The sequence below is a fragment of the Anas acuta genome, chromosome 7, assembly GCF_963932015.1.
Source record: "Anas acuta chromosome 7, bAnaAcu1.1, whole genome shotgun sequence".
NCBI lineage: Eukaryota > Metazoa > Chordata > Aves > Anseriformes > Anatidae > Anas > Anas acuta.
Window position 1 is genome coordinate 3,695,349 of NC_088985.1, and position 72,089 is coordinate 3,767,437.

The 72,089-nt window shown below is 42.8% G+C and overlaps 3 long non-coding RNA genes across 8 annotated transcripts; all 3 read right to left on the reverse strand.

Annotated features, from left to right (window-relative positions):
- Nucleotides 1-9,420: 9,420 nt before the first annotated feature.
- Nucleotides 9,421-30,953, reverse strand: LOC137859707 (uncharacterized). 2 transcript variants are annotated; one of them, XR_011098489.1, is made up of 5 exons: nucleotides 30,809-30,953; nucleotides 29,114-29,273; nucleotides 28,818-28,935; nucleotides 20,231-20,415; nucleotides 9,421-9,526 (listed from the first exon to the last, which is right to left on the reverse strand). It is a non-coding gene; the product is annotated as an uncharacterized lncRNA (long non-coding RNA). The 2 variants fall into 2 exon arrangements; XR_011098488.1 differs by lacking the exons at nucleotides 9,421-9,526; nucleotides 20,231-20,415 and adding an exon at nucleotides 24,790-24,885.
- On the reverse strand, nucleotides 22,196-24,056 carry LOC137859950 (uncharacterized). Its single transcript, XR_011098684.1, has 2 exons — nucleotides 23,969-24,056; nucleotides 22,196-22,760 (listed from the first exon to the last, which is right to left on the reverse strand). It is a non-coding gene; the product is annotated as an uncharacterized lncRNA (long non-coding RNA).
- Nucleotides 30,954-32,977: 2,024 nt separating the features above from the next.
- On the reverse strand, nucleotides 32,978-51,046 carry LOC137859706 (uncharacterized). Of its 5 annotated transcripts, none has more exons than XR_011098485.1 (4): nucleotides 49,167-50,065; nucleotides 47,468-47,612; nucleotides 38,044-39,752; nucleotides 32,978-36,145 (listed from the first exon to the last, which is right to left on the reverse strand). It is a non-coding gene; the product is annotated as an uncharacterized lncRNA (long non-coding RNA). The 5 variants fall into 5 exon arrangements; XR_011098487.1 differs by lacking the exons at nucleotides 32,978-36,145; nucleotides 49,167-50,065 and adding exons at nucleotides 50,072-50,364; nucleotides 50,918-51,046 and having other exon boundaries at nucleotides 36,564-39,752; XR_011098486.1 differs by lacking the exon at nucleotides 32,978-36,145 and having other exon boundaries at nucleotides 36,564-38,621; nucleotides 39,379-39,752.
- Nucleotides 51,047-72,089: the final 21,043 nt, after the last annotated feature.

Here is a 72,089-nt window from a genome sequence, read left to right on the forward strand (position 1 = left end):
AAGAAAAATAAAATTAAATTAAATATTAAAAAAAAAAAAGAATTCTGATTCATTTTGCAATTAATCCTCTGTATTTTCCTGGCGAATTAAATGACCACGGGTCCAAAAAGAGTGACAAGTCTTTTGTCCTGATTCCACAGATATTCTCAGAACATAAATTTATCGCAAGCCGGAGGACCATATATTTACTCATAGCTGCACAAAAGGGAAGAAAAGGGTTGCAATCTACTGAAAAGCAACCCAGCTGACAGCACCCATAAACTTCCAGACGTGAGACAACAATCCTCCCTCCGAACTGGCCATCTGTTGTTTCAGTCCCTATCTGCACATGACTTACAGTATTAGGAGCCATTATACAATACAGGAATGTTTCAAATTTCTAAAGTCTGTACAGTTGGTTTCTGACGTTATAAACTGTAAAAGGAATATAAAGATAACAAAAGGAAAATAATGGCATCCTGGTAAAGTATATGTCCACAAATTTCTGTTACTGGGCCGTGTTTCCCCCAAATGAAGCCACGTCCAGATGCCAAGTGTAATCTCACTGACCTCTATAATGAGTAGCTCAGAATCAGGCTTCACGACCTACACACAGCTGAAGCCAGAGTCCCAAACAAAGAGCCAGATCCCGGTAAAGTCAGCAATGGAGATGGGCTTTAGCTTGAAACAATGTAAAATAAATTGTACCTAGGAAATGTTTCATTATCCTATGCCTGGTACCTCTGTGTTATCCATTGTAGCCACAAGAATGTACAGTAGTAAAACTGATTCAAGAGATGACAACAAAATGCTCTGTTTTCAACCTTTTTTTAAAAAATCCAGACAAACTGCCAGCAAACCTACCACCTTCAGCAATTTCTATTTGTTCTCCTGTGGAATTTTTCTAATCGCAATATGTACATGAACTTACTTTTAAGTTTATTAACAGAAATGGCAAACAGTCTCTGTGAAAGCATCGACTGAAGCAACAACATGTATCTTTTAATTAAATGGTATATCATAAAGAAAAAGGCTGTTATCACTTTGCAGAAGTCAAAACATATTCCTGCAGGGCAAAAATCAGCTTCAGACTACACGAGATAACTGCTTTCAAATGGGTTTATGTCTCCAAGACAGCGAGATGAGCCTTCAATTAAAATTTTTGCAGAAAAGGCCCTGTGCTATCCCAGAGCATTTGCTGAAGGACTATCTCATGTCTTCCAGTCTAACAGGCACAGCGGTGACTTCTTAATCATGCCTCTAGCATGTGCTAGCAATAAAACATGAACAAATTCTAGAGCTGATTTTGTTTTGTGCCTTAAGATGGCAGATTTTTCTTACCACAAAAACAACCACTTCAGCCCTACTCGTGATTTTATACTACTGGGCAGCAAAATGCTTTCTCTTTTTCGCAAACAAACAGATTACTGAACATTATGTATACAGTGCTGGGAAGAAAAAGAGAATTCAGAGTGACTCAGATCTTACTGTAAAGCTGATAGAAGAACTCACATTTACTTGGCTGCAATTATTTATGAAAAGACTTGCACACATTCATTTCTCCAAGGAGCACTATGTACCTGTTAACTAAAAAGCATCTGATATGAAACATCACTGCAAGGAAAAGGAGACAGGCATAGCTGCCGTCATCTCATCTTTTTCCTACATTAAACAGATTAAATTAGTTATACCTAATTTGCAGTGCTTTATCTTGAGCAATCAACTCCAATAGATGAGGCCAGCAGGCCCTTTATTTGGACTTCTTTGTTCCACACTGGCAAAGCAAAACATTCATAAACCCAACTTAAGCACCAGTGGCTGCTTTATGCTGCCCAAGTGATAAAAATCACTTAGAGCTTATCAGGCACTATGCACCTCAATTTATTAGAGGGCACTTTATTCTAGTTGCTAACATAAATGACTGGAAAACAGAAATCTTTAGCTTATTTCCTGCTGCATATCTGCTTCCTCGCTTAAATTATTTTGTTCACATGTTGCAAAGTTTATTTCTAGATTTATATCCAGCTGAGAGCTTTAAGAAATCTTTGTGGGAAACCCGCATTAAACTGGATATATTCAAGATGGTGAATTATCTTTTATTACACAAAGATTTTACTCTGTAATAACTCTGAATATGACCTTTGCTTTATGTTATAGTCATCACATTGGAGTAAGACCGCCAGATTGTGAACTCACCTTGAAAATTAGCCGAGTGATGGTTGGCTCAAGCCTCTTGTTAAGAGGTACAGCAGAGTGGAGTAGTTATAGGTCAGCTAGCAAGGCCTGGCGATGCTGAGACTCATCCCTCCCGAAAGCAACAGTTGTCTTTGTGTAGGTTGAACAGCACCTTACCAGAAAGGATCTCACAGCAGCAAAGACTTTAGAGATACACAAGCCTTAGGACAGAGCACGATCTCCACAGAGATGTGGCTTCAGAGACCCACCACCTGAAAACGTGGGTTATGGGATCTGTTCTGGAAGGGTACAAGAACGCCACTAACAAGAAATATCATTCCACCAGTTGTTACTCCAAAATGGCTCAAAAATACACTGGGTTCAGACTTAAATTCATTCAAACTAACTAGCAACGCTCCCAGTAAGAAGACAAAGCCACACTGCAATAGAAGATGGTTCTATATTGATGAAAAAGGAAGCGCTGCTGTCACTTCCATTGTATGCGCCAGGGAACCATCGTGCAAAATTTCTAACTGGAGACAGCCGAGGAATTAATTCATTTAAATTCTATTTAGATCTGTTGGGCCAAGCAACTTTTGCAAAATCTAACAAGTATCCTTAACCAGAAAAAAACCTCCACTTTTCAATTGTAAATTTATGAATTAACTTCATACTGTGAAATAAATCCATTTTGTTATGGAGTTTTGAATCTACGTATTTTTAACAAAACATTTGCAAAGGCATATTTCTGCATATTGTTCCTGTCAAAGCCGGATTCACTTCTGAACTGGAGCTACTGTTACTCAAAAGTTCAGGAACCTTCAAATATTGTCCAAACAAGTATTTTTTTGGTTTGAAATGGCAAACGCAAACATGAAATTTCATCAATGTTTATATTTACTTGGGAATTTTCCACCTCAATTACGTGGACAAATTAAGATATTTTTCTCATATTTAAGAGATCTGCCCTGACACAAATAACATTATAAATATTTATAAAGCCATGAGCTATAAAACATGCAAATATCATTCTAAAACTGGGTTTGCATTTGGAAGCTCAGAATAGTGGCTCTTTTCTTCTAGTTCTTCAGAAAATCATAGTTTAGAAGTCAATCAGGAGCTATATTCATGAAAAATAGTTGAACAACATGCAAATAGCTATGCTGCTTGCTGCAACATTGCTGCCGTAGATGGCTGCAAAAATACCAGCATTTAGGCTGTTGCACATCCACTACAAATAGGGAAAATAAAATATATAGCTTTGAATAACTACAACACCTTTCATATATTTTTCAGATCACAAACATCCAGACCTTTTTTAAAACAAGATCAATAAAGCTGGATTCTCAAACATCTTCTCTCTCTTTCATAGCTAAAAATACATCTCAAATATGAAGCGGGCTGAAAATAAACTGAGACAAATCAATATGGGTGCCCCTAGAGCACAGAGCATTTCTCTGAGAGGCAGCTGCAGCAGAGAAAGGCAGCGGGACCTGTAGGAAAGGCAGAGCAATCCTGGGAGAAGGTTTTAGCATCAGCAAGATGGAAAAGATACGGATTCACTATCTCCATTTCACACTTTTTCCCAGCAGAGTTCTGGTGCAAATTAAATCTGTGGTTTTTGCAGCAATGGGAAATGATCAAAGTAATTTAGTAGAAGAAATCCCCCCCAAATTCTTTTCAGATGTGAACCCCAGAGAGATGAACCTGACTCGTTTCTTGCAGAAGCAAAATGCAAACTTTACTCCATGGTAATGGGGATACAAGGGAGACTCAGGGCTGCTTGATTTCTGTATGCCTCCTGGCACAGCCAGCCCATGCATTTCTGAGGGGACAGTACTTCTGAATAACACGCAGTCACCTTTCCCAAATTGGTCTCTATGTGAATTGAACACGATGGCAAATATTGTTTGTAAATAAACAAGGAACTGAGAAAAATACATGGAAGAATGTCATGACTGTGGTTATTCAGTAAAGGCTTTGTGATATCTCCTGGTTGTGGCCACCTTTTTGCTTTCTTTGTTTGCCCACCCTCCCCCTTCCCACTTACTGCTTTTGTGAGCAGAGACATTTTCAGCAGGGATTTGAAGGAGGCAGGGTGGTTCACTGCATGCTTGCCAAGGGTGTCCACATGCAAAAGGTAGCTCCTGGTGAGACAGGAATAGAAGGATACGGGAAAAAGATGAAACAAAGAGTAGGGAATGCCACTGGCACACGGCACAGGAACTGACATGGGCAAGCAGAACAAGCAATGATGACAATGAATTACAAGCATGGAAATTTTGATGCCAGTCTCTTGACTAAAGAATAGCTTAGCTTGGTTAATAAAAAAGAAAAACAGAGGTGAAATAGCTGAGAAAGGAAATGCTTGGACAGCAGTTAAGAAATGTGACTGGAGAATGCAGATTTAAGTATTTTATTCAGCATATTCAGCATGGAACGATTTGGTTCCACACTGACTTCCACGCTGTACCACTAAATACAAAGGCTCACTTTTGTCACCTATCCCTGCACAGTTGTGTCCGAACAGCCGAATTCTTCACATCCCCAACAACGGGGTCACATCCTGCCCGTTGGCTGGGAGCGCCCTGCCATGCCAACTGCAGAGAGCAAAACTAAGGGAGTGCCTCTGCTGATGTTTTAACCGTACAGGCGGCTGCAAGCCCTGACACTGCTTCATTTCCCAAGCAAACCAGATGTGAGAGAAGAAGGAACACCAAGGATGAAGACAAATTTGATTATCTGCCTCAGTGGTGAACGCAGCAGTGGTGACATAAAACAACACAGACAAGGATATAACAGAGCATGGGAGGTGAGATCATGAACTCAGATTTGCGAAGAGCAAACCTGGAACAATACTAAGCACATACACAGACTGCCCAGGGTAAAAGCTTGCCTAATCATCCTTCAAAGTCTCCTCTCCCTCACAGTATTTCAAGAATCATGGGCTAAGACTTAAAACCCCGGGCACAGGCTGGGAGGTGCAGGGCAGTCCCTGTGGCCGAGGGGCAGCCTTTCTCTCTGGCAAGCCAAATGGCCCCAGGGAGCCAGCCCCAGAAAAGGGGCCCTCAGCCCCCCAACCCTCCTCCTTGTCCACGGGAGGGCATCTTCCAGGCAGCTCCCAGCACAGCCACCTTTGGCCGGCAATAAACAGCTCTTGCCAATTCTCAGGGGTTGTGTGAGTGCTTCTTTTGGCGGAGAGTGGGCTGAAGTGGCCCCGGGGGAGGTTTAGGTTGGATATTAGGAAGAACTTCTTTACCGAAAGGGTTGTTGGGCATTGGGATGGGCTGCCCAGGGAAGTGGTGGAGTCACCATCCCTGGAGGTCTTGAAAAGACGTTCAGATGTAGAGCTCAGTGATCTGGTTTAGTGGGGAACTGGGTAGTGTTAGGTCAGAGGTTGGGCTAGGTGATGTTGGAGGTCTCTTCCAACCTAGGTGGTTCTGAGACTCTGTGAGTAGATAGAGAAACTCCTAATAGGATCAGCAAAAACAGATGACTTGAAAAACTCATCCAAAGTTTGAGAGATCTCAGTTTTCTTGCTAGCAAGGATACACTGCACAGGGTTTTATGAACAGTGGACTAGTGATGTTGCTAGCTTCTGATATTTTTAATATTTCACTGTTTCATTGGCAGCAGAAAGTAAAAATTGGATTCTGCAAATTTTGCAGTTTTTTGCACTTTTTGCAGTTTCCCTCAAGATCCAGGCTTTGATATAAAATAAAAAATCCTTGTGTTTATATGTATTTACATTACAAAGACCCTCCACAGTAAAAAGTACTGCCCTTTTTTTTTTTGTTTTTTTAAACTTAGTCATACAGATACCTGCCTCCAGCCAATTAAAAAAAAAAAAGTAATAGCAAAAGAAGGAATAGCATTCCCCCCATCTGCTCACATCAATGGTGTCTTAATTTCAAAGATTAGTAGACATTCTTTAAAGGATACCATACTAAAACTTGGATTAATCTGTTTGAGGGTCACCTTCATTATGGAAAAAGATTTAATTTCTACCATGGAAGAAAAAAATATGGACCAACCGATAAAGTTGCCTCTGAAAAAGTCTAGTTGAACTACATAATTTGTAATTCAGGCACATAAGCACATTAACAACAGTAATTAATTATACATTCCAACACCTAGCATAAAATGCCGTCAGTTCTTTGTTTCCTAGGGACCATCTGAAAATTAAAAAAAAAAAAAAGTAAACTGAGCTTAAGAAAAGTCCTTTACAAACACTACAGATGGGGTATGTACTTCATTGTGCATGGCTAGATTCATTTGGTCTCTGCATCATTTTGTGTAGTATGAATCACAGTTGATCATGTGTTAAATAAAATGAGCTACCATGATAAAAATCAGGCTGAAAGAAGGACTTACTCTTCCTTCAAAAAGTTTGGCTGTAAATAAGTGATCTAAAAAAATTGCAGCAGGAACTTGCAGTGCTGACGATGACTACACTGACTATGCCTGTACATAGCTAAAACCTCTGCCATATTTTCTGTGCTTTAAGAAGCTTCCCTAATCCAGGGTGTTTAAAGGAATTAAAATGTTTGCTTCCATTTCTCCTCCCAAGTGTCTTCAACTTTGCCAGCACAGTAAAATGCAAATGTACACGTCTGGAAAGGAATGGACAGGTTTTGAAAGAGAACACAGCTGAAATCACAGCCAAAAAAGGCTGCCATTAACTCACAGGTGGGCTAAGCCTGCTCCCTAATGGGAATCCAAGGTCCTTTAATGCTAACAGCTCAGGAAGAGCTCTGACTATTTCCCATCTCTAAATTAAAAGGCAGATTTGCGAGATTCAGATAAGCAGCAGGCAACTCTGAAGTCCTATAGTCAATAGCTCAATTGAATAAACCACTACTGGGCAACACGTATTGTTTCTGCCAAAGAATGGGTTTTTAAAAGCTGTCTGTACCAAATGCTCCTGAAGCTCACCCAGCACGCTGTTTCAATCAACTGAGGAAACTCTTATTGTAAGAAGCACACCTATACAATGTGATTTTGCTCAGCTTGTGCTTCCACAAAGCAACTGGTTCTGCTTCTTAATATAGTTAGGATACATCTTATGCTTCTTACACATTATTACGAAAGCATAATTTCCACCCTTTTCAAGTGAAAATACAGCTGGATTCCTCACCATAGGCTATCTACCTGAACATACCCTTGAGGACAAAAACATCCTCACCAAAAACAAACGTAAAAATAATAAAAAAAAAATTATCAAAATCAACCACACATTAAATCCCCATGTTGTTTGTTTCTAACTATGTTAAAGAGACTGTAGTTTTTACTAAGCTCCAACTAGCAATGATTTATCACAAGTCTCTTTCCTCACTCCAGAAGTAAAGCACCAAGACACCACACTGTGTGCCCCAGCTGAGTTTTCCGGCTTTTTTTTCCAAACTGACCCACCACATTTTGAAAGGTCAGATCCAAGAACTGTGCAAAGTTTTGTAAAATATCCAGCTCTGAGTTATGCACAAACAAGAGAGGAAGAGGACGGTATGAAGTCACTTTGCTCTATAACCACATGTGACATGGAGTCTCACCATTTTAGTACACTTTGCTACAAAAGCAACTTCAGTAACAGGAGGAGGAGTATGAAACGAGAAGAAAAAGGAGTGAGTCTTTCCTGCTTTTAGCACTTAGAAATCTAGAAAAGTAGAAGAGGAGACAATAAATGCACATCCATATTGCTCAAGCACAAGATTTGCCAGAAAACCAACACAACTTTTAAAGGTCCTCTGGGCTTATGGCTGGTCCCTTTCTGGGAAAACAGTTTGCAGCCCCAGTTGTTAAAGTTTCTTTACTCCAGCAAGTTTTCTCCCTGGAGACTTTATCCCAGTAACTCTTATACAAACACAGTCACAAACGCAGTAGTGTTAAGCTTTGAAGGTGAAAATGTGAAAGTATTAAAATAATAGTTTTTAAATGCTCTTACTTCTTTCCTTAGTACCTGCATTTTCAATTGACAACTAAAAACATAGAGTTTTCGGTGCATGAGTAACCTTTGCCTTTTTCAAAGTGTACTGCAAAATACTTACTTCATGATTTAAATAAAAAGAACAAAACCAACCAAACAAACAAAAACCAACAATAAAAACCCAGCTATTATGTTACACCTCTACACCCTGGTGGTAGGTTACTTTAAATAGCTTCCAATCCGTCCAATCAATTAGTGAATTGAATAACCCCAAAAAGTTGAAGCCATGAGCACAAGCTAAGTGTTGCAGCTCATCTCTACTTCAAAGGAAAATACAGATGAAGATTAATGGAGAATTCACCACAAGCAGTTCTAAAGGAAGTGCTGTAATACAAGTCTCTTATTTTCTGGATTTTAAAGGCATCTTCTGGAAGACTTCTTATTGCTGCCCAAAAGCCCGTACTTTTTATTTTTACAAAATGATATAATTGGAATCATGTATTTGTACCACAGACACCATTTCACTTTTACAATACAACAAAGCAAAACTGATGTGTATTGATCTTTCCATCCAACTTGCTAAAGCAGAACTCCTTATACTGTGTAATTTCACTTGTGATTGTGTTACTGTATCACAGAGATAATATTTTACTTATTCAGTGGCATTAACAATAAGTGATAGGGAGCACTGTGCTCACATTGTTAATATGGGACTGAGATCCAGCAGTTCTATACCGAAAAAAAAAATCTACTTGTTTCATTGTAACTGCTAAATACCTGCTAAATTACCTGTCTGTTACCTAACTAGGCTTCAAAGTATCAGCTCAAGAATCAGATTTTTCCAAGAGCCTTAATTCTTTTGCCCAGTAAAATACTTTCTATTCTTCTGGATAATGGAAAAGAAATCCCCACAATATACCTGTGCAACCACTCAGTCATACACTGAACAGCTCATATAAGCACAAGCTGTAACATGGATGGCAAAGCACCAGGAGACAAAATACTACAAAGTGGCCCATGTTGGTATTATAGCTAGAACCAAAGCTATCCTTTAAGAGCACAACGTAAATAGCAGCAACTAAATTTGCAGTGGCATAGAAAAACCTTCCAAACAGAGATACTGGAAAAAGCCATTTGCCCTCAGCTTTCACCAAGCTGTTTGCAGGGAAACCCCATGGAAACTATCTGGGGAGCGGGAAGGCTTTGTCAGACAAGACGAGGACAAGGTCTCAATCTTAACAGTTGGGATGTTCAGTGCCACATTGGCACAGTAGAGACCAGGAGCTGTGAGGTGATAGAGAGGAAAAGGAATTGTTAGCGTCAGCATCATGAGCAGGAACATACCTGTGGTCATTCCACACTCCATCAGTCAGCGTCTATTTCATTCTGTAGGTGCCCCACAGCCTTTGAAGATGAATTTTCTCTCTTCAGACAGACACAAACTTCCTCCTGAAAAACAGCTTGCATGAACAACTTGCAGATTTATTCCTCTTTTTCCGAGCTTGCCCATGTGGTGGATTGCCCTCGGCCTGCACTCTGCTGCCCCTCACTGCCGCCCCTTCCCCTCCCACCTCTCCCTGCCCCACTGCAGGCTCTGGGGGCTGCAGGAGGCTCTGCCCTGTGCCTGGAGCACCCCTACATGCCCCTCGGGGCCCAACAGGGCTGCTCCCCACGATTTTTACCTCAGAACACCCTTCCCCAGAGCTTTTTTTTTGCTCCTCTGCCCATTTCCACAGAGGCACTGCCAGGACCAGGCCCTGTGGTGGAACCTTCTGGAACTTCCCAGGCAGTGCCACGCTCTCCTCACAGAACCCCTCAGGCGGCTCCCTGAGGCAATATTTCTCAGTAATATCCCCTTACTTCTTGCCAGGGTGCTTTTGTTCACTGTTGAAGTTTCACCATGCCATATGTGGAGGAAAAGTGCCCCTAAATCCCACATGGGCCTCCTCTGGCTGCACAGATGTGTCCCCACACAGCCCTCTGTCCCCAGGATGGGAGGAAGCTGGCAAGAGCCTGACAAACTTTACACTTACTTAAGTTGTTCTGCATCAGTAACTTTGCTAGCAATTTCCTAACTTATCACCTCACTTGTAGTCATCGAATATTAGTGAAAGCTGCATTACTTCTGTAAATAAGGCAGAGCTAGATAACAAATTATACATGTAGCTGTTTACTGACTCATTAAAAGTCATACTTACAGCTGCACGAGGAAGATGCTGCTTTAGCTGACAGAAAGCAGAAGATGAGGATGTTATTTAAATTCATTATTTTGGAAAAATAAAAAACACCCAGACCTTGATATTCCCCAAGCTGACAGAGAAGTACTACCTGAAGCAAGACAAGCAAAGAGACTTGTCTGAGGTCCCACAAAACCTGGAAAGATGTTATTCATTAGATATATTATGGACAGGAAAAGCGAGGTGAGAGAACAGGCTCTGGTAACACCTCAATTACAGTGCTTCCAGCCCCTTCTTACACCAGATGAGGCAGCCACAAGCCCTCGCACACTCACATCACCACGTCTCCTACACTAAAGGGGACATCGATGGTCCAAAGGCACAGCTCCTTCATATCCCAAACCCTCACAAAGATTATGGTCCCCCTGACTATTTTAGCTCCGTCGTGACAAGTAAGGCTCTGGGATGGCACTGGTCTCATATTTTTTCTGTGTTTTTTTTCTTCTGTCAGGTATTTCACTAGATGATACTACAAATCACTTTTGAGATTTCCCTTTTTAATTGAACTCTAAAATTGCATTAGTCTGCATTTATACTATCATTAGTAATAAATCCAGGTGCTTTTTTTTCCTTCCCTGTTACAAGGCAAAGCTGCTCATCCAAAAATAGTTACTGCCCTTTAGCCCTATGGATTGTGTGTGTGTATTTTTCATATTATCGTCTCGTGCTTTTAGCCTCAGTAATGATATTCCAGTAATTAGAGACAAACTAGCATGCAAATTGCTAGTAGCAGGTTCCCCTCGGTTATCTCATTTATAGCATGATAAAAAATTTACTTCCAGGAAAAGTGGAAGGCAATGAGAAACAGCTTGTAATGCACCAAGTGGTGGCTGACACACGGTGCGATGCTCTGGCTTTGCAGTCCAGGATCACCGCCATAAATTCAGGCTGCTCCCTGCCCAGCTGTCTGTGGTGTCAAAATACATCCTGGGGGCACTTGTTCTGACAGAACTCTTTCTGTTTTTTTCCGATCAATGAACCCTAACATCTCTATAATCCTGCCCCACTGTAAGGTTTCCTAACTGCAGGGCTCTGCCCTACAACTACTCCAGTTTGCTCCTCAATGGAGCTTGGCTCACTTTGAAGACATTCACAATATTCACATACTCAAATGTGCACATAGGGTTGCCACAGGACTTACGAAGAGCAGAAAACATTTCATCACCTAAATCACAAGGTGTTACAACTCAATTAATTCTCAGAAACGCATGACTTACTATGCAATCACCATGGAAAACCACAATTGTCTACATTAGATCAGTGAACCAGAAATACGTTCTCAGTGATGACAGCTATCCACATTTTAATTTATTCACTCCATTTGATGTTTCTAAAGATACATTTTAAACAGCAACAGCCCTTTTTGCTGTCCAGAAGGTTCCAGCATTCTCCGGGCTGCTACATGCAAGCTGCAAATGAGGCCAAGGTTTATTCCCGGGTCAGTGTCCAGTACTAACAGGAATAATTTTATACCAGCACTTCTTTGATTTTAGTGAGAATGAAAGCTGCGTATAGATGGGGCTTACAGCACTTTTTCTGTGGTATATCTGTCCTCACTCCAAAGTAGGGTGTCATCTCCAGGTCCTGTCCCTTTTCCTGAGTGTTGACAAGGCTTACGCAACCGGGAATAAGAAATGCAGGAGACGTTTCTGCAGAAGAGTAAAGCAGTAACCAGCCAAAAGGCCTATCGCAGTTTCAGCACACAAGACAACACTGTACCCTGTTGAATTTCCTTTGCTTTTCATTCAGGGACAGGTTTTCCTTCCAGGTCATGTTTAGAAAGGTTTTGTGTAGCTACTGTGGCAATTGCCAGAAGCAGCAGCCAGACCCCCGTAAAAGGGCAGAGACTCTGCAGAGTTAAAGTAAAGGGAGACTTGGAGAAAATACGGACAGGGTGAAAATATCCCAAATGACAATTCGTGCAAAACCAGCTCTCCATTTGCATGGGCACCTATTTTCTTCGTCTCGCATCAACACACACGCTACATGCCATTTGTAAGGTTTTATTTGTTAATTTTCTGAAGTCCTCTGAGATCCTGATGTTTGATCAGCACATTTTCAATTGTTGGTATCAGCTATGAAACTATTTGAAATATAAAAGTCTACAGGCGCTCGGTAAGAAAATGAAGTATTGCCGCTCTGAATGAAAGAGCAGTGTGACTAATGACAGTGTCAGGAATCTGATGCTTTCTGAAACTAGCGCTGTATATTAAAACAGCCCTTCTGTACTGATAACTTTCAGAAAGGACTATAATAGCATCCTTTCAACTACAGCTTTCCATCTCTCCAGATATTTCATTGCACTCCTAACTTCAATATCACCTTCCTTTTAATAGCAAGGCTGTGCATTATAATATCCCCTGTGTTTTGGCAGGGTCAAAAACACCAGTGCAACTGATAGAAGAAACAAAGTTTAAGATTTGTCAGAAATTTCTTCAGAAAACCCTAAGTATATATATATATTGATGTACAAACATCTTGTGGTCTGAAAAACTGTTACACCAACTGCCAGCAGAGGGGACTTTCTTAGCATTTGTCAAATTAAACAAGTAAATAGAAGTTGACAGGTAAGAGGTTTTTTGTTGTGGTGGTGGTGGTTTCTTCTTACAGTTATGGTTATTATTTTTTTTAATTGAAGTATGCATGAGCTCATGAACTTGATGAGTTTTCAAAGGCTGATTAAAACGGGGACAACCCTAACACTTGTGCCAGGCAGCTGCCCTATATTCCACAAAGCAAAAAGTAACAAGAGCATCACACTAACACATTTATTTTAAATGCATCCTTGTTTGCACACTAATGCTGGTCAACTGCTGTATTTGTCAGGCCCATGCTGGCATTGCTACATAAGGTATATCCCTGCAACTGTCAGGGAGCACATATTAAGATGGACAAAATCCCACATGCTGTTCCTGCAAGCCAGCAGCCCACCACACTGGCCACCTTGTTGCAATGCAGCACCGGATCGACAAGCACAAGCAGTCTAAAGTCTGCCCTTCAGGAGCATCAATGGCAAGTGGGAAATAAGTTTGCAGACCTGAGAGAGAGAGGGAATTGTGGGGAGGGCAGCAGAAAGCAGTCTGGGCTTAAATCATATGTGCAAGAACAGAGAAGCAGCAGAGAAAATCCCTCCTTATCCATGCAGCTGAGCTAACCTGCGTGGATTTGCTTCCTCTCCTGGACAGAGTGTAGAGAATGGGTTTAAAATAAAGGACAGCAATTCACATATAGTTTTCTTTGTAATGGCCTTCACAACCAGGGTTGTTTTTTATACATGTAGGACACACCACACACACAGCAACTGTGCTCCTAAAGAACCAGGGCGCTTCCATTTTGATGTAAAACCGCAACAGTGAGCACAGACACCACAGCTCTGCAGAAGTTAAGTTTTACCTCATGCTACGGGCATCAGCTGAGATCGATCAGCTCCAAGCTGCATCTCTTTTGGCTGCCACAGCAGGCAGCTGGCAGTGCAGACCTGGAGGAGGCTGGCCTCTCTCCTGCAAAACATGGAGCATCTTCAATTCCCACAGGGATCAGCAGGTGCTCGACCTCCTCAAAGGCTTCCCAAGCAAAGCAAGGCTAAGCCCTGACCATTGCACATGCAGACTTCTTCCTGCACACACACCAACCCCCCTTTTTCTCCACATCTTTCTTTCTTGCTAGCTTGCATGTAGCAAAGACTGACGGCTGCCTTCAAGACACAAGCATCCTGTAGATAGCTCATCACGTCCTCATTAGAATGAAGAGAAGCGGCTCCAGCACAGGGAATGTGTCATCATTAACGTACTCATAAAAATAAAAAATAAATAAATATATATATATCCCCCAACTTTTTCTGGTGCTTTTTTGCCCTTTTGACTGTGCTGCTGAGCCCGCATATTTCCAATAACCAAACAATTAGAGTAACTCAGTAATAAACTCAACAATAACTCGGCAGTAAATATGAGCAACTCTATTTCAAAGAGACAGCCCAAATTTTCAGCAGGTTCAGTGAATCCTTTAGGATCCATAAACACTTTCTAAATACAAGCTAAAATCAAGCAGACATCTCCCACCCCCCAACTCCATTTCTCATCATATTTTTATTGTTATTTGATTGATTTTTTAGTTTCTCTCAGCTATCCTTATGAAACCATCTTTTGCAATGTCCATCTCAAGCAAAGAATGAGGGCGGTGTTTAATATAATTGGACATAACAGAAAGAACCAAAACAAGCCAAAGGACAAATCTATATATTAAAATCTCCTCCCCTCTGTTTGCTCTCATACATTCATCACCTGACTATAGTAAAATAATGCTTGATAGTAACAATTCCTAGTATATTAGGCTTCAGACAGCATTTAACCTGAGAGTCATCTATTAATGTGAATGGAAACAAGGGGGGGTTGTCTCATCCTGATGCACATTACAAGCAGAAATAATCTGCCATTGCCACTGCAGCTTTTTTTTTTAAAAAAAAAAAAAAGGCTTGAGTGAACAGAAATTGGTAAGATGAAAAAGCCACTATATAAATCATATTCTTCTTATTAATGTTATGCATTTTTATTTTCCAGAAATCAAAATAGTGCACTTTGTATGTATTCAGAAATCATAGGCATATTCTGAAATGTTTAATTTACATGCAAATTAGATTCAGGGACCTACCAGTTGCAGATATTCCCTTTCAGTCATATTGGCCTTTAAGCCTGAGTAAGAGGATAATACGATGGCAACAAGATTATTACTGGTCCTATAAAAGTTTAGCTTCCAAAAGCCATGCAAATTTGATTCAGCAAGCAGGAATTGTAACACAGGAAAAAATAAAAAAGAAAGAAACATTATAACAACAAAAAGTCCGGGTCTCCAGAGCAGCAAATCTGAAACTGCTTAATTTAAAAATAAAAATAAAAAGTAAAACTAAGGCTTTTGGAATTATACTGCTTTCTCATGTGTAAATTGTCTTGCTGTAGAAACCTATGCATCACCTTTATTCTTCCAGAGAAAATGCTAATAGTTTACTGTATTTGGTCTATAATCTCTTATTGTAGCCCAAAACATTTCACTGATGTTCTACTTCAAATGGTTTCATGGTGACAACAGATATGGAAGAAGTAGTTTAGCAACAGAAGGTGTTATTATCTGAAGCCTGATGAAGCAAAAGGAGGAACTCCAGATCATAATGCATCTAACCAGAACTGTTCTTTCTGTCTGGTACACACAAAAAAAAAAAAAAAAAAAAGAAAAAAAAAAATCTCTAGAGAGTTTCACCAAAGCACTGAACCATTTGGTAGCTGGACCTTGCGAGAGCAGTGATACAGCAGTTAGCCCTGATCACCTTTGTAACAAATTAAAGCATTATGTGATGGAAAAGCGTATTTCCTGAAACCAAACCAAACCAAACCAAGAATATACTACTTCTAACGGTTCACATCAGGTTAGACGCTGAAAAATAAAAGAAATATTTTATCTTTGCCTGCCTCTGGCTCAAGAGGCCTAAATGGAACAGCTCTGAAGACATCTTAAATACAGTATATTCAAAAGATGCGCTTTTCCATGGAAATGGAGGCATCAGACATCTTGCAAAACCAAGCCTTCTCAACAGCTGAAGGTGAACAGCTAAAATCTTATGAACAGCCCCTATTTCACAGCGAAGGAAATCACTTCATATAACTCCCGTCTTGCAATTTTACTATACATGGAAATAAAATATTTAGAGCATCCTTATGTAGTCCATGTGTGTGTGATTACCACAGCAATAATAGCTCAATGCCAACCTGCAGAGAGCCCATGATGGTTTCATTGTAATGCAGGAATATAATAAGAAATTGTTTAGGAAGTTCATGAAAACGCTGTGACAATGTCATTAAAAGACTTGTGCGCTGTGATGGGAAGACAATTTGAATGCTACTTGCGTAGAGATTCTTATTACAAGGTTTGCACATTGGAAAATTAGTTTAGCGACATGATTTCCAAGCATGGCTGCAGCATTTTCACAGCCATGCAGTTACCAAGCACAGGCCTAATTTCTACCCTCCCACGGGGTGCACGGCTTTCAGCAACGTGTGAGGTGCTGCAAAGGTGATCTCAATCAACTGTGTGCAATTAGACCTCTGTTTCGGTGTCAACCTGAAGCTGCACTGGTTTTATTATATGTGCCTGGTCTCCACCTGCAGGCGCTCTCCAATACTTATGGCTGCTGCTATGCTGAAACCATGTACCTTAAGACATGTTATAGGTCCTTAAGACATGCTATAAGGTCCATAACCATAAGACAATGCTATATAGGTCCTTAGCTAGTTTAACTACCAGTAGTTAACTAGTAACTAGTTAACTAGTAACTAGTTAACTGCTAGTTAAACTAAGTGTTGATTCTTAATTATGTTCTGGTCAAAAAAAATCCAGTTGTTAGCCTTTTCCTGGATCAAATTTCCATCTGTTATCTTGGATACTCTACTATTTTATTATTTACACGCTTGCCTATTTTTTTTTTTTTATCTTTTTAGAAATTTGATGACCGAAACTCGACCCTATGCTCCAAAGACGATCTAAGAAGTACTTCATGCAGTATTAAGACAATACCCTGGAGACTGCTGTTTTTCCCTCGACTCACACCAGTATCTTCTTAAAGAAATTGTGCTGCTGCTGCTGGGGATGTAAATGTTGGTGTTAGAGTAAGTAGGCTTCCATGTAAAAACTGGTTTGCATTAAGTTACGGTACTTCAGGAGCTATATTGCCAATGCTCTGGAGGGGCTGTCCTCTGCATAGGACAGAGAGTGGATTTACCTCTTCTAAAATAATTCAGCACCCTGCGTTAAAATCTGTCTTGAGGCTGGCATGGTCTTGGCATTTCATCTCATCCGAAAGATGAAGCTTTCTGATTGAAATTAAATATTCCCATTTTAAAATGATTGTATGACAGAAAGGAAAAATTACAGCATGCATTTCAGCCACTGCAAATGGTGGTAGCACACAGCCTCAGTTCTGGAGGGAGGCTGCTGCTTCCTGGGAAATTATAATCAATTTCTCCTCTCAATTTCTCTCCATCCCTGAAGGCCTGTCCATCAGGAAATGGTGATTTCTTTACTAAGATGTTCCCATACAGGTATCCCTGCAACACTATCAGTTCTTCTTGCCATCATTTCATTTCGTGAATAATTTCACAGCTCACTGCTCCAATCCTCTCATAATCTTTCAATTTTTTTCAATTTGAAGAGAACTACTGCATTACCAGTGATTTATTAGGATTTTATCTATGGCCAATTATGACTGATTTCAATAACCTGTTTCTCAAGCTCGCACAAACTATTGATTAGCACACACGTTTTTTAAAACTCTTGCCTCAGATTCACACACTACATTAACTCAATAATGGTTCCTACAAAAGACGAATAATAATATAATAAATCATTCCTACTGCCACAAAATTTGCCCATGCATCTCTTAACCTTGTTCCGCCTGACAGTGTACAGGTGACCACGTAAATACAGTTCACTGTGCTAATTAATTTATTGTGTTCTCTACAGAATAAAGTAATAAACAGCCTACTCAGGCAAAAAAGGGCTTCAAAGTTTCATGTGCTCACTTACCAACTCTAACTGCACATCAGGGAAGGAAAAGGAATGATTTGTGCGTATGTTCTATATATATGTGTGTAGATAGAGCATCTAAATGCCTAATTGGAGCTTGTTGATGGCATTCCTCTATGGTCAGTGGAAGAAAAGTGGTACTGGAGAAGACAATTCTTCCCATCTATTGCATTTTCCTGAATGGGAAGTGATGAACGGAAAGGCTAGAGAGAAACATTAGCCCAGCTTCCTGACCTTTAGGGGCTGAAGTCAGTTGAAATGAACTTCATTCTCCTGTTGAACTTCGGCTGCCTGTGCTGGGTCTGTTCCCACATTAACGATGCTGTTGGGAGGTGACTCCGACAGTAATCAACACTTTGTAATCAGGTCCCAGTACAATAAATATTGGTAATTAAAATAAAAATTGGTCACTAAAATAAATCCATGGGTGCTACTCATAATAACAAAAAATAAAATAAAATAAAATAAATGAATGGAAAGACTTGTATAGCCCTTTTCTAGATTTAACCAGAATGGCCTTGATCTTGCAAACCCTTCACTACATTTGTAAGCTCTAAGCAAACCTGGAGTTACAAGGACGTGTTTGACATGTGAATGAAGCAGGGCCTGCACGTTTTACTGAACTGGCCTTTTGCATTAGGTCCTGTTTCACACTTAGTGAAGCAAAGCAACATGGTCACAAGAAAAATAGCTTCTGGTCTAACATGAAAGAAAATAGCTTTTTGCAGCCTATTACAGAGTGCTCCTACTGAACTAAGGGGGAAAAAGTGAAGCACAAAACGAGGCAGACCAGCCTTCTTACTGAGTTTTGCTCCATGCAACCTAAAATTGCTTTTCCTCCGAGAATCCCCAAGCGCATTGGGCAATTACAAACAAATGTGATAAGACGTGGAGGTCTCAGAAGTTTTTGAATTCCTACAATTTTCTGAACACTGGCGATGGGATAAAATCATGCCTCTCAGTCTGCAGCCTTTCCGTAAGTGGCTCTAAGTGGGTTTCCCACTTACACAAGGGCTGCAGACTCAACTCCACAGCTACATGCTGCTGTGAAGCAGCACAACCACGCTGACAGCCAGCCAGCACTCCCACCCACCAAACCCAGCCTCAACACTTCTCTGCTCCTCTGCAGCAGCCACTGCAGACATGGGAGAGAGTGGAGGCGATGGTGGGGACACTGGAGATGTAGTAGTGGGCAGGAGCTGCAAGCTCTTAGGAATGTAGGCATCGTGCCCTCCACTGCAAATAGAAAGAGTTCCTTACCTCTTTTTAACTGCAAAGATGCTACTAAAGAGTTGGGACTCCTAAGGAGATACACGCCATTTTATAGTTATGTTGCTCTAAATAAACATCAATAATAGCATTCATATGGTAAACAAAATTAGCAAGAATGGATCATAAAAATAGTTAGAACTTGGAAAACCATTTGCTTATGGTTAATAGCAACACAGCTCTACCTGTAGGGCACTCAAACTCCACCCCAAGTGAGCTTTCTCTGCCCTCTTTTGGGAATTACATTCCAGGTGCAGAGCTGTTTCCTACCAACTATGTGGATACGAAGCAGGTAAAACATACAATAGCAGAAACCACTTTGGCTCAAGCTGGCAATGAAACTTATGATCACCTAACAGCTGTTTAGTAGCCCACACCCACCCCTGCACAGAAGTCTGGTTTACAGCTTGTCTTTGCTGCCTGACAGAGCCCTCAGCACAGCTCACGAGTGCTAGCTGGGCTGTAGACACGGATGGAGCACAAGCCCATCCCAAAGACCCAGTGACAGCCAGGGAGGCAGCAAGACAAAAGCTTCCAAACACCAAACTACAGCTGCAGCTCTGCCAATTCAGTGTTTTTGCACAGCCATGCTTCTGAGGGCAGCCAGAGCTGAACCAAGGCAGCTGCTGTGCAAGAGCCACCAGCAGCAGTCCCACCGCATCGCAGCAGCCCTCAGTGCCTTCTCCTCGGGCTTTGGCTCTGTGGCCAAGACACCACCGCAGTGTCTGAGCTTACATCTGGGGCTCTGCCCTGTTCAGGAGCTTCTTTCAGATCTTCCTACCCAACAGCCACCCCAGCTGGATGTGAATTAACTTCAGATCACAGCTCTGAATGCTCCCACGGCAAGGCAGAAGGGCAAATGCAAAGATAGTGCTAAGTGGTTCCCCTTAGGAAGCACCAGATGTAGGCATTCCCTGCTCCACGGGTAATATCCTGTACTGGAGACCCTTGGGTTCACCCTCTTCTTCCTCACCCTTCTTAATTTGTAAGGGTCAAGTTCACCTTTTCCAAGGGGAAGTGCTTTTTGCCACCCGCTGGCAGAGGTGATAACAGAGCAGGACATTCAGCTTGCACGTACCTGTTCCGAATACCTGTGAGACCACATCCTGGCTGATCTGATCTGCCTGAACTACCAGCCTCAAGATTTGATACAGGAAGATGAAGGGCAGCATATTTGCAGCAGGCATCCTTCAGAACACGAGGCAGACATTTTTCTCCAGTTCATCCGGAATTCTGCTTCATTTGGGACTTCTTTATTTGAATCTGCAAAGTGTATTTGTGAGAAACCGAATGAACTTCAAACAAGCACAAGGAAGCAGAATGCCATATGGCATATTCAGATTCACGGAGTTGCTACCCCGCTTAATAAATCTTCTTCTACGTACATTTTTGATAAAACTATTGTATCCTACAGGGATTTTAATTTTATGTCTCAAAAGGAGGTTAATATATTAAATTTTACTGTATACAGATTAAATGAGGACTTTTGAAAATTCTCAAACTTATCTGCACAACTAAATAAATTTTCTGACTTTGCACTTGGGGTAATTGTAATAGAGTTTTTGATCCCTGGGTAGATGGATGTAATAGTCCTATAAATCCCAGATTTTCAACATCTTCAAAGACTATAAAATGTTTATGAGAGAATATGGTTTTAGAGACATCTGGTGGTTATATAAGCCTAAGGAGAGAAATCAACCATGGAAGTATTAAACATAAATTCTACTTTTTCAACAACAGTATCCTGTAAAGAGAGAAAGAGATTAGCTTATTCACTGCCTCTGCACATACCGAGGTAAATAATTTACCCCAAGAGGTCACCTTGTTTATGGTGATTTGGCAGCTTTGCTTACAGTAGAAGAAAAAAATAATAATAAGATTTTTCAACATAAATTAATGGATGTTTCTTTCAGTGGTATTTAAACTTACCACGATTTAGTCAGAGTATGATGGGGGCAAGAGACTGGAGATGCTGAATATTTTAAATCCTACTGCTAGACAAAATCATTCTCTCTGTCTGCGCCTAGTTACCGTGTCTTTTGTTCTAACTTCTGGTGTGCTGCTTTTTGTTTAAAAGTTCACTAACTCCCCAGTATAATTTTACTGAAGTGCTTGCCTACAGCTAGAACAGCTCAGAAATAGAATCTCTAAACTTGTAGGATCAAAATACAGGAAAAGCGCAGGTACTCTGAGGCAAAGTCAAAGATCCATGCTTTTTTTATCTTCATTAATAACACACTTTAATGACTATTAGAGTGATTTATAAGGATTCATAATTTAAGTCTAGGGCCTTATTAAAACTTCAAGTGTTCAGTGCCACATCTAAACCTCCTCCATATCCCCACAGATCTTCTACTAGGGTATGAAACACAGAACGACTCATTTGGAGACATAAAATCAAATCCTCCTCTCAGTTACACTAATGTAAATCCGAAAGAAAAGGAAGAAAGAAAACTCCCCGGTTAGATAAAGAACATAAAAAGAAACCAGTTTTAAATAAGAGTGAGAAAGCTGGATTGCCCTCCCCTCCTGTACCCGAGATGACAGGGCTGTGATTGCAAGAGATCAAAAAAGTCCTCGCCAGCCCACGCCGTAGCACAGCCTCAAAGCCTTTTAAAGCAAGAAGAATTCACAGCTCCTGCTCGCCGGGGGCAGGACTGCTCCTTTCGGTGTTTAGGTGGGCAGGGAGGCCCCGTGCTCCCGTCACTCCGGTGTTCCCAGCCCACTGGCAATTTTCCCAGCTATTTTAGGAGCATCTGTTGTATCAGCCAACGTGTTGCACTCCTTCCCTCCGCTTCCCTGCTCGTAACACTGCTGCCACCCCGTCTTCACACCCCCTTCCCTCTCCTTGGCGAGCGCACGTTGCGCTACATCTCTGCAAGAGAACGAACCGACTGCAAGTGAACCACCACAAATTCATCTGTTCCCCAAGGCTAAAGTTTCTTGGCCACTTTTTGGTTGAACAATGGGGCTACCACCACTCCCAGGGCACGCGCTTCTCGAATGCAACCAACCCCAAAGCAAGACCTCGGAGGACCAAAGCAAAACCCAACCCCCTGCTTTATTTTATTTTTAGCTTTCCAAGCACGAATCAGCAGAAATTCTCATGCTAGGGAGGGGCTTCTCATACATATTTTTCCATCCTGATCACTCAGAAGCAGTTTTCTCTTAAAAGTCCTAACTTTGAATGTAATTTACATGCAATGAGCTGCATTACTATTTCATTATGTTTGAGATTATACATGTACATAATTCAGGATATTTAAAGCCACGGTTGCTGTAGAAACCGTAATTATATTTCTTGTTAAATCATTAAAGTTAACATCATTTATGGAATTACAGAGTGTTACGCAGGGGTAGGAACAGAGCGGTGTGTACGGCCACCTCGCAGCTGAGCTCTGTCCATGCACACACACATCAGGAAATGCAGAACTGAGGCATCTCCAAGGAATCTGAATAATCCAGCAGCTCAAGTCCCATTTTAGACATAATTTGGCCAATCCTGTCTGTTGCTTTATGTTCAAAATTTGCATTCATTGAAATGTCTTTATGGGCCTCAAGTTCCAGCAGGATTGGCTTCCATGGGCTTGCTCTGATGAGGGCAGCACCTAGAGTCTCCAAAACAAGATACAAACTAAATGGAGGAAAAAAATATACTGACTTTTGTTCATCTCTCACTGTGATCCCGTGCAGGATTTCCCCTTCTCCTCCAAACATGCCCTCCCCGAGCACCTCCATCCTCTTGGGAGCTGATGGGCAGCCTCCTCCTGCCCAAGAGGAGCTCCCTGCAAGGACAGTGGTGTTTGGGACAGCTCGTCTGCAAGCTGAGCTCATCACTCAGGCACACGCAGCCTTGTGGGATGCTGAAAAACCCCACATGGAGCAGTGATGCTCTGTACGCATCCCTGAGCACCGAAATCACTCTCTTCATAGCTAATTACTCTGTGTCCCTGCACACCTGGGAGAGGGGACGGGCTGCTCTTGACACACTGCGGGAAGACTAAATCCTCATTTGTGGATCCGCCTTTGCTCACAGAAGTCTGGGAGTATACAACAGAGAACAAAATGCCTTGCAGACTGATACTCTATCACCTCTTGAAAAATATGAGCTGCCTTCCAAAAAGGGAACAGCTGTGGGCTGATATCTGGATCCTTTTAGTCACATGAAAACTGTCGAAATTAATCACGTCTCATGTTCCAAGCCACAACAGAATTAGCATTCAACTGCACATCACCTAAATCATTACTTAAATTATCATCATTTGTCAGATGAATCCTCGCCTCCGTCTCTAGTGATAATCCATGGTTAATTGAAATGTTGCGTAATACGAAACCTGCTGGGAAAATCGTAAAAATTTTGGAATACTCATGTGAAAATGTGCTACTAGTTCATCGGTATGAAGACATGTGAGTCTCCTCTGCTGAAGGCCAGAAGTTATTTCAGCATCAACACTGATTTTATATGCCTCATTATGCTGTAGCTTTCCTTATAATTTCTATAATTTCCCTTATAGTTTCCAATAATTTTATAATTTTCTTTTTACAATTGAAAAAAAAAAAAAAGAAGAAATAATAGAAGAGAGAAAAGAGCCAGTGCATCACTGCAGTTTGGGTTTGCTCCCTGAGACCACACGCAGATAAGCAAACTTGCTAAAATACAGCTGCAGTTTTAGAGGCAGGCAACTTGGGAGGCTATGCACTGCCCTCCTAGGGAGAGGAGAGAGAGAAAGAAGGATGAAAAGCAAAACATAATTTCTTCTTCCTTCCTGCAGCTGAAGGATAAGGAGCGAGAGGACGTGCGTTTTATCAGACTCACCAGAACTAATGCCATCTCAGGAGATCACAGAGCAAGTGCAAGATAAATCTTCCCTTTTCCTTCTGCTCTTGTAGCCATTCATGCCCATCCTGCAAGGATAGGCTCTTCTACTACTTCCCTCTCTTCTTCCTCTGCTTAAAGCCTTTGCACAGCTAAACGTGGTTGGTTTGGAAACCTGCCTTTATCCAAATATCTGTCACCTCCTTCCCCTTCTGTACCTATACAGTGGTGTCTTTCCAACGCTCTCCCTCCTGTTCTGCCAGCCTTCCCCATGTGAAGCTCAGTGAGAGTACTGACAGCTTTTCATCATTATTTGAGGACGAAAACATCTTTCAACATCTGCCCTCCTAAACCCAACCATAGCTTGCACCCAGTGCCCATCTGCACATCGCGCTTAAGCGTCCTTGTTTCTTTCTCCCATGTTGCCCACTACACTTTCAAAGACTTTCCAGGAAGATAGTTTCCAAGTATCTTCTTTAAAACCCTTCCCAAAATGCTCTGGTTACTATTTACAACCATCTGGATAGGATGCAGATAGGCTGAGATTAGCACATAACCTTCCCTTACTCCTTTCATTTTGATTTACTTATTTTAATCCCATATTGTGCTTGGACCCATCTATTGCTTCCTACTTGTAATTACACTTGAAGGCCCTCTTAGGGAAGGAACAGCTTTTTGCTCTGTATTTGACAGCAGTGTGGATGTGGTCTACACCCAAATCTCTTAGGTACCATGCAACACCAGCTACCAACTAGTAATCCTAAATGCTAGATGCAACAACAGTGAGAAACACGGCTGGGTCCCCTCACCTCTCCCTGGAGCAGGAATTCAAACGTGATTCTCAACGAGAACCTCGGCCTCACCTCAGTGTGTACAAATCACCCTGCTGCACCGCTGCCATCCTATCTCTCAGGGTCCTGTGACCAGTGAAAAAGTGATCAATAAGCCACAAACGCATCAAAAGAGTTCGCACGTAGCTGTCAAAACATGGCAGATGGGAGAGAAAGAATGAAAAGCATTTAGAGCCATCGGCCTTGAAGGTAAAGATGTTTTGGGCAAAGATGCTCACCTCCACACTACAGTCCCTGTGTACAAATGGCATTAACTGAGTCCCACCTTCTCCTCACCTGGGTTATGTCCTTCTCCAGAGACAAAGGTTAGAGCCAATACATGGATTGGTTTTTTGCGCTGCCTTTTAACAGCTTTCAGCTGTTTAAGTCTTCATTGTTCCTCGACAATTTGCGCACAGGTTTTCATGAGACCTGCAGCAGCACGGAAGGACTCTTCATCAGCTGGTTGGGGAAGAATTGGTAGAGGCACCCACCAATTCCTGGGACTGCAGTGGGACTCTGGACAGAGAGCTGGTGGGACTTCAGAAGGCAAGCACTGAACGGGGTGAATTTGGGAATTCCACAGCAGAAAGACATGGAATAAAAACCAAGGAATGAAAACCTCCGGTGAGAGCAAAGCCAGATCCTCTAAGTCACATCTACACCATTCACATGTGAGGGTTACAGGACTCAGCCCTGGCTCTGTTCCTAACAAACTCCCTCTAAAGCGAGTACACACAAACAGGAGGCACTTCTCCTAGCTCCTAACCTGTTCGCTGCCCATGCTTTCTTCTCCCCTTTGAAAAGTTGATTAAGAATAGAAAAATCACGATGAGTTGAAATACACATCTTCCCAAAAAGCAGGTCATCTCTTGCTGCTTGTTGATGAGGTGGGAACTTCAGCTTGTTCCCACAGTTCATTATATGGTATTTAAAGATTTACTAGAACACAAAGTTCGTATAATTATCGTGGCACTTGGCATAGTCTTAGGTGCTCGCACTAGATATGATCCCACTGAGTCTTTCAGGCACTGTCCCAAAAAAATCTGATGTACCATCTACTTTCTCCTGTCACTCCTCATTATTTTTGATTAACTTGCTTTGCTGAAAGACTATTACACTGATTAAATCAGAAGGATTAGCAGAAAGTCAAAACTACACCTTTGAACGTGAATCTCTAACAATTATAAAACAAACTTGAAGCTACCATGCTGCTATAGGGTATTTAGAAGCAATTCAGCGTCAGCTGTCAGTCAGATTTCTGCAGCCTGAACTAGTTATTTCCAACTGGGAACGTATCTAGCAAAGTCGTAACTGCTGATTTAATGAATGATTATAACGGTTTTGAAGTATTCACTTCAAAAGTTTAAGCAATACAAAACTGATCAAACTTTTAAGTCTCACTGCAAACTATAAACTAAATTCAGATTTAGCAAGAATTCTCTGTAGCCCAAGAACTTGCACCCAACAACCAAACTACTGCAATTTGTGTATTGTATTACTGCTAATCGCATCACCACATTTAATTCAGAACTTACCCAAGTAAATTAAAGGATATGTACAAGTTCTCCTAAATAATAAAAAAAATGAATAATTGAGCAGCTCATCCAAAGGCCACTGCAGTCATTAGAAAAAGGCTGACTCCAGCTGTTTTTTTAGTCCAAGTTTACCTATGAACTCCAAGACTCGGCCTTATGTAAGTAAGGAACTGCCTTTAAATTGGCGAATAACAAACACAGGAGAATGAAGCATGTCCCTGCAGATCTGCATGTGATACTTCATATCGGAGAGATCCTCATCTTTATTAAAGGTTAGGATTTCTCATATCCTGTTCCGTGGCTTCTATCAACACTGCCAGGTAAATCTTCTACGTGCAATGCAAAGTACCAAAGACTTTCCTGCCTATCTTTGACGGGGTAAGAACATGCCCAGCTTCCTTTAATATAAAAAACCGCAACAGATTTCTAGCACTCCCACTTCCTGCCAGAGCTGGAATGAGAAGACCTTTTGCTATTTAATTACAGTGTCATTTTTTTTTCCTCTTAATGTGTGTCAAAAAAAAGAAAGGGGAAGCGGTGGGAAATCATACACTTTTTTTTTTTTTTTCTTTTGCTTCTCCTTAAATTACAGTCCTGACATTTGAGGGAGGACTCCTGCCAGAACAGGTCATCGTCTTCTCTCATCCCTACATGCCACTGCTGAATCTGACTACGCTTGGGGCTTTCAGAAACCTCCCTTCTCGCCCCTGAGCAGGCAAGGCCCTCGCATGTGGGTGCCCCGAGCAAGCACCGTGTGGCTGGGAGGCGCAGTTAGCTCACCGTTATCCCTCTTTAATCACAGCTCTGCTCTGTCTTACAGTAGACTCACTTATTAATGTTGCTTTGGAGACAGCAAAATTGCCCTAAAAGATTCAGCTAATGATAAAATTCATCTTTTTAAACATTTCTCTCATTGTTACATATTTATCCATTTTAGTTCTGTTTGTACATAGGTGTCTGCTTTCATTTATATTCATTTCATTCAGCCTCTAACATTCTGGTGGGTTGTAAAAACAATATATATTAGGGAAACGACAACAAATTAATTTTACAAACATAATGCCTAGAGAGGAGGCCTACAAAGCTGTCCTTCCTCGTGTATCATTGCTGCTTATGGCAGAGGAATTCAGATGATTATTACTGGACAAAGTAACTCAAAAAAGTAAAGACTGTCACTTCTACTTACGGTTTGCAGATTTAATTAATCTTCCTAATCTATCACGCTGTATTTTATAACCCAAAGAGAGAGGCACTTCTTCTTTTAAGACCTATAAGCATCAGGGAGAAGGCGGATAGCCCCTGAACCCCAACAAACCTGAACCTCAGCTGCACACAAAAGCAACAGAAATCTCAGAGATTAAACCTGTTTCAGAATTTGTTAGCCAGACCACGAGCCTTTCTTCCCCACTGGTTCTGCACCACCCTTTATCCACCCCATTGGAAACCCAGCTTGTGCTCACAGCAGGGAGAAGCCATGCCAGCTTCTCCCCCCAAAACACCAGTGAAATGGCTGAGGGAAACGAGGAACCTCTGCCAAGTGGCAAGGACTGTTACTGCTTCTCTCCCCTACATGTTTTCCAGGCCACTTTTCTCCCCACATTGATCAAATGCCAAGTTTCTGTCTTGCCTTGCAGGTTGGAACAATTTCTGGTACAGCAGAGAAAACAGCCTTAGCCCACCTGTGCAGACATCACCCAGCTTCAGCCATCCCATAACTGGGGTCTAAGCCAATCCCCAAGATCTTTCTGTAGCCCCAAAAGAGAGAGAATCTAACTCAACATGCAGTTTTTGCTCTCCTTGTCTCACACAGCATTCTTACAGTGGGACAAACGCACTCTGGGCTGTAACAGCCCTTCAGAGACAACAAGGCACGTGCCACAGCCTCTGCTGCAATAGGCAAAACAAGAAAGGGATGAAAATCACCTTCTCGTAACTTACAACTCATGGCATTTTTTAAAAAGCACTACAGATGTTCCATCCTGATTATGTTCTTCCAGGTGACTTCAGTTTTCAATTACAGGAATTCATCCAAATTGTCATTTATCAGTGAGTAACTCTACCTTCTTGATCTTCTCACTCCTCTGTGCCACCCCTGAATGAAGCTTTCAGAACGCAAAGAAATCCAGGCCAGTGAGTTAAGAGCACAGCTTGCACAGCCAGTCAGTAGTAGCCCAGCACATTTCCTCACTTTTGCTCCCCAGCTGTGCACACAGGGTGTGTATCCTGAGCACACAAACCCTACACATGCAAGGGTCTGGATAAATACAAGAAACAACTCCCCCAGGCTCGTGCCAAGGTTTATCCTCCAAAACGTGCAGGCAAGGAAATTACACTGCACTTAGGCAGCTCTTTTATTCTCAGTTTGCAAACTTTAAACTGTTCAGTGACCCGGTAGAGCGTGACAACTTTTTCCTATATTAATAATTTCAGTGCTGGTAACAACTTAAGGCAAGCCTGAAGGGTGAGATACGCTGTCATTACCTCTTAGTCTGCCAGCTTTCAGATTACGATGTAGCTTGATTTCAGTTTCCAAAATCTCCAGTTTAACAAGAAGGGTTAATGCAATAAAACAGCATAGCTTCTGCACGTCCCACTAATTCTGAAATGTGAAACAAAAGGGAAAGGCTTTTTAAGAAATGATATATTCAACCCAAAACCTCTCTTACTGAGGATGTGCACACTCCATACTGGCTGTACGGAGCAATTCTGCTCTCACTGACATTTTTAGTTATCTTGTTCCACTTTAAGCTAGTGACCTCTTTCAGAGGTAAACTGACCTTTAACCTGCCAGAAGACTTCAAGTCAACAGGAAAAGGGACTGCAAAGCTTGGGTCTCCTGCCACTCCTCTGAGAAAGATGTTTCCACGTTGACTTTATTTCATACAGTTTATCTTCATTCCCCTTTCTTCAATTTTAAGACAGGTTTTGAAGACGCAGCTGTAGATAAGGAAAGTCGCTGTTATTGTGATCTCTAGATACTGATACATGAATCAAAATTCACCTCATTAGCTCCAAGAATGACAGGTTATTAGCTGTTATTTTCTACTAGCTTCTTTTCTCTTTGTCAGAACTACTACCCACTGAAAGCTAATATAAGACAGCAAAAAAAGACTGATTTTGTATGTGAAGACCTAATAACCATCAGTCTTGGAAAAGTGCACTTTAAAAAGACTTAATTCCCCATGTTAAGTATTTTTGCTAACAAAAATGTGTATGCAAACATCACTATTTGCAATGAAGAGACATATGAGCAGCTGATGCCTGTAATACACGTGCCCTTCCCCTCTAATGCAGCCTCCTGAAGGCAGCGCAAGGCCTGGGCATCAGCAGAGGCCGATGTAATTGCATTATCCACCTCAGTGCACTACATAAAAACATGGGGCAGGAACAGCACAGGTGTGCCAGGAACAGCCTGCCTGCAGAAGTCCCATTGGCCCCATTTTCTGTGTTTCTGGGAGCGCCTCCACATTCTGCAGCATCCTGGAAGCGGTGCCGCTCCTGCCTTCGCTCCCTGCCTCCCCAGGGAAAGCAATTTTGGATGAGACTAAAGGCTTTGGCACTTCTCTAACCAGACCTTGGGTTGGTTCCCTGTCCCCCCATCCAGGTACAATTACACACTGCACCTTTTCCAAGCGGTTATTTTCTCAGGTCTTTTGTAGAAATACCCATTCAGCGGAGATAAGCTCATTGCTAAAAGCCTTGGATCTCATCAGTTTACTTCCCCCTGCTTCTAGCTTTCCTCCCAGTTCTGATATCCCTGGTTCTGGCAACACACCCATCTATGTTCTAGTACCAACCAAGAGCCTCAGCTTTGGGACAGATAATACAGTCTGTTCATCTGCTGCTGTGCCATTGTCCCCTGCTCCCATGGAGAATTCCTCCAGGCTAATGGGGCACTGTCACCTCCTTTGTCCAACCTCTCATTGTCTTTACCTTTTTGTATTAACACTCAATATTACGTTGTCAGGCTTTTTCTTTTCTTTTATTTTTTTAATCCATTTACTCTTGGAATTATCTTCTTTTTGAAAACTTTTGAGCTTCACCTAGCATCCTACCTCATGGCCATCCCTGGGATATTCCAGATTTGCTGCCTCCTTCACACACTTAAAGCACTGCCAACACTGTAAGTTCAATTGCCGAATAACTTGCTGATGAACGCTTTTAGGGTTAATGTTTTTTTTTGTTTTGTTTTGTTTTTTATCTTTCATAGTCCCTCTCCGAGCACCTCTCAGCCTTTTACCTAATACTCAGTTGTCCCTAAACTGCAAGATGGAGTTTCCAGCCTTCTATGAGTTGCAAAGGCTCCCAAGTTTCACCTTTCTTGGAGTACTCATCACACTCACACATTTCTCTGACATTTCTCATTTTGATATCCTAGCTCCCTTCCAATGTCTGTACCACAGTTTCATAATTATTGTCTCCTGACGTAGCAGAAAGTGTGTTTTTTTTTAAAAAAAAGTCAAAACCAGCACCTGTCAAACACGAGGCTGCTTCCAACATCTCCCTTCTTGCTGGCACAAGGCACTTCCAGCCACAAGACGAAGCGCCGTTTCCAGAGGGGTTGAGATGCACCAGGGTTTTTAACTGCTCTGCTTTTCCAGTTTCTGGAATATTTTACTGTTTCTGGAATGTTTCTGGAATGTTTTACTGCTCTGAAACAAAGAAAGCCAGATTACCAGTCAGAGTTTTCTTTCATTCAGCAACTCTTTGGCCAGCACCACCTACGGGCTGCCTTACACCAGACTTCCAGCAGACCTCGCAAGAGCCCGTTACCCGGCCAGCTCTCCCAGTAACACCAGCCCCTGGCAGGACTGGTTGTGCTGATAACGCACATTTTCCCTAGAAATCCATTTTGGTATCTTGGCTACCACTAAAAAGCTTACAGATAGACTTCAGTACAGGTTGTGGGCTTTAATACAAAAGGCTTAGAGCAGGCTCTTGTACTCTGAGCTGCCGAACTACACAGGATACACTTTTATGCTTTAATATTTCTGTGAGGTTACCAAGTTACAGTAACGTGCAGTGATGTATTTATCTGCCTTCGGACAGATCCTAGTCTTCAGGCAGATGAGCATAAATTGAAGTAACTCAATTGTTCTTGTGTTTTCTCAGGAGTCACACTAATTTAGCTAACAATTGTCTTCAGACCATTGAATTAAATTGCTTTACAAGGCAGCACTTTAATGTTCATATTCTTTAAATTAATATAAACGTGTCTTTCCATTATATTTTACATAAGATCCATTTCAAATGCATTAATTCAATTACCTTGTTTTATAGATAGGCTTTTACCAGTGCCAGAAAGTCAGTGGCAAGTTCCTCCTGGCAACTCCCGTAGCAAGACTGAACTCTAAATGTGCATACATTTACATCTGTAAACTCAGACTTAAGCAATGAAAATGCAATTACTTAAATTCTGCAGACTTTGACAAAATTGTGTTCTATATATGAGATTTTTTAAATGCATGCTTGTTTCAGCCTGCAAGCTGCATACACCATGCCACATCCCGCACCTTCTAAAATCAGCAGAGCTGCTTTCCCCTTGGAGCCAATGGGAACAAAATTTGTCCTATGTTCCCCGTTACTAAAAGAGGTGAAAAAATGCAGTGTTAGTGGCTTGATATAAGCTGAAAAACTGAAAAACTTTCTCTTCAAACATGCTGAAGTGTATCAGGTCTTACAGAAAACTTAATCTGTGAGGTTCACCGACCGACAGAGAGGCTTTCCAAATCTCCACTCACAAGGCCAGGAAAAAAAAAATTAGAAGTGTTCAAACTTTGTACTTTTAACGTAACTTAATCCTACCCTCCTGTACACTCTGACAAGCAGGAGCAATGAACATTTCCAACCAGGGCATTTGTCCTGTGACTGCAAATCCAGTGTTGCCCCACCTAGCTGGCAAAGGGGAAGCAGAACCCAGAGAAAATCTTACTTACCACTTTGAAGAGGCTGCCTTGTCCTTTGAGAATCACACGTGCGCCTGGCACTTTGCTTACAACAGAAATACCAGTGCAGCCACTAAGGTAGTGGGACATGGGAGCAGGATGTAATTAATACAGGACCTGCATCGTATTTGGATGTGAATTTCTATATATTGAGTGTGCTATAGGAAGTTTGTGCAAAAGGGCTGATTGTTACTCACTGCTCATACAATGTACTTGATCAACCCAAGTATTTCCTTACGAATTACTGGAAAGTCAATAATCATTGTTTCCAAAGATGAAGCTCTCTTTCCACAAGCCCACATCAAATATCGGATTCTTCCCTGTATGCAAACATCCTGTTAGAAAGAAGGAGGGGTCCACAAACGTGCAGTCGGGTCATCCACCTGCCTGGGCTGGGGCTGAAGTCCTGGCACCACAAGTCCAACCCGGCCAGCTGCGCAGTGCTGCAGCCTCTTCACTACAGCACCAGAAAAAACAACTCTCTGCCCAGATTTATCCTGTCTTTGTCCCCACGCCACATACACACAAAAGAAAGTTTGCTTGATGTAAGTCGGAGTGCAAATTGAGTGATGCTTTGTACCAGCCAAGGATCTCCTTCTGGGTTTTGTGCAGTCACAGAGATGAAGCTCATTATTCACGTAACCACTGCAAAAATATTATTCCAAGGCCTGGCGCTGCCTTTTTGTTCAAGCAAACCCCTTGCTGAAGTGAAGATTTTTCTTTTTATTAATGTTTGTATAAGAACAAAGAAAGTTCTTTTTAATTTACTCAGTAAAGCAAAGAAATGAACAGTGAACATTAAAATACTACATGGGTTGAGATATTTCAAAGCCCAAACAGCTCTGGTTTAATGGATGTGTATTTTTTGCCTGTATAATGAATGTTTCTAAATATACTCAGAGAAAAGGAAGACTATTTACCATTTTAATATTTAATATTTTGCAGCCATATATATGGAAACAATTTGCCATGGGTATATTTCTGGGGAAAGCAAACAGCTCCGATACGAAGCTGAAATGTAGCATTGATTGTAAAAGCCCACGTTTTGCATCCCAAACGTCAAACCACGAGCAGTTGACCTCCGAATACAGAGATGAGCTGTACAGAAACCAGCAAGCAATCAAAAGTTAAGCACAGTTTAAAATCCCGCATAGTGGTTCATGCCCACGTCTGCTCCTGTGCTGGAATCCCTCACAACTGGATCAGCTGCAGCTTCTGCCTCCACCCCACCTCCTCGCATTTCTCATTTTAAAAACTGAGGTTGGTTTGAAAGCTGCTTCCTTCACAATGCCAACGACTGGGATTTTCATACCATCCCTTGGATTCCCATCACCTGCTGCTTGGAGGTGGCCAACACACAGGGCACCTCCGGCCATCCCCTCTGCTCCAGCAGATCCAACGGGATCCTCGGCAGCACCAGGAGCCCAGGCAGGGCTCCCCTGGCCACCCAAACACCTCTTGGGCAGCTGAATCCCACTTCTCACCTCACAGATTTCTAAAGGAAGGCAATTCCTGTTTGCATTAATTAGCTCTAATAGCAAAAATTGCTGTTGAATACACAGCAAGTGCTACTCTCACTGTCAAGACAGTCAATACACTGTAAAGGGTCAGCTGAGTTCCTGCCTATCCACCTCCTGAAAAAAAATCTCCCAATCCCACAAGGAACAATCTTCATCCACTCCTTTCTTTTCTTTTAAGATTTTGCCAATTGTTTTCTTACAAACACAGCAAATAACACCCGGTTTCCCAAAGGGAATTAAACTCCAGGTCTCTCTGGCTCAAGCTACAACCATGCAGTTCATCACTTGAGCCGCAGATACGAGTCTTCAAACCCTCCGTGGAAGCAGTAATTACCTGCAGCTCCTTGTGTGCATGCAGTCTGTATGTAAATGAGAAACCACAAACCTATTACAAATTAGAGGCATGAAAATGTGTAACTGTGGTGTTGCCTTGGACTTAAGCAAGTGCCCTCGCAGGGGTCTAACCACCTGCAGCAAGTCACCGAGGCCACACACATCCCTGGCTTTATTAAAAGAAGGCTTTATTAATCCTCTCGTGAAGAAGCTGCCTGGCTCTCTGCACTGGAATGGCCACTGAAATACAGCAACCCCATCCAAACCGAAAGAGAAACCCCTGGCTCCTGACACTTCCCTACTGAGTTGGGGTTTTTGGTTTTCTTGTTTTCACCTGAATGGTTCAGCTTTGGTGCAGGTAACCCATCAGCTGCACGGCCCCTACAGGAATGCTTACATGGTTAAAAGCAAGTCCCCTTCTTCCCTGGGCTGGGAGGCTATTTTCTATTTTTCACTATTTTCCTTTTGATAACATTTTGCACACTTAAACATGCACTGCAAGCTGCATTCAATTTATCTCTCCCTGCGTTACAAATTTCTAAATGGACCCCGTTCATCCTTCTCGTTTCGTTAATAAATCAGTTTGGTTGCCCACAGATGCCTGCCAAAATCGGGAAGATTCATGAGCCTGAGCTACAGGCATTTATTAATTAGAGGAATCAAGGTGTCACAAGCACCAAACATCTATCCCAAACTGAGAGCTGGCGAACTGTTGCAGCACTCCACCACTGTAACAATGTGATAAAGACAGAAAAAATAAGAATTTGTAACACCTCTGTGCTACAAGTCCCCATCAGATCATTAACTTCCTGCAATTTTTGGCCCCATTGTTCTGGGCAATGTTGCTGGAGGGGGGAACACAACCACACGTTGGGATTTTTTGTCCTCTTGAGCCAGTCCAGCATCAATCAGCCCACTTGCAGTTTACTTACCCCACACCCTGAACACATCACTACCTGAAAGATGCTTCACACGGACAACAACCCCGTGCAGAACACTCCCCGTGAGCCTTGAGGAAGAAGCACAGACACATCCCCACAGGCACCACAGGATGTGACAAGCAGGCCTCCACAACCTGCATTCGTGGGCTGAAGCTGGCTGAGCAGACAGAGATTTCCCAGGACCTACCTAGAGCCAATTCACAGAGCACAACCCCTCCGTGAGCTGTCAGTATCACCAGATTCCTTGCTGGATGCAGACACAGCTAAAAGAGACACTGGTAACGTCTCCCTGCGTGCACAGAAGCCAGGACACCCGCACCCTGCAGCACAGACCTGCTCCTGGAGGTGAAACTTCTTTAAGAAGAGTTGCCAAGAAATACATTCTGAATTAGACTTTCTCTAATCTCATATTCAACACACCTTCAATTCCTATTTGTTTCTGTATTACTTTGTGTTTATACCTGCTTATTTCACTCTGCTTCTCTAGTGCACAGCAGCCAGCTGGATGGGAAAGGTATTTACTGAAGCAATCCCCTGGTGCCTGCCTCTTGTTTTCTATCAGCCTCGCTGCATGCAGGAAGCGCCAGGTAGTAGCCACCGTGGCCAGGGACTTGAAGTAGCCAACACAGCTGAATTTCCACCATCGCACTTAGCTCTCCGACCCCTGGCACTCCTCTTAAACCCATCCTTTCTGCCCCAGGTGACAAGCCACAGGCACAAGATGGGCCACGACCACCTGTGGAGATGTGACAAAGTTGTCAGCAGCTCAAAGAACTCATTTTGTCCGCTCTGCTCCAGCCTGCCACCCCGTCTTGTTTGGGCAGCTCATTAAAAAGCCATGAAGGTTGGTCAGTCGTGCTCAGACTACAGATTTCCACGCTCACGTTGTTCCTAAATATTTAACTAACAGTCTTGCCGTGACAGCTGCACGGTTTCCAAGGTGTTTACCTCCACGGTAATGGCTTAGTGCCACGTGGCTGGTCCCTGGATCTGAAGGTGAGCGGCCAACCTGCCCACGGGACGGGGAACGTCTGCGCAGGTAATGAAACACAGGTTAGTGCAGTCAGCACCTGCCAAGGGAACAGAGGAACAAGGGAACAGAAATTAAACTTCTATGAGTCATTTTGCATCTGCCCTGCTGCTGCCACCCTTCACCTAACCACCCACAAACCTCGCCCCCAGCTCCCAGCCCACAGCCACTCTTCCTTACCTGATAAAAGCCCCAAATCCCTGCCCATCCCTGCACCACCCGAGGTATAGAGGGGGCTAACTGCCCCACAGCGAGTCAGCTGCACGGACACACCCTAGGGTCTACTGATTTAGGCTGCCCCAGCAGCACTTTAGTCCAAGGATCGCTCAGTAAAAAGCAGGAATTGGTGCTTTCTCTGTCCTATTCTCATTCCCCAGCAGCCATTCAGGCTCTGGCTGTGTAATTTTAATGTCTGATTGATGTGCCCAACCCATCTTCTAATAAAGAGGGATAAAAAATCCCAATTAGATACTTAATACCAGGGTATCCACCCTTCACCTATAACTGCCCTTTTACACTTATAAAGGGAGCTGGTTTAGTTCCTCCTACATATTTACCAATAATTTCCCTTCCTACGTTAATGCTTCCAGTGCTGTTTGACATTTCCTTCTCCTGTTTTCCTCTTCCAATTACTTGCTATTGGCTGTGATTCTGTGTCTTGTATTAGAGGGCTGGAGGGCCACCTGCCAGATATTCCACCCCTGCTACAAATGCCTCACGTCAACTTCTCCATCTAGACAACAGGTTAAAAAAATAAAAATAAAATAATTCAAAACCAACAAACACCTATCCTGTTCTTCTCCCTCCTTTGCTTTGGGGGTTTTTACAGGCTGTGACCACTGTTTCTGAGTTCTGACATGACTCTGACTGAGTTATGAATTAAAAAAATGAAGTTCCTCTAACACCAAAAAGCTTTGATGCCACAGGGCTGCGATGCTGTCAAACAATACTCCAGTACAGTATGGGAACTTCGGAAGGACTGAGCATATCCCCATCCAAGTTTTGGATATCTCCAGTTTTATTTTCAATCTCTCTTCCCTAAAATTCAGGACAGGATTTCCTTAGTAAGCAAAACTTTGAAATTGGACAAGATTTTTCAAGTATTTTGCTCATCCACCATTCAGTGGGTAAATATTCCCAACGAGACTTGACAGGATTTTCCTTTTTCTACCCTGCTTCTATTTTTTCTAAGCAGAGTAATTGCACCAGAATTGTTTTTCTCCATCACCACTGCCTTAAGGGCTAAACTATTGCATTGCTCATTTCTTCTGGGCCTGTTTCACCTGCTGAGAGCAAAGCTGCCGCGCCCCACCAAAGCACTGCCGCGATCCTCACCAGCCACCGCCGTCTCGTTTGGCACTGCGGGGTAATTAGCCGGACTTTTAACGGCCTGACCTCACTGCTGGAGGTGCCCCCTTCTGCCGAGGTGTGTGGTTTTGGGAGAGACCCCGTGCCACGGCTGTGATGCGAGATCACACGTGTGGGCACAGCCAGGGCAAGGCGGCTCTTCCCTTGTTCTCGTCAAACTTGTGAAGTTTCCCCTTAAAATACTTCAGCCATTAGCCCTGTGACACCAAAATAGATGCTCTCTTTTCAGCCTGCCCGTACACTATCTTTAAGGCCATCGTGGTGTGTGTGTGTGTGTTTTTTTCTTTATATTCCCCATTAGAGGTCACTTTTATCTAACACTTAGAGCCTTTAATGGGGCCATGCATTTACCTTCTGTCGAGCGCTTTGCGCTGGTTAAGATCATTACTTTTATTCAAACTGAGAACTGCCAGAATTTCCCCATTATTTCCTCTCAAATACCCTTTATCCTTTTCCACATTCTGCTCATTTGCTCGCAGTCCTGAACTTGTGATTTTAATGGCTACGCAGTTGTTTCCCTAATTGAGCAGCGACCCGTTCACTTCCAAGCCTATTTTTATTCCTCACTACCTTGGGTTAATTTGCAGCCTCTCTTGCTGGTGGAGCAGCATTTATTGTAGGATGCAGAGCAGCAGGTTCTTTTTCTCTTTCTGGGACTGTTCACTGGCTCCTTTAGCTTCCTCAGCCGCTTCCTATCCCCTCTGGCACTCTCTGGTGCAAGAGCAGTGCTAAATCGGAGCCCTGGCGCCGTGCACACGACTGCAGCCAGGCCCTCTCATTTCCCTGTGGGATAAATGCTTACTGCTCCTCGTAAACTTCAGCACCTTGCTCCTCCGTCAGAGCAATAGTTTTGCAGCTGTTGTTTTCACTTCGGCGTGTATTTCTTTTGTCTTGCCAATTCTCGGGGCATTCGAGGTAAAGAAAACAGCTTTTGTCTTGGTATGCTTTCCATCGGAGTTTGTGTTGGCAGAAGTTTAGGTCTCTGCAAGAAGCAATTTCCAAAACATCTTACCAAAGCAGCTCTTCGCAAACTACTCTGAGTAGCCACGTACATGTCAGATTTTTCTGTAGTCACTCGTTCTGTAACATATTCTGGGGTGGGTCTTCTCAGGATTATTATGGAGGGACACCGTCAGGGTCACTGGAGGCTAAAAAAGAAAGGTGGACGAGAGCCTTTGGTCTTTCTCCACTCATGAACATCCCCAAAGAAGCAGGCAGAGCTGCTGGAGACCTCCTAACTGCTTTAAACTACTCCATGCTGGCCAAAACTAGGCCAGTGCTGGAAAACAGCTGAAGACTCAGGCCATTTGCAGTGCTGCCACAACCCTGAATTCAACCAGCAGAGACAAAAAGCTTCCATCCATCCCTTGCATGTCCTAGGGCAGAGCTATTGCATTTCAGAGAGCAACCACATCATTGGTGTCACTCGGAACAAGAGCCTCATTCTCCCCTAGCTCCCTGCAAACTGCAATCACTGGCACACCAGCAGCTGCCCCAGAGCCAAAAACCCCAGCAGATGAAGCTCCGGCTCAGCATGAGCCAGAAGCACGGGGGCATCCAAAGCTGCCTGAGATCCAGAGGGCCAAGGGGAGCCCCAAACCTTCCAGCAGCACCTCCAGCACACCGAGCATCACATCTGCCAGCAGCATGCACTGCCCCTGCTCGCCCTCCGTCCGGGAAAACAGCTCCCGAGTCAGAAGAGATTATGTGAGCTTCAGGAAGGTTGCCTGCTAGCTCCTGACATTTTCATTGTGCCATTTTATCTCTAAACCCAAACATCGTTTTTTCTGACTCAATTCTCCTCCGATTCTTAAATAGACTGTAATTTTTCTCAGTCATGTTCCTCCAGACTATCTTCCTAAATTAACATGTCATCTGTACAATTTTCAAATTAGTGCAATTTACCATTTCTTGATTCCATTCACTTTGTTCCTCAGGAATTTTCTGCTGCGAAGTGTGACAGCAGTATCTGAGCTGTATATTAAAAGCACAGAACTTCTTCCTCCAGCTTCAATTACCCAAACCCGTGCTTGATCCAAACACATGCTAATGCAGGAGAAAACCACCCGCTCCTCTTACGTTCTTGTACAGTGCTGCTACAGGATCTGAACAACGGTATTTTAAAAATGTCTGGAATTTTTTTAGTCCCAAATTTTGTACTAAGCAAGTCAGAATGACCTCTGGAAATATCAGATGTGCTGCCTTTTTCAGTTTTCGACAGTTTGAAGTGCTAGCAATAGGATGCCTTGACAGAAAGGTGATAAATGTCACAGTAATACCTACAAATTAAAATAAACAGGCAATTATTAGACATACCTTTGAATCTAGCGAAGAGCAAGTGGCACGATAATTAAATGCAAAACATCAGGGAATTACAATACAATTAAGCAATGCCCATATATAAGGTCACCCAACTTGAAGCGAGTGGTCTTCACAGCAAGCTGCTATGAGCAAAATGAAATTTAAACCTATATAAGCCACGGATTACAGTCGTACAGGTCTTATTACATCTAACACTGCGGCACTCTAGAGTGGTTATGCAGATATATTTTTGGGTCTTCTGGAGTCCAAACCAGGGAATAGCACTCCATTAAGTTCAGTCCTTAAGACTTCATTCCAAGCTGTTCTTAACATCCTGCTTTTGTTACACGATAAAGTTATGCTAGAAATGTTTCTTCAACCTTGAGATTGGTTGAAAACGTTTCCTCATTCCCCTGGAGAACGTATCATACAAACGGGCTGGTAGTAGTTTTAACATTGGATTTAATTTCCTCTTCACCTGTGGGTATTTTATTAAAATTCAAAGGTTGGCTTTTTATTTATGCCTTTTACAAGACGTTTTTCTCCTAAGTGATGCCTCGCATCAGAAGATCCCTAAAGGTTTAAAGATTTGTGTTTAGAAGAAATTTAATCCTAGAACTTTTACTTTGCAAGTATTTTCAAGCCACATTATCTCCATCTTTTTGAATTCTCAACCTATTTATTATAAATCCCAAGTTCTGGAGGTTTTGCTTTTCCCAAGTATTTTGTGCCTGCAACTGAACTTACTCACATATTGTGTAAACTTCTTTAATTGCTTGAAAACTGACTTGTTTCAGTACTTCTTTTATTCTTTTTAGAAAGTATTGGTTGCTTTGCCACTCACATTAAGTTCTTTTTTGAGACTGCCCCTGCTTTCAGTCTGGCTGCTTGCTTTTCAACACCTACCTGGACTCTCTCCGTGCCTGAAAAGACCCCTGTTGAACAGCCGTAGCTTTGTTGTTACAAGTATCAAGCCAACAATTCAGATTTAATATTATCTCAGAATACGAGTTCCCAAAATACACAAGATAAAAAACAAACAGTAAAATCCAAGCTAATTTATGCCTTCACATAAAGCTTTTTATCAAAATATTTCTAAATCCTTAGACCTATTCTAACTCACACCAATGAATCACTGAATATCCTTTACAATCTGTTGATTTTCTACATTGAAATATAGGAATATGGAGTTTTATTCACGATGGCGTATTTTAAAACTTCTAGTTCCAGTATTCTTGAAAAAACATTTAATATATTGCCTTGAATTTCTTTTTTTTTTCCATAAGCTGCTGTCCCTTCTTGACATCAAAAACACTTTAATTGCACCCCATCGTCATCCTTTTCTTTCATATGAAAAATACCTGGAACACTGTAGCAGAGGCAGTTGATTTCAGAGTTAAGAGTTTCCTTTGAATTTTCATATTATATATAATGCTGAGACCATTAGTAGGGCTTCAAGTATCCATTTACAAAATTTGCATTTCAGCTCTAAAACAGCACGTAGCTGCTCCATCCATCCTTAAAACCCACTGCACCACAAAGTCCTGAAGTACTGCAGACTCCCGTTCCCTAGGGCACTCTGCTGATAACTGGAGCTACACCACAAAATGCCCAGGAGCCTTCCAACGCAATATTCGTTTTGGGGTTTGAGCACTCAGCATTTATAATCTTGGCGAGACGAAGAAATGCCGTGCTGAGCTGCTAAAAGAAATGGGACATGAAAGACCAATGCTGGTTTTATTTTGGTGAGCATCCACAAGTGGCCATGAGTGGAGGCTTAGAGAACCAAGGTGACAATAGGGCAGATGTAGGGTGATATATTCCCCGTCACTAGCTTCCCAGGGGAAGGCGCAAGCAAGCCCTTATTCTGATCCCTAAAAGAAGCTGAAAGCACATGCAGTGAATTGTCATTAGCGTGCAGTTAATTAGCATTACTAGAGTTGTTATATTTCTATCATCTCGGCATTGAGGTGCCCCATTGCGGACCCCACTGTGTTACGCCCTGTGCAAAATCTGAGCAAACTGAGCACTTTCCTCCCCAAAAGCTTATAATCCAAGGAAAAAGGCAGCAAAAATGAAGGAGAGGCAGGAGGGAAGTGACGGGGAAGCCTCAGCCAGGAGGCTCCCACCTCCTCCCCAGGCATGGCAGACACAAAGGGCTCCGTGAATTTGTTCAAGTAATGAAAAGAAGGTGGCGTGGTCCTAAATGAGGCATTTAGTTAAAAAATAAAACAAACTGGTGAAACCAAGTTTGCTGGGGGGATTATATTGTCCATGAGATTGCCACCTGGGCTTCCCTGGGAGGTGAGGACACACGGGCACTGGGTACTGGGGAAAGAAAGAGAGGGAAAAGAGACCAACACTGGGGAAATATGGGGGAACATTGAAAACTGATTATTGTAACTATTAGAAACTACTCTACAATACACAGCTTGTATCAAACCTTTGGCCAAAGTGCAGTTTTTTCAAACCATTTTGAACCGCACACATTTGGCACTCTCTAGTCCAGGTGTTCCTCCCTGAGCTTCCTTTTAGGACTACCCAGTACAAAAGGCAGCAGCACTACCCTGGGTTGCCTTTGAATTACCCATCGTTTCTGCTGACACCTTGCTCCTAAAGGAGGTTTTAGGCTTTCAAAATCATGTAAAATCGGTGAGAGCAGGAGGTCAGAATGGCACGGGTTAGGGATCCCTGGCGAGCTCTGGGGCAGGCCAAAGGCACGCACACTGCTTGGAGTTTTGGCTAAGTACCTCCAAGTTGCAACGTGGTTATGTCAGACGAAAAAAAGCCACTCGAATCTTTTCTACCACCTGAACTGCCGTGGTGAAAATTAAAATAATAAATCATCCTTTGACAGGAAGCAATTTTAAAAAGCAGTTTTAGATTTGGACTCTGACGACCATCATGAGCTTTTTGCACACCTTTCACCGCGCAATTTAGTCGAATGACGCTTGGTATAAACAACAGAAAAATTAAGGGGGCTGAGGTGTGCTAGTTCCAATCCGGATGAAGAGACCAGTGGAGTTACTAAGATTTTAAAACATATCAGCTTGTCTGTTTCTGCTGAATTAACTACAAAAGCAGAAGTGCTTTTCATCACAAACATACCTCTGTGGACTAGCTGGAAAATTGAGCCTATTGATAGCTTGAAATGTGCCCACTGAAATACAGATAGCCTGATTAGTAAGCAGGAAGCCAAGGCACTATCCAATTTGCAGCTATTATAACTAAGCACATTACAGATGCTCTTATTTACATATCAGTACAATACTAATAAACTTGGCTCGCAGCTTCTGCACCGCATTATGGGACACCAAACAAAAGAAAATACCAAACCTTGGCACGGTTGTGTGTTCCTGGCAAGTGATTCATGCTGGGTTTTGAGCCTATTTCCAGACAGCGAGCCAACTCATGAAAGAGCTCAGAAAACACCAGCTCTGTGCCCTTGTGAAAAGTGGCTTTAGTTTCAGGAAAAACCTGCACCCCTAGAAAGGAAACACTTTCTCAAACTGCAGAGAGCAGGGCTTCACTGCGCATCAGTGGCTTACAGAAGCTGTGCTGCAATATTTGTAGATGGGCACGCCCCCAGTCTGCAGCACACCCAAAATATTCGGTTTCATTTACCCCAAGAACAGGTTTAGATTAAATTAAGCAACCGCAGTATATGACAGAGGCACACAGCTACAGGTCAACCTAAAAGGGATAAGTTGATGAGACATCTGATCACCTTTGTAAAATCCAGATACTATGGTACAGAAGAAAGGACTTTGGGAGTTAACATCCCAAACCTGTTGGCAGCCAGCTGTGCTGGGCAGGAAAGTGGACTCACTCAAGAGACAGCAGCGTGCCACGTCCTGGCACCTGGTTCAGATTTTGGTTTCAACCACAGCCTTACCATGCAGGTTGTCAGAGGATGGGATGTCAAGTCTGGTGCTGAGCCCCGACCTCGCTGACGGATGTCACGTAACCAACAAAGCTGGGGGAGAGACCTTTCAGTCTCACTGAGGCAGAAAGCTGTTTGGCACCAGTCCTGCTCTAGTAAAGGTGTGTTTAAATCTGTACAGAGAGGAAGCAACTCCTCAGATAAAAAAGCAGGCTGTCTGCACTTAAAAGGACAATAGAGATAAAAGATTAAACCTGTCAAGACCCTGGAGGACCCTGAAGTGATCCTTCTGTGCGAGCAGGGCAAGAGAAGCCTTTCTGATTAAGTGACTCTTTTTTGCAGAGACCCCCAGCCCGGAGGGGTGAGCTGCAAGCAGAGCAGGGAGCCAGGCGAGGCAGGGCTGGATGGCCGCAGAAGAAAAGCTGCCCAGGGAGCAGAAGGGTTTGCTGTGATCCCAAAAACCACCAAGGCAACTGGCCGCAAGCCTGGAAACTGGGAGAGAGCTGCAAGGATACTGTGGAGAAGGGGAGAGTATGAATCCTTTGTATTGTTCTGTCTTGTCTAGTCGACTCTGTTTCAAAAGAGCAGTTTATTCTAATGAGCAATCTAATGAAAACTGGCTGTATTAAGTTAAAAAGCCTTTTAAGTCTTCTCTGAAAGCTCTGAGTACATCTGACTCAAAGGTTTGGCCAGCCGAGGGGTTTGTCACAAATCCTGAAGTACAATCTAAAACAAAATTTGGGAGAAAAAACTTTATTCATTGGGCTCCCACAATTTTATATTCCTTATCCTCAGCTACAATCGTTTCAGGACATTTCCCTTAATAAGGGCTCTTAATATGCTCCATTTACAGCCTCTAACTCACTGGTTTTATTCTGCCACGAGTAAGGAAACATTTACATAAACATTATAAAACTGTCAGCAACATCAGCTCTTCTTTCACCTCAAACATTTTAAAAGTTTATGGATTGGAGGTTTCTGCGTGTTAGAAGTAGAGTTAAAGATTTACTACTGAAACAGTCTCGGATATTGCCCGGTGTCCCTCAGCCAGTTTGGTACGGTAACTAATGGCTGTACAAATTTGAGTTACATCCCAGGAAAATCTCTGTGCTTGACACAGGAAGAGAGCCACAACTCTGAGAATAATGCAGACGTGAATAAAGAGAAGGCAGGAGAGGACACCTACAAATCATTATTATGAATAACTGGGACAAAAGAGCAATGAGATTATCCCGCACACCTCTCACACAGTACTCGACAGCACTCTCAGAAACAACTGCAATTTTCATAGGTTTTAGAAGCACACTTGCTGTTGCCCCAGTAATATGGTAAAATCACCAAGGCCCCCAATATATGCGCCCTGCTAGAAATGTCTACCTGCATATTCCACGTACGCTGTCGGATATTTATCCATCCATTTGGACATATTACACTCGCATGTGCTTACGGCCTCAGATGCAGGTGAACTGCACACTGCAGGATCCAGGGGATGTTCTCTTATCCCATCCCCTTCATTTCTTTGATGTTTACGGGCCAAATTCATGCATAAGGTCTGGTTGCTGTGCTCCACTCCGGTGACACAAAGCAATTGTAAACCTTGCTCGACTACTCGGTTAAATTGGATTTATGGCACCTTTGAATCTCCAGAGCGTGGAGAAGCAGCTGGAGCCTGCCAGTGAGGCTGGCCCTCTGCTTCCCATAAAGGAGGATGTGCACCAGAGGCGATCTGCTTACCTCGAACGCTGGGCTCCTGCTGCCTCTCTTCTCTCTCCGGCTGCCTTTATTAAAATGCTCTCGCACTCTCTGAGCAGTATTTTACTCATCATTCAAGTGAAATCTTCTCTCTCATTTTTGCTTCATCTGGAAATCTTTCATTTTATGACAAATAATATTTGTGAACTGGTAGACAAACCCGTGGCTATGAGTACTCGGTGAAACACCCCGGGGTGTACCACCTGGCAGCTCTTTAAATTATTACAATTATATTACAACTCCGAGCAGAACTACCTTGGGGGGAGAACTCGCTTTTTGAGGGAGAATCAGACAGCACCAGCTAAAGCTGGGCTGTACCTGTGAACTCCTGCATGTTTTACTGGAAATTCACTGTTTGCTACAGTTAAGCTCGGCTGTAACCAGAAGGGCAATAAAAGCTTCAGTATTTAGCAGGGCAACATCCCATGCCCTTTATCCCTTGCTCTCTTCTGCAAGCCACTTCATTGTGTCCATGCCCTTATGGTGCAGAGGACTCAAGCACACACTGAGCCTTGCACAAACGTAGAAGGATGCAGCAGCATGCCTGTCCCCAGACACTTAGCTCCAGACCTCCAAAGCACACAGCCCAGACAGCTGCAGCCATATACAAGCTTCCCTTACCCCCCGGCAGTTCCTCCCAATGCAGATGTTGATGTGTTGATGAGCCTGAAGCACGATCAATATTTGAGCAGGCTCCAACAGTTGTCAAAAATTTCGAGCAGCAGCATTCATACATTTTGCTGCCTTTTTTTTTTTTTTTTTTTTTTTGATATTTTGGTCTCTTGAGGACCTTTAAATTGATCGTTTTCATCCAACAAACCTTTCTCCTACTCCCTGAGAAGATGTTTAGTGAGAATACTACATAAATTACCCAACACCACGAAGAGGTAGTAGCTCAAGCTGTGAATGAGGAGGGTGGCCACACATTATGCCAGCCTTCTCTAGGCGCTGACATTTCACATTTAAGGTGTAAAGCTTTTTCGGTCACACCACTTCAGTGATTTTTACAAAATTAAACTACTACTTCCACTCATTTCAGTACCGAGCTGTAACTGCCCAGCACCGCCGTATTTAGCTCTTACAAAATGTTTTCACAGGCAAGAGTCTCCCCCGCTTAAAAATGGCACCACTTAAAATGTCATCAGCCTCTACAGCTTCATACTAAACATTACGAATAAAGGAACTGGCACTGAAATACAATGTTTATGCTCAGCAGCTTACAGGTGAGGACTGGAACAATAACTCAGGAGAAAGTCCTTATCCTTTAATTGAGAGCTTCGCTGCCAGCCCAGAAGAGGATGTTCAAATGAGTGTCAACAACCCCATTGCTTACACACTCAGATGAAGAAGCAAAAAAGAGGGAGCTGTGGAAAGGAACAAGGTGAGTCGAACGGCAGAGCGATCCTGCGATCTGAAGTAATGGTCCTTGAGAAGACCCACTTTTAAGAGCTTGGGTAGCAAAGCACTCCACTGATTTTTATTTTCTTTAAACCATCCACACACTTTCAAGCGCAGCACTTGCTGCAAGACAGAAGAAGGGTGTCAAGACCATGCAGAATTAGAAAATGATATTGGCTAGGCCTACGTGATAAAAGGAAGAATACTTGGAAGAAACTTGATCTGTACCTGAAGTCACTGCAGGAATATTTGGAAGCATATAACCTTGCCTCACAAACCAGGCACCCACCTGGAAGCGATATCCCGATGAGTCACTTCCCACACAAAAAGGATGGCACTGGCACTACAGCCATGAATGTCCTTGCCAGGTAAGAGGCTTTCTCTCTCTGCCCATCTCCTCATCATCTAGAGAAGCAGGCTGCTATTAATAGTACCAAATAATCGTTGAAGTCACTGCTGAATGCTTTTGTTTATAGCTTTATGATGCACTGTTTTAGCAGAGTGGCAATACGCAGCACTTCACCTAATACCACAAGATCCTGAGCATCTGCACAGCCTTTAACTGCCCAACAGGCTGTACTTCCAAATATTTGTTGGTTTGGTTTGGTTTAGCATCCTTCTCTTTCTAGCTGCCAAAAAGCTCTGAATAGATCAACTTACCAGCTCTGCTGCCCCTGCCAGCCGGACCGCAGCTCCCTCCAGGTCACACCACGTGGCTCCGTTTCACCATTTTGAAATAATGAGTTCCCCAATTAAAAAGGTGCCTTTGAGCGATGAATAGGTGGTGGTATAAAACAGTCAGTACCTGTACAGAAGAAAAATGAGATTTGCTGCAATGAAAACCCTTATTTTTTTGCTGCTCATTTAGAAAAATTAAAGCCAAGGAAGGCAAAGTAGAAAGGGATGATGCTGCTGGACTCACTTCCAACGTGTAAGAGTATAACAACATATCACATTTGGTTAAGGTTTGCTCTAGATCATTTTATAGCATCCTCAGTAACTCTCATCCCAGATGGAATAAATATTTACACACAACCTACACTGGTATACAGAGCTTCTAGATATATATCAGCTATGATATTTATTTAAAAGCAAATTTTTATTTCATTACTTTATGCACTGAAATACAGTATTTTCTGGAAGAAATAAAAGGCTCGGTCTTTGCTTTGGCACTCTGCAGTTGCATTCAGTAGGAACCTTACAACTGACAGAGAATGCTTCCCAGTGTCTGGGGACAGGCAGTATTTTTGGAGGCGTGGAGTCCCTGAATTCATTTCAGAACACACCGAGCCAGCTTCAGAGCGCAACAGAGACTCTCATCTACCCTCAACAGGCTGAGAAGCATCTTGGGGAACAGAACGAGCTTGTAACAGCATTCAGCACCTGGAATGTGCTCCGAATTAAATGCTATCGCACACCTCCCTAATGCTCTTTGTACCCTCCTATCATCACATACATTGAAGCATAAAATGATCAAGCTAATTTTTTATTTATTTTTTGCTTTACATCATCCTATACCTTATACTGCTTTTTACAAGAACTGTTCAGAGGTTACAATCAGTGCCCTGTGTAAAACCACACCCTCCCAAATGTTCCTGCTGTCTCTTCAATCAACTCCAGCTCTACTTCTGCTCTGCTCACAGCCCCAGCCAACCACTCAGTACTGACTTCCCAACGTCCCTGATGTACTTCAAACATACTGGTCCCATCACCTCCAAATTTCTTCTCAGAAATAAGTAACTCCAGGCTTGTAACAGCATTCATGTCTACCCATCTTCATACCACAATAGCATACACGCCTCCCTAAGCCAAAAATCAATGTATTTATAATCAGAAACCGAAAAATAAGTCAAAATTTTGAGAGATTTGCTTCCTGTGCTGGGGAACTGTGTACAATGGCAGTGTTAGCTACACTGCCACGTTTACCTTCTTAAATCAAAGATACAGAGATAGATCGCAGAATCACCCAGGTTGGAAGAAGCCTCCAAGATCACCCAGCCCAACCTCTGACCTGACACTACCCAGTCCCCCACTCAACCAGATCACTGAGCTCTGCATCTAAACGTCTTCTCAAGACCTCCAGGGATGGTGACTCAAGATACAGACATACTGCTCTCTGCCTCGTCCCGACAGCTGATCGGTGGCTGTATTTACACACTTAAAATTCACCTCATATTTAAAAAATAAGCATAAAGAATTCAGCTCAACCGGTTTTGTATTAAGGACACAGTGAGGGCCTTCTGCCCAGCCTTTTTTATCAGTACAGATCTTAACAAGTGTGAATTTCTACCTCCTGGAAATGCAAATTCTAACACAGGACCGTAAAGCCTTCAAATATATACAAAATACCAGCACATACATTTGGAAATGTCGCCATACCCAGTACACCTCAGCAAGTATTACAGACAGGGCAACCACATCAGCTGAATGCAACCCTGCTGGCACCACCAGGTGCCTTCACAGAACTCAATTAATACAAGCTGCTTCCACGTGCAGCTGCAATTTAGATTAGTGAATTAAAATCCAATCTTTTTCACCTGCAAATGTTGGGTAGAATGTATTTGTTATACGCCGCATCAATGTCACGTTGTGGGGGCACTGCATAAAAATGTCTTTTTTTGAAGATTTCAAAAATCTTTAGGCAGCAGCCCTGCTCCTCGAGGATGGCAATGGGTTCACAGCCACATGTGTGTCAGATACTTGAATTTCTCAAGTGAGAACAACACAAACCAAACCTTCTGTGCTGACCTCAAAGTGACAGCAAAGCCCTGCCCAATGGATTTCTGTATGCACTGGAAATTTGTTTTCCACAATAAGCAGCTCAGTAAAACAAATAGTAGGCGATGGCTGTCTCTGACATTTGACCTGTTATCATCAGCTTGAAGGAGCAGATTCCTACTTGGGAAATTCTCGGTTTATTCCAGCAGTTCCCCTGAAGTCACCGTGGTGCTTCTAGCATGCATCGCAGCTGCAGCGTTACACTGCGTAGCTTTGAAGAAGTGGGGAAAGAGGCAGGGAATACAGGAACTGAACAGAAAGATGCACATTTTTCAGCAGGCAAATGGAGGGAAAGTGCAAAAAACAGAATCATCATGGTCAATCTAATAGCGTATGACAACTTCTTCACATTGATTTGTCACATTTTGAGTTCAGCCAAAAAGCTGAATACTCATTTTTCCTCCGTGTTCTAGCTGATGACAGTCTTTTTATTGAAATTGGGCACATACTCCTTTATCTTCCTCTAAATCCTCTCCTAACACTCACCACTTCTCCAGCATGTAAACAACCCTTTTTTGATGGCAAGTAATGGGCCCAGCTGCTCTCCATCGGTAGCCTCAGCTCCCTTTCCCCTTAGCCTGTGCTAAGGTCTGAGCAGCTTCCAGCATCCCTCTGCTCCTTCCACAGTCAGCAGCATCTTCCCCAAACCAGGCTAGTCTTTTGGGGATCCTCCACTGTCCAATTGTGCTGTAGAAACACCTGCAGAGCCCAGGGAAGAGGCAGAGCTCCTGGACACGGCACACACAGCTCCAGTGCCAGCCAACACGTGCAAAGGGACACTGAAATGTAGAAAAGACACAAATAGTTTTGTCTGTGTAACAGAATATGCACAGCTTACAACAAGCAACTTGGCAGGTGGCAGGGAGGTGCACAGCTCTGTAGCTTGACAATCCCCCATTTTGGAGAATGACAGTCGAGAATTGTTGCTGGGTTAGTTATGTGCCTTTTTTTTTTTAAATAAGCGTATTCAAAATGTTGCAACCTATGCAAATTCCCTACTCCAAATGTGTCATCTCATTTACACAATACTTGTGTGTGCCAGTTCCCAAGAACCTATAGCGTGGGAAATACCACTTGTAGGTAAATTCAGCTCCATTTGCACCAGTCTGACTTTTCTGAAAGTGGCGATAAAGACGACAAAACCCGAGGGACTTGGGAGGATGTTAGACAGGAGCTACTTTGAATAATTTACATTCTCCCCTGTTAAACTCACCGCTGCACAGATTTAGTTGCAGTTAAAAATCCACATCTTCTGCAGGTCCACAAGTCTTGTGAAAACTAACAGACATTTTACGTCTTCCAATGGGGAAGGAACGCTTTGCAGGTACTCACCTCACCATTTCCACCCAAACACAGCAATAAAAGCCAAGAGGTTTGGTTCTATTTCCCGTGTCGTGATGGGGACAAACCCCTCAAGAAGGAAGCTTCAATTGGCCACACCTAAGACAAACACATTTGCTTTAATTCAATTAAAACGTCATTGATTTAGTGATGGAGCATCCAGTGTCCTTCCCCTCTCTTCAGTACTAAAAGAGCTTCTTGTCAGCGTGTTACTGCTACTTCGCCTCTAATCTAAAGCAAGGATTTTGAGAAATACAAACTTTTAACTTTAACTTTCCTTTTACCCCCGAATCCAGGAGGTGATTTCGAGCAGCAAATCACTGTAATTGCATCTGCTACTGTTGCATTTTTCTTCTTCAAAGCTGATTTCAGCATTTTTTGATGGCACAGGGTATAACGTTTTATTGACCAACAAAGAAACATCCTGAAATGCATTTCCATCTCCCTCCTATTGATTTAAGTCAAGCCTGGCAATCATTTAAAATCAAACACTTTACGGTCTGCAAGAACAATCCGAAACACATGAGAAAAAATTGTTTTGTGCACACGTGGATGCGTCAGAAGCACTTGAAAAACCCTAAAACAACAGGTCAGACCCTTTACTTCAAACTCAATACATGGAGTCTCATCCCCGAAGCATCGAATCCCTTTGACCGATGAGTCAAAGGCTGAAAGACATGCCTTAGACTTTAAACGTGAGGAAATCAAGCTGTTCAGTTTATTGACAATAGATACACCTTTTTTTTGTTGTTACCGTTCTTCGGGGAGTGGATGTAATATTTAGACCTAGGAGGGGTGGCACAGATCGCTGGAGAAAAAAATCCTTGATCTTTATTGAGTATCAGTTTATGAAGAGAAAGATTTATGAAGAGAAAGCCAACACAAGGAGGTGTTGGCACCAACACCATGAGACTTCAAATGACCCCTTAGCATCTTCTCGGTCCTACACATCATGCCCTGAGCTGTCCCTCAGCTGAACTGTGCGGTATCACACGAGCAGTTCTGCATCAGGAGGAGCTGCCAGAAAGAGTAAGATGACAGAGACATCTTCTCCAGAGACAAGCTGGCCTCCGGGGATAATAAACACCTCAACAGCACTTCGGAGAGACCGGCGACTACAGTGCTGACTGAAAAACACTTTGCCACACGTACAGGCTTACTGTCAGACCAACACATGAGGAACTGCTGGAAATCCCTTCCCAGGAAGAGTCAGAAAGAGCAAGTTGCGCAGGAGGAGAGGGAGCAGGGCACAGATTCCCAACAGAAGGTCCCAGGTTTGCCAAGAAGTAGTAACACTCCATGAGATGAGGTACTTGCCTATTTTCTTACTTATGCTAATGTTCTTCCCTGCTTGATTTGTACCTTGTATGATCTACCTCTCCCACTCCTGCTTTTACTGAATCGTAAAGAATACACCGGGGAAATGCCACGCATTAAAATTTCTGTCATTCTCGTAAGTGAAGCCACAAAGAAAAACGCCTTGCATGTTAATCATTTTTGAAGCCTCGTAATTGTTTTCCAATGAAAGCTGATGATGGCGTGATAGCTCTCTGAGGACATATATTCAGTCAAATGACTTTTTGCCATAGTCTTATACATAAACTATAAGCCTGATGAACAGCCCCATACCCTAATAGCTGCTTTTCCACGCTACAGCCCTAAAAATGAAATTTATATCACACAAAGCTCTAGGCATCAAACAAACACACTCAAAGCTACACAGTAAAGGGCAAACCCCTTAACACCTCCCATTAAAAATCAGCCCATGGTAATCGGGACGGGGTTGGGCTCACCTTTATAGGCATCACGGATAATTTTTACAGCCAGGTTTCAATGTGAGGGTTTTGTTCACTTACAGAAGCAGGTTGCTGTAAGGTTTCTGCTGGTATCACCTGGTTTCTGCTACGCCAAAAGGACTCTCACAGTCTATGAGGCAGTGCCTCCACAGCACCATGGGTTGCATCGCACCAGCAGGAGAGGAGCCAGGAGATCCCGGCACCAGCCCTTCAGCAGAAGAGCTGACGCCCAACCCCATTGTTGCCAAAATGCCAAGACCACATAACAGCAAGCAATGGAGTAAGAAGAATATCCTCAGAATGCTGCATTGAAATAGAATGGACTGAAAAGTGACAGGAGCAGGGGACAACCACAAGATCTGCCACATGTATCACATTAGAGGCCACCCCAGAATCCCAAGCCCCAAATGTCTCAGCCACCATCCCCCCAGCCCTGGCAGGTCCAGACCTCTTGGGAAAGGACATTTAATATCCCCAAATCCTGGTATCTTAGGGCACGGCCTCTCTTCTGATGTATGTGTCTGGACACCAGGCTGCAGCAGCACTACAAAATGAAGCTCCAGCAGAGCCACCTTCTGCAAAAGGAACCGTATGGTGACTGCCTCCTCCTCCTCCTCGCTGCCACGGCTGCTGGGGCCCTGCTTCTCAGATCACCCCAGGCGAGACGATGGCCAATACACGCGCATCAGCAAATTGGTATTAATGACTGTAACGTGCAGTGATGTTGATGCCATGGTGCCAGATGGTGCTTTGAAAATGGTGCTGACTCACAGAAGAAAGAGGAATAATGAGATGCTAAGCTACTAATAATTTAGCTTGACTCTAAATCCCAGAGTGCCATTGTCTTCCAGTAAATATCCCATAATACCCATCAAGGAAAGAACCAGACGGCATATAGCTGAGCAGCACAAAAATGCATCATGACTACCTAATGTTTTGTGCTTTTATATCGAAGGGACATCTCGCGTAGCAGATGTGGGGAGGAAGGAAGCAATCTTGCCAGAAATGAGAGAGAAACGTTCGCGGTCCTCTGGGGACAGCCCAGAACCGCGGGCACATCTCAGCTGGGCATCGTGTGGCATTTTGTGGTAGGTTGCAGCATTTTGGACTCCCTCCTCTGCAGTCTCCAGCTCAGACTTCTACATAAAACATTTTTAATAATACATCCCATATAAGTAGGTGCGTTTTCAGGGTTAAGATTTGTTTTCCAGCCTCTATAAATCACCCGATTGGCTGCGCTGTCGAGGATGCTCCTGTATTTCCAAAGTTACAGGATGCCCATTAACACATTTTTACTACTAGCTGTGAAATTAAGTTCAGCTGCAGCAGCACGGGTTGCGTTTTCCTTCCAGCAGCTTTCAACACCCCAGGAATGACACTGGTTCCTATCTAAATCCGCGTCCAATTTAAATGAGTGATTTATGACAATTAATGCAAATGGCTTAAAGAAGATTTAAAAGGCTATTAAGTGTCTATGGTAAATCAAATGTACTAATTATTTGAAGACAATCTAATCATTTTGACATGCAAATAAACGTTTGTGAACATATATAGACTCAAGAAATTGAAAATCATCTTCCAGATACAAACAAGTACTTAATGGTATTCCAGAGCAGCCTTTTCAGTTTGAGAAAAATTAAACTATTTAAAATTAAACAGATTTCTATTTAAATCTCAATTTCACTTCCTGATGGACTACATTATCAAAGAAATTGCTCATATTAACAATAAAGAAAGCATTTAGAGCAAAGAAGTACTCATTGGACAATTAGTAAATGTAATGATAGGCTCAGTCTTGTAGAAAGCTAGGAGGGAAATCTGCCTAAGGACGCCCAGGTTAGGCACAAGGTATTTGATACAGCTGCCTCCTCTGCTGGTGTAAATCCAAAGACGCCCCAAAGTCAGCTCACTGTCTGTTTCTGTATGGTAATTGCTCTAAAGGAGAGCAGAGGACAGTGAGAGGAGGCAAAACTGGCTAAAGTGGAGATTTTGGATACCTCCACTACAATTCAATGCAGGGAAGGAGAGGAGTCTAGAAAGAGGGCTGTTGTGTTCAGTGAGGAGGTGGTTTTCTCAAGACAGACTCAAAGAAATTGTAAAGGCCCAAGATCTCTCTCGACCTCGTGATGACAGATTTCCGACAGTCCCATTAAGAATGCGGTTAAGTGCCTTGAAAAGTAATGAGCTCCCATCTGTAAAGTCCTCCAAAAACGTACTAAGTCTGGAAAACCATTACTCTGTTATGCAAGAGCAGTCTCTTCTGCAAGGGCAGGCATGCATCACTTGTGAGGAAGTTTGGGAATCATCCCTACCAGTGTTGTCCTACTTCTTCAGTCAACTTTCACCATCAATAACATCTTGACAGCAAGGAACACATGGCAAGGCGGGCAAACTGCCTTTACCCAGAAGTCTCCCAAGCAAGGAAAAACAAAAATCTGTCTAGTTTTAAGAGTGATCAAACACTGACATCAAGTGGTGGAATAAATCTCCCTTCCCTATTCCCTGTAGGGTTTCTCTTGGTCTGAAACTGCAGCAATTTGTGCCAGCTCTCCAGCTTTGAGGGTCCTCTGAAGGTAACGGCCACTTACCAAGTAATTCACCCAGCTCTCCTCTGCAGAAAGCTTCACAGCTTGCTCTAACTGGGGGGAAAATGCAAATTAAAGGGTTAATTTTATGCATGTACTGGGAGAAGTGTGCTCATTCCAGTGACAGCCATCCATCAGAACTCCTAATAACAACCAGAGTAGTAGATGATGTGCGTTTTTCTTCCTTAGCTTAGTGATTAGCTCTGATCATTAACAACATGAGCGTGGCTAATCAACACATGAGTGGCTAATCAACCTGACTCAAATTAGGGATATTAGATGTAGGAGCCTATCAAAGTGAAAGCTTCCAGGAAATAATAGCTGCTGGGCTGTCTTTTCCCAACACGTTTCCATTTACACCATGGGTCTTGAATGGGGGCCGTTCGTGACGCTCTTAATTACTTGACAAAGCTCTAAAACAAAAAAATCTCCAAAGCACTTGCTAAATACGCTGAAGATCTCCCTTTACGGTATCAACCACAGCCAACAGTCACCACTAAAACACTCCTGAATTGTGCTAGGATTTCAACACCCAGATTTGTATTCAGAAACCCAAATGGTGCATCTCTTCCAGCCTGCAGGTGCTGATGTACACAAATATACAGAAATATATAGAGATTCAGATTTCTAGAAAAATAGCTAGCCTTGTTACCTCCCTGGACCTTCCTCGTTAAAATAAGCATCTTGCATCAGAAACCAGTTGTGAAATCCCCATCCCTAGAGATGCTCAAAACTCAACTGGACAAGGCCCTGAGTAATAACCTGATTGATTTTGGTGTTGGAGCAAACTTTGAAGCTGGCTGAGTGTTGAGTGTGATGTAGGACCAGACAAGCTCCTGTTATCTGGGAGACAAACAGGTTGTTGTGATAATTTAATGCACTTACCAGCTACATTTCTACTGCAGGTGTTTCCCTACAGAAAAACAGCCTAATGCATAAATAAGCAAACAACCTGAAAACTGGCAATTTTAGGTAATGTATTAGTATTATGATTAGACCCCAGAGCCTCCAAAATGAAGGAAAAATATTCAACTGAAGTGGAAGGCAATGCTGAAAATGCAGTCCTCTCGCAAATGTAAGCTGCATTGCCTGGCACCGAGTCTGGCTTTTGTGCATCTTAACTCCCTTCTTCCTCTATGCTTATACCACAGCTATAGATAAATACACTGCTAACATCTCAGAGCCATTTCACAAAAGCTTTACACAGAATCCAAACTAACGCCTGGCACCATCTCCTTGGCATAACGACAAAAGGGATGAGTATAACCCGAGCGTACACAACTGCTGCAAAGCCAGGAGAAGCTCCCTCAATTTTAAGCCCTCTGTTCCCAGTTTTTTCTTACCAGCCTCCAGTCGTGGGACTGCAGGTTCATTTACTGCATTTTGCCAGAGCTCTCAATGTTTCATGTGTTTTCAAGGTGATGCTCTGCAGACTGTAGGATTTACCTGCCCTTAATTTCTGCTTTCACCCCAAGTTGAGCTGGCAAATTCTTGTTCTCTGCTACCTGCACCACCTGAGCCATGCCAAGTTCTTGCAAAAGAATCAACAAAGACTGTTTCAGTGAAAAGGACTTGAAAAGCCACAAATAGCCGTTTCATGGTTGGAGCCACGGACACACACTGCCCACTCTGAAAAAGCATAATTTCCCAATAGCTGTATAATTACAGTGGGCAGTCTCCTGCTCCAGAGACAAAATACTTTAACATTGCGGATGCTCCTATGGTCTTTGGTACGAGTGCTGACTCTTTAAAACGAGGAGTACTTCTCAATATGCAATTGGTAATGCAAATAATGGTGCGATTATATGCAGAAAATCTTTTCAGCATAATAAAAATGTTCTCTCGTGTTCCCAGTGTAACAGATGTCCCGTTTAATTGCACTTGAAATGTGAAAATATTTAACATTTTGCATAATAATCAAAATAGGAAGTTGTATAAGCAGCAAAGTAAATGCCATCTTCCAGAAACAAGAAAAACAACACTGCAACGCTTTGTACCACGGTATGAAATAACTTCATTTTTCTAGTGATCATGAACAATAAAATGCATTACGTGCTAATAAAGTAATCTGCATGTCAGCATTTGTGAAGAAAAACCAGCAATATATTATGCAAAAAATTTCATGTTGTTACTTTCCCAATTCTCCCTCCACACAAAATAATAATTACGACTACTAATACCTCTTTATCTGGCTTCTTAGGCTGCTCGCATCAAGTTTCAAGACAATCAGCTCACTTTTCCTGGGTGGTTCTGCTTTATACACAGGCACACAGCACTGCAGGCATAGAAAATCCCAGAAAAGGGAAATCAGGGCACCGAGATTTTAATCTCCAGATCTACCAAAGATCGCCAACCTTTAGCCAACTTGTGGTTCAGCTGCTTCAAAAGGCAGGCTGGGCTTTAGTTGCATTTCTTTAGGATCCCTGTCACCACTTCTCCTGGCTGTCTACTCATAGCCACACTTCATTCACAAGGGATTAATCTGCGTTTAGCAGAACAACGGGGAGAGGATCCAGTCTTAAACCAATACCTAGTCATTTAGGGATAAAACTCCTGGGCGTATCAGGCGTTAATTACACAGATCTCTGTGCACACACAAAGAAGAGAAGCTTCTTAACCCTGCCAGAGGAATCCCAATTCACAGAGCGGAAAAACGAAGCTTACACTGGAGGTAAGAAGTGCGTGGGGGAATGGTTATCATCCTCTTAAAGATGCTCTGAAAACTGCCTTCAGGAGTGATTAGCTCTTCCTATGCACGGAAGGAAACCGCTAGAAGGGGCTGGAGGAAGTACGAAGATTAACAAATTTGACTTGATCAAAGGGTTTTCACAGCACGGAACCAAAATTTTGAAGAAGACCCTTATCAGATTTTTTCCTCGGGACTCTTTAAAAATAGATAGTTAAAAGCAACCCTGGGAATACTCAAACAGTTGGGAACAAACTGGATTTCAGGAACTGCTCATGCCAGTCGAGGCGGTAATGCTGCTCTTAGTGCCCCAACACGAGCACCTGACTGCTACTCCTTCACGAAATCCCGGCATGTCCTGGGTTGGACGGGACCCACGAGGAGCAGCAAGTCCAGCTCAGGAAAGCTGCTGAGGTACCCGGTGACCTTCCCTGAAAACTTGCAGCACAAAAAGGCTGCGGGGACCCCAGCCCTTCCTGTGTTTTCTGCTAGCAGTCTTTCTCCCTCATTCATGTGTGGACAAAGTTTCCTTGAGTTTCCTCGTGCTTCCAGCATACCTGTGTCATCACCTCTTGCTGCTTTTTGTGGTCTTCATTTTAGCTCCAGCTGTTCTGTGGCCTTGCTGGTTTTCTCTGTTACAGCCTGAGAAATGCTCTGAACTCTTCTGTTGCATATTATCATTTCCATTTCTTGTGTGCTCTCTTTTTGCCATTTTCTTCACAGCAAAGCTCCTTGCTTAGCCAGACCTGCTGGTATTCCCAGCCGTCCTGCAAAACTGCTCTCGACCAGTTTTCTCTAAATTGCAGCCAGCTCTCCTGGGCACTGTTTGCCTTCATTTCATCTAGAAATTAAAAAAAAAAAATCTTCTTTCTTGAAACTAACTGCTCCGAATCCTGCTGCTCACCTTTCCAGCTCTCCTCCACATCCTGGATCCAGTCATCACCATTTGTCATTTGAAATTTGGGAATATAATTCTACAGACACATGAGGAAAGCCTCTTAACACTCTCCCTTGTAAGTGGGAATCTGCAGCTTTCACCCTCATCTTCTCCATCTGCAGTTCTCTCTCTGAGGGAATGTGGACCCAAGAAGCACTGTTTGAACAGCAAAAGCTATTTTCCTTTGTAAGGAGACCACAAGTTTCCAGTTTCCTTTATTTCTGAAGCATCAGGTTGAACTGGAACCCCGCAACCCTTCCCATATATGACCATCAGCATGCAAAGTGAAAACAGATGAGCACTGAAAGATGTGAGTCTTCCCTTGCTCCACCAAGAGCTGCAGCCTGGTACAGTAGCTCCCACTGCATTGCATCTATCAGACCAAATCTCCCCATTTCACAGCTTCCACTCCCCTTGACTACAGCACACCAATCCAGTATGTTCTGTATTAAATACAAAAGGGTAGAACTGAAACAGTAGTTGGACTCCGGACTAAGAAGATTTAAAGTTAAAGGTTTGTTCCACTTCCCCTTCTTCAAATCCAAGTGGACTCCTTCACAGAAGGAATCAGATCCAGGCGCATCAGCAATCTGGGGGACTTGGGCTGCTGAATCATACTTCTGATGGATAATGCACATTAAAAAGCAGTTAAACACTTGTATACAAAATAGATTTTCTCATTATATAAAGAAAGATACCGGAAGCATATTACATCTTTTTTTTCCTTTTTTTTTTTTTTTTTTTTTTGCTAATCAGAAGAGTCTCTAAAATTGGTTTAAAAAGTCTGCAGCTCACCCCCAAGGTTATTTGTATGCCATGCAGCAGCCTGAACAAATTTGCACAACCGCTCATCTTTCAGACAGGTAGGTTTAAACAGAAATGGTGGCAGTATTTTTAACTGCAGCGGAGGTTTAATTATGAAGGATTTCAAGTAGCACCGGAATGGAAGTTCATGAACTAAAGCATTTTAAAAATGTTAATGGAAAAACTTGACTTTTCTTTGTTATGACCAAACATAGCATGTTAGAGATCAGGAAGTACCATGGACCTTTTCTAATTGGCAACGATCACATACAAAATCTTCATCCTGGTCTACAGTAATTGGGCCCAAATTCCCTTTAAGCTACTACCAAAAATGGTGTTTTTCATGGTTTCTTACAGAATATAATGCTTTCTTTTTTACCGGAAGCTTCAGTGGTGCTGTGCAGGGGGAGCAAAATAGAGAAGATTCTAATTTAAACCCAATTAAAGATCAGTCACTCCATGTGATCAATAATTGCGCTCGTTGAGGTGGCATTTGTTTCCCAACCTCACACAATGTCATGAATATGGAAAAGCTTCAAATTATACTTTGGTGTAATGATAGGGTTTCTGCTACAGGTATGCAAATGAAGCGACGTGATATACAAATCATGATTGTCAAATAGCTTTTTAATACCTTTGAGCAGCCCCAAGTTACGTAGGTTTCCAAAAGCTAAAGCACCTTGACAACCAGCAGAAAAATCACAAGTCACTTTGCCTTCTCCCTCTACATTACAAAATGTCAGGCCGAGATCAGCTGAAAAAGAAAGATTTACCCTTCCCACCCCCAAAGTAACAGGATTTTAAAAGGGGAAAAAAAATCTCCATAGGTTCCAAGCTAATTAAACATTTACAACCATCTTGCTTAGCCTCGATGTTGTAGGAAAAGCTCTGAAATCTCAGGCTATCTTCCTCCTTTATGGACACCACCTTCTCTTTCCTTTGTCCCAGCGCAGACCAAAACAGTGCAAGTCTCATGAAGAGAGACTGAGGTGATCTGCAATGGATCAGTTACCTTACAGCACACAGCATCTTGAGCCACCAGACTCCAAGACAATGAGATCCAACTGGGCCAATGGTCAGGGCAAAACCCCAGGCTGGGAGCCTTGGACTCCTTGTCTCACTCCTGCACATCTCAGGGTCTCCCATCGGACGAAGGGGCACAGCACAACTTCTCTTCCTGGCAGACAGGTTAGAAGGATTGACATGTTCCTACCTGTGTTGCACCTCGATGTGGAGATCAGGATGTTGCATGGGACTGTGCCTTACAGAAGTCCAGCGTTGGTCTTCCCTTGCCAACTGAGGCAGTCACTCCATCACAGAAGGCCACCAGAACGTGTTCATACATTAATAAATCATACCAGAAAAGATTAGAGAAGTAAAACGAGATCTCTCATCCTAAAAGCCCATGTATCAGTTGTCTCTGGGAAGACAACAACAGCCCATACATCTAAAAATTATTCCAGCACAAGTTAGGGACAAAACAGAACTTAGATGCATATCCCACAAACACATAGGGGTAAAACACCAGACAAGTCACCCCACCTCCTTTTGAAATACCAGAGAGACACTTTTCCAGCAAAATCTGATAAAGGCAATGCCTTAATTTTGGATGGTACAGATAACAAGATAATCTCCCTCATTAGATTTAAACCTCTGAAACAAAAGCCAGAATCACACAGAATCACGGCAGAAGCAGCAATCTGAAATAACCTCAGCTGAAACAAGAAATGAGTTACAACACCAAGTCAGCTCAGCTACCAGTTGTATTCTGGTACAAAACCAGACCACAGGAGAAAAAGTAAACTGAAGTGGATTTATTTCTTTTTTCTGTTGAACCAGGGATGTATTTTACTCTATCATTGTACTACTTTATTGTCCATTAGAAAAAGGTGTAGGGGTATTATTCCCATGCCCATCCCTCTGTGCATGAGGCATTACACCTACGCATGACTCACAAAGGCTCCCAAATGCAATCACCGGTGCCACCGTGCATCACTACTTCCCACGACACCAAGGGACACTAGAAACTATAGCAGAGTAGATGATCACAGAGCTCCCTTTGGCCTTAAAAACAACAGTACTCATGCAACTTTTCCCTGCAAGCCTTTTGGTAAATGCATAAAACACTACAGCTGGATCCCAAGCAAGAAACCAAGAATTTGCAACAAAACACGGTTAGCTTCTGTAGCTCCTATCCAGAGCCCCGATCCAAATAAAAGTCTGCAAAATGTGCACTGGGTGAATCCTGGTGCGGTGACACTGCAGAATCCAACAGAGCAGAGGAGCCTTCCTTGGAGCTTGCTCTCTTCCTGGTGTCCTCAGTAAGCCATGGGGACACACCATGCTTGTTGGCAGAAGTGCGCTAGCGATGCCTCACTTTATCTGGACAGGAAATTTTACGCCTGCTTTGATATAACAACTGCTCTGGGAGTAGGTTAAGTAACAGTCAAATGGGGATGAATTTGCTGAGGTATCCTGGGTGAGATGCCATCAACTGGATTTTGCTATCACTGACAGTAAAAAAAACTTGCTGCCTGCAGCCTGAAATGCAATTCAGGCTTTCTATTTGAAATTTACAGACAGAACTCTCAAGAGAGCTCAGTAATTCTCTTCTTTTCTTTTTTTTTTTTTAAGCGCATCTGGGGCAAAAATATATGATTTTCCTTTTAATACTTTTTTCAAGTAGTTCACTTTTGCCTCCTGCAAACGCTTTTACTTTTTACTCTCACTGCCGATTTTTTCCTTTCTTTTTCCTCCTTTGGGTTAAAGCAATTAATAATAAAAGTTGCATGAAAGGCAGAACTACAGAGGAAAACCCCATGCGCTTGGAAAACACGTTCTTCAGCTGGACAGCATGTGGAGGCCCAGGGAGAAGACAGCAGTTAAAAATAACCAAATCTCTCAGCATCTGCAGAGACAAAGAGGAGTGCTGCTGCTTTATAGGCGCTGGGAATCAGCGTGGCTACCCCCACAGGAGACACCCACCCTGGTGGTATATCCTCACGGGCCTTTCATCGCCTTTTGGAGGTGCCTTTTCACAGTACTTACTAAGGCCGTTCTGTTTCAGGCATGTCTTAAAGCCCAACCAGAGGAAGGAGCAGCTCCAGAGGCCTCCCCAGCCTGAAGGAGAGGCTTCGTGCCCACGCCGCATCCCTCAACCACCAGCACTTAGGGCAGCACACGCACCCCTTCGAGCACAGCGATGGTCCTTTGGCTTCTTCTGCTCCTGGTTATTCCCAATTCAGAGGCACGGTGCTCTCTGCTCAAGTCCGGCGCTCCGCTTCTGGCTCTGCATTCCTGCTGCTGGCATCTGTAATAATTCAGGTGGCTTTTGCGTTTCACAAATATTAAATAACTAATTAGCAGTGTTAATAAAACTCACCTTCTGCTTTCCGCTTCTGCTAATGAATGGGTACATGAGCTTGGCATTAGGTAAGAATTTACATGTGAAGCCCAACTCCTGCTGTATGCCCGAGTTAAGTTATAGCTGGAGGGTTAATTGAATACCCCAGTCCAACCTCCCTGCACAGGCACTGCATCGGGCTACAAGTAGCACTGCATCAGCATTTTGACTGCAGTTTATTTTTTAAGCAATGGCTATAAAAAGACTGATTGCAAAAAGGAAAACAGCATTGGGGGAAATATTTAAAAACAACGGCCCTGTTGAGATCACCAAGAAAGCTTCTATTTTAAAAGGCTCGAGAATATTTTCATACGCAGTGTGCATTTTTACCCAGCTACTGAATTTATTGGCTATCCTTGTCCAGCAAAGCACACTGACATCATTAGGCCCATGATAATACAGAAAAATTACCTGATTTAGATTAGGCTAGATCCACCAATTTGATGACTTGGTTTTAGAAGCCGTATTTTATCACACATCACGTTACTGTACAAATACCTGTTCATGTTTCCTATTCATGCCTAGAATCCTACGGGTCTGCAGAGTGAATAATTAGATGAATTTCATTTTTTCCCCCCACTGAATACAGAAACTATTTTATTACCAGTACTCTCACAAACCCTCATGTATTATCAGCTTTATTTTTGCTGGTATTTCCACTGATACCTGATTGCTTGACACACACACAAAAAAAATAATCTATTTTTACAAGAGTGACATAATTTTTGATTAAGAAGTGCCCTGACTCAAATTCAGCCAAGCCTAAACCACACCAAACAAGTCAACCTCAAAGACTTGTCCATTCTGTCATATAACCAAGCTCTGGAAGTCAGCTTTAACCCAGCTTTAACTCTCTGGCTATTTAGGCTGTTAGTGGGCATCTTGACAATTGCTGCCTGATGCACACAGGAGAAAAGCTGCATCTTGTACTTAAGAAACCTGACCACACAACAAGATGTAGGAGTCTTCCTCACCGAGGTGCAAGAGCAGGGCAGTCCCTTGAGATGGTCGTGCTGAAAGACAAACCAGCAAGATGCTCCAAAGAGGCTCACCATGGCTCTAGCTGCCTATATCAGCTGTGCCAACAGGCCATGAACAACTACTAGAAAATTACACAATTTTAGTAAGTCTCTGAACAAGTATAAGTATATCCCTTTTTATTTTTTTTATTTTTTTCCTAAGCTTTTTGACTGCAAGCTTTCAAAACCCGCTAAATCCTTAGCAAACTACCAGCCTATTTTCAATGCAAAATGCATCAGAACTCTAAGTCTGTAAGAGGGAAGGAACTGATCCATGGAGGAGCGGTGTGAGGAACCGCAGCCTCAGATGACAAAGCAGGCATCTCCAAGCAGGGGAGTGATGAGGACAAAGCACTCAAACCCTTCTCACTCCACTCCCCGAAAGCAGCATGCCAGCGACAACATCAGCCTCGCTTTGCTGGGTTTCAAGAATGACAAGAGTTTAATAGAGCCAAAAAAAATCTATTTCTTCAGGCAGGGACATGCAGTGGCATCCAAATGGGAAGGCAATGGTTAGTGGTGACACGGCTCTGTGCTGCTGGAGGGTTAGAAACTTGCCATTAACAAAGGGGACTGGCACAGCAAAATTTAGGCATGAGCCTCCTTCCTTAATGCCCACAGACCATAGTCAGGGGGAATACTAAAGACTCACCAATCATTGCTCCTTTTTGGTTTGTACTCTGTCCCCAATACTTTCCCTTTAATGAGCGTAATCGCCTGTGCAGATGAACTCATCCAAGACCTACTGCAAGCAAATAAAGGCTGCAGAAGTCACCTGGCAGGAAAGCTGTATTGAAAAGTTGAAATTTTCTAAGTATTTTGTGATACAATTAATGCATTCAACAAGCATTTCTTGACCCAAGCGTGCAAAATCTAATATGGATTAGACAAGTTGAAGTAACTTCTCACCAAAAGGTATTCTGCACGCTACATAATAATTAAACTACTTAAAATACAATAGGAGTATAATTAAAACCATCCGCTTAAAATTCAAGGAGCTGAAGCCAACAGCAAGGTCAAATTTTGCAAGGAGAAATAAAAAGAAACCGAGGAAGTCAGCCAGGATGGCTCCAGAATGAATTTGTAAACGCCCTCTATTTATGAAGACCTTAAAAAAAACAAATGAACAGAGAAAGACCTCAGGACGGAGCCATTTCTGTCCCCTGGGTGCTTGCTGGGACCCCAAATCAGCAGGGAGGCTGCAAATTAGTGATACGGTTTATTGGAGGACCTGGTAGTGTTAGGTCAGAGGTTGGACTAGGTGATCTTGGAGGTCTCTTCTAACCTAGGTGATTCTGTGAAATACAAATACGATTTGTATTTAGTTTGTATTAAATACATTCGATTTTGCATATTGAAAGTTTGAACTTTCTCATGTAATAACATACAGAAAAAGTAACACTGAAAAGTGAAATATTAATGCAGGGTGAAACTCAGACCCATGCAACTTCACAAGGGCTCCAGAGAACTAAAGCAAAACACCAAAATGAAAAACCAGGAAGTTTCAGTGACTTTCCTAAATTGTTTTTTAAAAGACCCTTATTCTTCTTTGATTCAGACTATCCCAAGTTCAGCAAACAAGGAGTGTTCCTATACTGATGAGTCCCTCTAGTACCTCCCCTCGCCAAGAAAAGAGCTTTTAAAAGAAAAGGAAAAAAAAAAAAAGGAAACAAGCAGGAGATCATCAGCAACACCATTCCTTCAGCACCACATCAGTGCGTATGGACGATTAAGCTTAGCCTGTAGCTTAGCACAAGCTCCCAGCAGCCTTCAGCTGTGGGTCACAAATTACATATCTAAGCACAAGCATTGATTTCCAGACTAAATACACCAACTGTAAATTGAATTACAGCTGTAGGACAAATATCAGCAAGCCACTCTGCAGAAATTTGTATAATGTCACTCAGCCATTTAGCAGCTGAATCTGAAAGCTGTCTTGCACGCTTTTACTGCAGCAAGAACAGCTCAGACGAATTGTTTCTAAGCCCTTTAAAAATGCCAGCAAAACAGTACAAGGAAACGAAGAGAAACATCAGATCGAAGCATGTTTTTCATTGTTGCTTTTATGGGACGTTTGACAACCCAAGTTCTTGCATGGGATATTTGTTTGGTACAGTTGGAGATTGATAAAGAATCCCAATCCTGTGCCTGACACACCATCTCCTCGGCTATATTGAGTTTTGAAGGTTTTCAGGAGCTGAAAAATGACTCCACCTGCCAACAGCATGTTATATTTATCAACTGACAGTCTTTGGGAAAATGAACTTGCCATTCTGTCAGAAATTGTCTGCTTTGGGAGGTGTGATTAGACTTTAACCACTGGCGTAGAAATGACATTCTTTCTTCCAGTTCATTGCTTTCCAGCCCAAAGGTTTATTCATGGACTACAGATTATATAATAGCTTAAAATGAATTGTGGGTGTAGCAACCACAGATAAAAAAATCAAATCTGATTGCATGTTTTGAATAAAAACTCACTTTTGCATGAAGGTCTGTGTTATGATGAATCTTTATCTCACTCGAGCCTTAAAAGGAGTACATGGCTGGTGAATAGCAAATGAATTGAGCCTCTTGGTTTGCATTTTTATAAGGTGTAAGAAGTTTGCAATGTATATGAAAGTCTATAGAGATGCCAGAGCAGCAGAAACTATACAAACACGAGCAAGAGACAAGGCCCAAGCGGGAAACCAGGGTTTCTGTGCTCTCCTTTTCAAGCAGGTCTCAGACTAGGAGAGAAAGGCAGGCTTTAAAGTTCAGAGATCTCTATTCGTACCTGCTCACTCTGCATAAAAGTTCAGAGCCAGGGCCAGCTTAAAGGTCAAGGTGATTCCTTCCTCAAGAACATGCAAGAGCAGCAAATAAAAGAACATTTGAAACCACTTAACATTTAAGATTGCCCCATAATGACTATTTCTTACTCCACCTGGCAAAAGCGAGCTCCACACCCCTCCTAGGCATTTTATCAACTGGAGGAGTCAACTGCAGAGAGAGAGACTCAGCAAACAGCTAGAGGCCAGACCTGGCAGAGCAACAGAGACCACGAGAAGCTGAGCACCTCTGCTGCTGCTTGGGGTCACCTCTCAACAGAGCTCCACAGCCCCATCAGCCTGTCTGGGGCCACCCCAGCCCTGCTTGGGCATCTGAGGGGGAACACATACTCTCAGCAAGCTCACACACACCTTACAGGAGTATGTTCTTGCAGGTTTTTGCTGACATCCAAGCAGAGATTTGCAATTCTTGCCTATTTGGCCGCCACAAGCTCTGGGAGGAGTTGTCACCATGCTTTTTGCCAGGGGTAGCAAGTGTTACTTCTGAACTCTGACTCTGAAGGCATCCCACCAGCCTCCAGTAGAGCAGAGACTCCACCAGTGGTCAGGCATGCTTCACTCCTTGGCCTCCTTTGTAGAAAAAGAAAATATATATGTATACATGTAGATAGATAGATATTAGATATATAAATATCAGCGTGTGCTCCCTATTGTATGGAAAGTCCTAAGAAATAAAAATTCCCTGCAGCTCTGGAGAGTGCAGATCCCAGTTATGATGATGCCCAGCTCGAATAACCAAGGAACACAATATAAAAAGGCTGCAGTTATTAATCCGTCACACACTGTGTGACAGCTTTGAAGATACTGCAGCATAACTCATTTCCCATCACAACAGCTAATCTTTCATAAGGCTAATACCTAAACACTAATGTTTTTGTTAGGTAAAAAAAAAGCCCGAGCCCTACATGTAGTACATAATCTCTACCTTGGGATGAAAGCAATGTGATTGTTTTCATTAACCTTTCATTCTTATAAAAGGGCAAAAATCAATAACAAATTTATTCAGGCAAGTGAAAGGCAATTTCAAGCAATTTCACAAGGGATTTCATTTCCATTGCTTTTTTCCTCCCACAAATTCTAATAAAAAATAATATGATCTGTCCAAATGTAAGACAAATACAAAAGCCAAGATACTGTCAGCGCCTCAAAGACACAGAATGAAACTGCCTCTTTACAGCTGGATAATTGTCTTGCTAAAAATATTGCTTTCTTTTGAATCCTAAGCAAGTCTGCGAGGCAGTGTCTTATTGACAACCCGTGAAACACTTTGTTGCACAGTACTGAGCTGCTCTCTTTTAAATAAAGCAGCTACGATACAGATTTCTTCCGATGACAAATTAAGCAATTTCTTTCTGGTGCACTTTGCCCTTTCGTGCTATGAACAGAGGCTTAAATTACATGGACGTTGATGCACTTTCCAACTTTGCTATTTCTGTCATATATTCCGCAGCATTTCACCTCTTCAAGAGCTGCCTTTGAATTCCTGTTCCGAAATGCCTGACAAAAGCAATGATAAAAACCACAAAGTAACTCGACGCCAGCTCCGTTTCCCACGGAGGGCAAAAACGCTGAGAAAGCACAATACATTATTAATAACTGCTTAAATTAATCTGCGACTTCACCTCTTTTCAGGAGTCCTCTTTGCACCCCTTCAGCACTTCCTGGGGTGGAACAACGAGGGCCAGGAGCAGCCACAGCCTGGGGCATCGAAAACCATGGTGACAAGGGGACTAGAGAGGTCAGTCAGTGCCACCAACCCCACTGGTTCCCCCACAGCCCCAGAATTCCCAACACGGTGTCTCTGTTTGTTACCACAGTCTTTACAAACCCATCAAAAAGTAGAAATGATTTCAAGAAGCACCATCGTTCCACAGGGGCGCCACTCCTCTTGTAGAGATTTTGTCTCCTTTGCCCTCTGTGATGCCAGAGGACAGTCACAGCTCATTTTAAAAGTCTAGCTGGGAAACTGTGAATTATTTACACTATTAAAAAAAAAAAAAAGTATTATTACATAAAGTTAAGCAGAATTTGACTACCAAACTACCATGCATCACCAGAGGTGTTTAGAGTAAGTGAGATCAGCTCTTGCTGGTGCTGCTCATCCTTACCCAGTTTCTTCAGGCACTTCCAGTGCCTGAAATCAGAGATGCTGAATCCACCCAGTTGGCTTCCAAAAACTCTCTGCCTCCTCTGAGCAGTGCCACTTGAGCACACATTTCCATACGGCTGTGCCCAAGAAAAAAAAAAAACAGCGACACACTTTCTAATATAGGAGGAGGAAATCCAGAGAAAGACCACTGAAACTCAAGTAAGAAGTACAAAAGATTCATGAAATCCTCCCAGAATGTCCCCAGGCCTTTGTGGTTTGTGTTACACAGCTACGTGGGCAGCTACCCTACACAAAAGTGCCAGCAGGAAACCTTTGAGAATACTTTATATAAGATAATGATGACCTTGGCATGGCAGCAGTAAAAATGCAAACAATTCAGTTTGCATCGGAGCTCAAAAAAAAAGCCCATAATCAGTATTTGGGTTTATTTGCTGTAAATTCAACACACAAGATAATGAAAGAAATATTAGAGGGAACAAAAAGCTGCCATTTAAAGGGATCTAATTCTAGTAAATGTCTCCTTTCATCAAAAACCATTACTGTATTATTATACCACCATGTTATTAGGATGCTATGTAATTCACCCTCACCTAGAAGCAGGAAAAAAGTAGACAGCGACAAAACATTCTGGGGAAAACTGTCAAGGTTGTGTTGTTTTTCACTGGACTAAAAAAGGGCAAGAAAAGCAAATACCTGAAGGTACAGGATGACCTCCTTAAAAGGTCTCACTTCTGTCTACAAGGGGTTAAGAGTTTGCAGGCAGGAGGGACCTGCCTTTGAGAGGTCAGCGGTCTACAAGAGTGATCTGCTGTTAACTACAGTTGGATGGGTTCATGGTAGATATTTTGTTTCTGATTTCAGTTATTTACTGAATACCTTCACAGAAGCACGGTGAGAGTCTCAAAGACTGATGCTTTTTAAATAGTTACAGATAGCTGCTCCTGGGCTTAGATAAGTTGAAGGTGTGGTGATGCTGATTTTCCAACAAGATGAGACAACCCATTTCTTAAACCAGCCAAAGATCTCAGCAGTCTGTGCACCCGTGAGGTTTGCGACCTCGTGTCTTCATCCTACATAAAGCAAGAAGCAGAGATTAGCAGGAGAGCTGCCAGATGGGTGAGGAACCAGCAAACACATGTACCTCTGGTGTGGACGTTGGCTGGGGATTTCTAAAACAGGTTATGCATGCCCTGCAAAGACTCGGGGCACTAATCCTGCCACCCCAACACTGGACGTGTTGAACAGCAGCTGCTGCTACCCAAGCTCATCCCAGAAAGACAGTTTGAGACGGCAGCAGGCTGTACTGCTTGGGAGCACCGTGGGCCTGGGGACGGGTGGAAGCTTTCAGCAGGAGCCGAGCCAGCAGCCAACCACTCAGCAGTCCGACCCTCATACCACCTCAATCAGACAGCAACTTTTGAACCCAGCCGTGTCGAAGTAACAGGAATATATGCCTTTTACCACCTCGTTCATCCTTAAAGAAGTTCAGAGTGATGGAAACGCTACGTTTTTGCATGCCAATCTATTCTAATCCCTAATTTGCCATACAGCTGAAAAAAAAAAAGAATATGAAAAAAAAACTCCATAAAGGAAATTATGTCTAGTTGAAGTTCTTTACCTGCCTGCAGCACCCACCTTGACAGAGGAGAACCATCAGTATTTATGACCTTTCCAAACCATTTGGTAGCACCCAACCAGATCCCTCCTCCCTCGATCGTGTTAACCACCAAACTCTGTACAAATCACCTGCTTTCCTCCTCAGATGCAAGACGAGTTTTAAATTCCAGAGTTTTAAATTCCACATTTTTGGGAGGTGCCAATGCTCTTCCTGGCCCAAAATCAGAAACTTTGTCAAGATCAATGGATCTCTGCTCCTCTTCAGGGCTAACAGCCTGCTGCATTATCCAAATCCTGACGTTTCCAGTCTTCCACGCATCCTCCATCTGGCTCAGTTGTGTGTTCAAGTATCCGACTTTCATTCTGCTTCATGGTACACTGAATACATGACAGAATTTAGATTTTTAGGTCCTCGGGATATTGCTGTGGCTAATTTCAGATTACCCAATTTCTGAAATTCCTCCGTCAAGCGCAAAACCTTCCTGTGTGTAGCACTGAAGCTGCTGCCAGTCCCACCACTCCAAGCTCCACAGATGGGCCGAAGGACATCAGAAACACCCCAGCAACTCCGTGTCCCCTTGGCCACAGCAGCTGAGCACAGGGCAGAGCGTAAGCAGCAGACCTCACGGACCGTGGTATTCCCAGGCAAGCCCCCAGCACTGCTGCCCATCTTTCCTGTGATTCACTGACACGAAGGGCCACGCTGAAAACTTTCATTTTCAACAAGATTCACCAAAAACCTTTTTTTAGACTAAATACGATGTATTTATTCTCTTTCCAATGGAAAGCAAGGCCTGATTATTGCCCCTCTCATTGCACCTAGAGGACAAACTTATTTTGCTTGCAGTGTAGTCGGTTGAAGGCACGGCTTCTTTTCCAAAATATAGACAGCAATTAAATTATTGCATGAACAGAGCATGAGCTGGGCTTCTTTTCCCATGACTAAACAAGCAATAGGTGGCATCCAGAATTAATTATTCCTCTTCTTGCACTTGTTATTCCGATTAGTTTTTGTTTTTTTTTATTGTTATTCCTTTTTGGGAGAAGCTAAGCTCTTCAAACATCCCTCGTATCATGTCCAGAAGCAAAACAAGAACTACAGTTTTTGCACAGGTGATTTAACACTGCCATCCCCTAAGAGGTGGATACAAAGGAGAGAAAAGAGCAGGATGCCACATAAACCTCCCTTAGCTCCATGGCCATGGGCACTTTTCTCTAAGCAGCCCCAGAACACAGTGCTTGAGCTCTCTCCAAACTCCTCTGCATGAAAACGCCATCGATTAGAGGCCCAGTGTGTAAGCAACAAGGTGCCACTCGCTGTCAGATACCCAGCTTTTGGCTTTCCTCCTAAACCAAGGCATCTGGGGCTTCTTTTGGG